Source organism: Crocuta crocuta, unplaced genomic scaffold, assembly GCF_008692635.1.
Source record: "Crocuta crocuta isolate KB4526 unplaced genomic scaffold, BGI_CrCroc_1.0 scaffold26, whole genome shotgun sequence".
NCBI lineage: Eukaryota > Metazoa > Chordata > Mammalia > Carnivora > Hyaenidae > Crocuta > Crocuta crocuta.
Genome location: NW_027532249.1, coordinates 5,677,590 through 5,749,678, shown reverse-complemented (window position 1 = coordinate 5,749,678; position 72,089 = coordinate 5,677,590). Strand labels below are relative to the sequence as shown.

At 43.7% G+C, this 72,089-nt stretch overlaps 1 long non-coding RNA gene across 2 annotated transcripts; it reads left to right on the top strand.

The window, feature by feature from the left end:
* The first annotated feature begins 59,175 nt into the window (after positions 1–59,175).
* Positions 59,176–67,453, top strand: LOC144243170 (uncharacterized). Of its 2 annotated transcripts, XR_013338560.1 has the most exons (4): positions 59,176–59,245; positions 59,379–59,600; positions 62,135–62,260; positions 67,173–67,453. It is a non-coding gene; the product is annotated as an uncharacterized LOC144243170 (long non-coding RNA). The 2 variants fall into 2 exon arrangements; XR_013338559.1 differs by lacking the exon at positions 67,173–67,453 and having other exon boundaries at positions 62,135–62,343.
* The last annotated feature ends 4,636 nt before the right edge of the window (positions 67,454–72,089 follow it).

The window sequence follows — 72,089 nt, the reverse complement described above, 5'->3', positions numbered from 1 at the left end:
AAAGCACTGGGGCAGCGGGTAGTGCCCTCTCAGTTTCTGAGCTTCGGCAGTTCTAGTTTGGAGCTGCTCAAAGGGAGTCCACAGAATTTATTCATAGGAAAAGTGATTTTCCTGATAGACTCCAAAGTCAATTTTCCCATCCATAAAAGAGAGAAGCCAATTCCNTCACAAGCAGGCTCCTTGCTGTCAGCGGAGAGCTTGATGCAGGGCTAGAACTCACAAACTGTGAGGTCATGACCTGAGCCGAAACCAAGAACTGGACACTTAAGTGACTGAGTCACACAGGCGCCCCAGTTAGGCTTATATTTCTTAACCTTTTCTGCATGCTGGACACTGGGCTGGGAGTTTGAGGACTCAGACTCGCATGCGTTTCTACAATACACAGCAGGTTGTGAGCCCTGCTGAGGGAAATGTAAGCAAAGGCCACAGTAAGGATGACACACTGAACAGTGTAGACTAGACTAGATCACTAGGACAGTGATTGAAGGACCCGATTGGGGTGAGCCAGTCACACCCTCCGTTGTCTACAGTCATCTCGTCCCAAATCCCAGCCCCCACCCTCTACTCGGAAAAGAGTGGCAAAGCGCTGGGGCAGCGGGTAGGTAGTGCCCTCTCAGTTTCTGAGCTTCGGCATTTCTAGTTTGGAGCTGCTCAAAGGGAGTCCACAGAATTTATTCATAGGAAAAGTGATTTTCCTGATAGACTCCAAAGTCAATTTTCCCATCCATAAAAGAGAGAAGCCAATTCCCACTCTTATCGTCAGATACCATCCATCCATTGGCACATTTGTGCATGAGCTCTTCTGTTGAACCACTGCAAACAGGTCTTCCCCGTGTCACTGGGAGACAGCTGAAGAAGTCCTCTGTAAGCTCCCCCCTCCTGCAGCGCCGAGATCTGGGTGTCCCTGCCAGGCACACACAGGCACACGCCGGTAGCCGCGCCCACGTTAGCCTGCTGGAGCCAAGGCTATTTAAAGACTTCAGTGGAATTCTTCCTTGACCTCATGACTCAGTGGGACATTGTAGGGCGAGCCTTCCCCCGCAGAGCAGAGCTGGGCAGATCGCTCCCTGAGGCTCTTTGGCTGGGACACAGGCAGCTGTCAGACAGACACCCGCAGGTGCCAGAATCACACCCGTTGCTGGCAGCTGTTGCAGAAACTCTTGGGCTCCCAGTGAATCTGCATGACCTTGAATGGGGAAGAGCAGCGGGCCGGGAAAGCGGCCCCACGCTTTTTCTGCTGAACCGTTCTTTTCTTTCCTCGCCTCGCTTTTTCGGTCACTTGATCCCATAGTAACTCTACTCCAGGGAAAGAACGGAACCATATTTTGCAGGTGACCCTAGAGCTGATGATACCTTCTTATAAGAAAAACCTGGTTTCCATTTCTTGGCCAGCTGCCATTGGTACCTTTCAAAAGTATAGTAGCAAGTTGTTTTTGTTTTTTTGTTTTGTTTTTTGTTAATGCTCAGGGTTGAGGAAATAATGAACGTACGAGTAGTTGCCACATATGCTTTAGGTATTGATTCTTTGTGAATGCTCCTTTTTATTGATAAAGGGAAGTGCTAAGCAAAAAAAACAAAAAACAAAAACAAAAACCCTGGTAAACGTGCTTGGTTATTCAAAACGCTAACGTGGAGGGAATTTGATACAACCTTCAGTGTCTTTGCTGTCAAATTCTGAAGTATGCTGACTGACTGTGAATGCTTCTTGCTTATCTTTTGTAGTTCTAATACTGCCACATTCAAATAACTCTCAGGTATTTCTAAGGCTTCGGGAATCAAAGCATTGAGGACGGATGCGCTGGCTGCGAAGTGTATTTAGCCAAAGAATATGCACTAATTGGGTGCTTGATGTGGGGAGCTGGTAGCTCGCATTCCCGATGATATTGTGGTTTTCATGTCACTTGGCTCTCAGTACGGAGCAATCTCAGTGGTGTGTTCAGAACCCCTTTTGAAGCTGGTGCAGACTACAAACGTACAATTAAGAAAAAATCCCATGTTCATGGGAAAGTAAGACAACTTTGAAAAGATACATCTCTTGGGGGAATAATACTGCTAAATGCAGAGAACTGCTGCATATTCACAGGAAAAATGAAGTCATTTCTCAGCTTGTTGACTTAATACATGGTTAATAGAAGAGATGAGCTCCATTCTTGGGCTGTAGTTAATAGACTGCCTTTCTGTAGTCACCTACGATAGAGTGACTTTGGAATGGTGCACCTGTATTTCACAATGAAGTCATGCTGGCATTGGAAAGGGAAGGAGAGAATGCTGTTATTATTTGCAGAGACACATTAAAGTAAACCCCTTTCTTGTGGTAATGGATTATTGCTCTTTAAGATTCCATTTCATATGCCTCAAAGCACATACTGAATATGCATTTTGGTAGCTATGCATTAAAAATGGAGGAAATTTAAAGGACTGTGGGCTTAGTCACCAGAAAACACAGGCAGGTATCAGCATCCTGAGATTACCGGGTATGTGAGGCTGGGCTGGGGGGTGTTTCTCTTCGGTAATATAAATGAGGTAGGGAGACTCTGGACAGAGTCACTGAGATTCTGTTACAAATGATGAGAGATAGAAGTTCAGAAAATGGTCTCAAAACTTAAAAATAAAAAGCAGAAATTCCACCCGCTAGATTTACCTAATATGCAGGTCCTATTCAATTGTTCCATCAATATCTACTTAAGTATCTATGGGTGCTCTATCTTATTATGCCACCAAAGAATTATTTTCAGTACTGTGTAAGATATACTTGAGAAACAAAATACCCAGCCTACAGACTGTGCAACTAAGTACCAGTACCCAGTAATTATAATTCAGCCAAGAACACCTAAATACAATGCCTTCGTATGTTTTAAGAAAACAAAATAAAATTCAGAGAACATGAAAGCTTATTATAAACAATAATGGGAACAGTCTTGACCTTGTTGAGAAAAGAAAAGAATGTTTTACAAGTGCTCCTTTTAAGTTACCTGTCAAGTTATGTGTTGAATCCAAAGCATTCCTAATTAAAAAAAAAAAAAAAAGGACAGCACAGTAATAAAAGGGAAGCGGAGAGGGCTCATAATGAATTTGTAAGAGCTTGGGCGTCATTAGGCAAACATCACTGAAAGCTATTAGCATGAAGCTTGCTATGCAGATTTTTAAAGTGGTGTCAAAGGAATCTACTTGCAAGGAGAGAGATTATTTTCTGCTGCTTCTGGACTCACTCCTTTTTTTCAGCACAAGACAGAAAATGAAAGACGAACTGGAATCCATACCAAAAGTGTCCAAGTATTTCCTGATGTTCTGGAGAGAAACATACATTGTGAAAACTACAAGACTATTGGCTTCCGTGGTATGAGCTGGAGCTGCCAATGGCACATTGTATCACCATATTCTGTGGTCTCTGGAATTCCCCAGAAGACAGTGTGCCGGGACATGGCACTTGGGAGAAGCCTGTTTTCTTCTGTCCCCTGAACGTTTCTCCAATCGTTCTTATGCATGCTCCCAGGGAGAGGTCCTACAGGGGTGTAGGCAAAGCTCTGCACTGAGAGTTGGACATGTCAACTGTATGGCATGTAGTGAGCATCGCTGTGTCCTAAGACTGTGCAGGTATTGGGGACATGAGAAGGGAACAGATCCCCACCCTCCTAGGGCTCCCATGCCCAGGGACTCCACAGATGAGGCTGAGCTAAATAAACAGCTAAATCCTGGGAGGCCAGTTTCCTTAATAGATGCACAAGTGAATGCAAAGGCGTGTGGGTGGGATTATAGGAGGGGCAGAGGTGTAATGTGATTACAATAGTGTAATCACAGTTATTGATCCAATGCTTTTGGGGTTTTTTGTTTTTGTTTTTGTTTTTGTTTTTGCTTTTCCTTGATGGAAAATTTGTGAATCTCACCATCCCAGAGAGGTCTGCTTTATAACCTCTTTGTGGCATTTTTTTTTTCCTACCCAAATCTAAGATGTTGGGCAGCCACATGGCGGGACAGAAGGCAAATCATGAGAATGGCAGCACCACGTGCCATGCGGTCCAGAGATACTCCCAAGCCTCTCTCTGACTTCACTATGGGCAAAGGTCTTTCCTGAGGGTTCTGAAAGGTCTGGTTGGCAGTGATCCTCAACACTGACTGCTCATCAGAATCCCCCGTGGGACTTCAAAAAAAGAAAGCCTCAATTTTAGAGATTCTGATATAGTTGAATTAAGTGGGATCTGGGCTTCTGATTTTTTTTTAAAGCTCCGTAGATAATTCTGTTGCTGACCCTATGCTGAGAAATGCTGGTATAGGCTCTTACCCACAGAGTGTGATGTGGGACTGGGAAGCCAATGGTGGAACCTACCCACGGAAAGAGGAAGGTAAAAGGTGAGAGATCTCTGAACCTGGCTGGCAGCCCTGCTGGTGCATTGTGATGAGACTCATCTGGCCCTTGTTAAAAATTTAGAATCCCAGGTCCCCTTGGTATGACTTCAGATTCAAGGGGTCCAGGGCAGGGCCTGGCAGGTGTGGGTCTGACAAGCACTCTTGGCGATTCCTATCACATGGCGGACTGGAGAAAGCATGTGTCAGCAGAACGTGTCCCACTGGAAAATGGGAAAAGCTCTGTGATTCCAGACTCAGCTGTGACCTGGGCACTGCTGATTTTCCTGACTGGCTCTGTCACCAGACTTTGAACTCTTTGCTGACTCTTATCTTTGCATCCAGGATACAGAAGGTACTCAATAACGATGTCTTGAATGAATGAACGAGTGAAAAAGAAAGTCAATGAGTACACACAGACAATTTGACTTCTCTGGGCCTCAGTTTTCTGTAAAGTGAGGCAACTAAACTTAACTTATTTTAAAGTGAACTCACTTTAAGCTTCCTTCAGTTTTAAAATTCTGATTGTTTTTGTTGTTGTTTTGTTGTTTTGTTTTTTGTTTTTTGCTTTGCCTTCCCTCATCTAACGCTTCGGTGAATAGATAGCCAAGCTTATAATCGTTGTGCAGCACTACTGAAAATACCATTTAATTCTGATTCCAGTTTGCAGACCTCTGAATTGTCTGGATTTCATCTCTAATTTTTTATTGGATTGGAGGCTCAGAACAAACAGTTCTGTTTGGCTTTGTTGATTGGTTGATTTAAAATTCCTCCAGTTTTTCTGGAAGACAAAAGAATGCATAATTATCTGTATTCCATTTTTAAAAAAAATAAAGGTCATCAGATGTGATTCAGTAACATGATTTGGCCTCTTAAATAATTTTGCTGCCCTAAGTACTTAGAGAGCTCAAAGTATTGTTCTGGTACTCCACTTTTGTGCCAACATGAAGAAGAGAAAGCTAGGGAATGTTTTCTCTCTGGAAATCACACAAGTAGTCTAAACAAAGAATCTACCCAAGAAGGATACAAGTCTTCTTTACATTTCCTTTTTTTATACTTTCCTATTATCATGATTTAAAATGTCTGCTGTAAATAACTAGAAATCTGTTGGATCTCCCAGAAATGTATGTAATATGTCTGTTACAGAAGACTTTCATTTTTCATCTGACCATGCAGTCTGTTGGCTCTAGGAAATTTTTAATCACTTAGTTTGTGAATGACCTTTCCAGGCTCTTGTTACGAATTCACTAACACGAATAGCATTTTAGTGGACTCTCTCCTACAGCTGAAAGAAGAAACGAACTCTGTTTCTGATTGGTCAGAATGAACAGATGCAGGGGTGCCTGGGTGGCTCGGTCAGTTGAGCATCTGACTTCAACTCGGGTCATGATCTTGTGCCTCATGAGTTTGAGCTCTGCATCAGGATCTCTGCTGTCAGGGTAGAGCCCACTTCAGATCCTCTATCCCCCTGTCTTTCTGCCCATCCCCTGCTTGTGCTCTCTCTCTCTCAAAAATAAATAAACAGTTTTTAAAAATAATGAACAGATGTATTTTCTTTAATGCACATGAGGTCAGGTCCTTCATAGTCATCACCCATTGTGCAAAGGTCAAGGATGAACTTGATTAAACCCCGTGGCATGTGTGCCCCAAAGTGTTGACTCAGCAGGTCTAGGGTGTTCAAACTCTGCACCTTTCAAAGAAAAGCCTGGCCTTTGACCAAGTCCTGGGAAATAACCTCTAAGCCCTTGCAGTCCCGTGTGTGATTAGTGTCTTTGTAGATATCTGGGCCACACCAGCTACTCTATGCTCACAGTGTGATTTATGGTGCCATCCTTGGTGACACAGTGTCAGCATGACCTCTGGAGAGGCCAGAGACAGAGGAGCTAAGTCAGCCACAGGGGCGCTCCATGCCTACCTGACAACTCCCACTAAAAATCAACCAATCACCAAGGCTCCAGTGAGCCCCCCTGGTTGCAGATACTCTATACATGTCACACATTATCGCCGGGAGAATTAAGTACTGTCAAACAACTCCATTAGGAGAGGACAGCGGGAAGCTTGTGCCCTGGTCTCTCCTGGGTTCTGCCATATGTCCCTTATCCTGGTGGATTTTGATTCACATCTCTTTTCTATAATAAACCACCACCATGAGTACAACAGATTTTCTGAATTCTGTGAGTCCTTCTAGCGAATCATTGGACCTGAAGGTGGTGTTGGGGATGTCCCAAGGCATGGGTTAAGGACTAGATTTTACTAAGAAAACAAGAGAAGAGAAGCCACAGGTCCTGAGTCTCCCCTCCATGCTGGCCACGTGTGGCAGGTATGTCTTTCTGGCAGAGAACTCACCTCCTTGACTGCTCTCCTTCTATATAGGGAAGACTTGAGCACAATAATCAGACCGCTTTGGTGCCTGCCCAAAGCGGGAGTTGTCTAAGAAAGCCAGCCCCAGAGCACCAAAAATCCTTGCCCATCATGTATTTTTCCATAGGAATGAACCTCACCAGTCCCAGGGAAGACAGCCTAGAGTACCATTCCATCCTCTGGAAAGAGGTCCCACTAACTCATTGTCCAGGCCAGCCAGAGGGACCTACCACATAGTTTTTAAACATTTTTGCTCTTCAGACAACCCTTTGTCAAGATATTAGCCATATCACAATGTCCTCGCAAGTGGAATAATGCTACTCTGTTAGGAGGCCATTTGTCGGTCAATCTCAGTTATCCAGCATATAGCTGAGATCCCAGAGTTAATATCATACATTTTATTCATTTATTCATAGGTGAGAGCTTTAACCATCAGATAATGAATGAATGCACGCACGTGCACGCACACACACACACACACACATGCTAAGTTAGACAATGATACATGTATGGAGAACGACAACACAGTGAGACGAAATAGGGCTGGAGAGGTGTGTGTTAGCATGTTGTCAGGCAAGTTGCAGGGAAAATCATGTTGGAACGGAGACCTACAGACGGTAAGGCAGGTGAGTATTTCAGGAGAAAATATCCCAGACAGGAGAGAAAGCATGTGGAAGGGAGAAGAGTGCTTGGGGAGTCAGTGAATGGAGTGGGGGCTGGGAGAACCCTGAGGTCATACTTTTGGCACGGATGGCTCATTAAAGGCTTTAGCCCATTGGAAGATCTTCGGCTTTTGCTCTGAGTGAGGTGGGAAGCCATTGGAGGTTTTAAAGGGAGAAACACATGCTAACTTAACATTTTAGAGGAGTTCCTTTGATTGCTGGATTGAGAATACACCAAGAGGAAAAAGTAAAGACTAATTTTAATTTTTTAAAAACATCTATTGATTGTTGAGACAGAGCATGAGCAGGGGAGGGGCCGAGAGAGGGGGAGACACAGAATCTGAAGCAGGTTCCAGATCCTGAGCTGTCAGCAAGGAGCCTGACTTGGAGCTCAAACCCATGAACCATGAGATCATGACCTGAGCTGAAGTCTGACACTTAATTGACTGAGCCACCCAGGAGCCCCAAGGTTAATTTTAAATCTGTTCCAATATTTCAAGCGACAGATGGTGGCTTGTAGCAGGGTGATGGTGGAGAAGGTGATCCTACTGTGGAGATAATTTTTTTTAGTATATTTATTTATTTTGAGAGAGAGAGAGAGAGAACAAGTGAAGGAGGGGAAGAGAGACAGGGGCAGAGAGAATCCCAAGCAGGTTGAGAACTGCCAGCACAGAGCCCAAAACGGGGCTCGAACTCACGAACCGTGAGATCATGACCTGAGCTGAGACCAAGAATCAGACGCTTTACCAACTGAGCCCCCCAGGAGCCCCTATTATGGAAATATTTTGATGGTAGCTTGCAGCAGAAATTGCTGATGGATTGGATGTAGGGAGAGAGAGAGACGGACACAGAAATAAAGAAACAGAGAGACAGGGAAATCCAGAATAAAATCAGTGTGTTTGGCCTAAAAAACTAGAAGGATAAAGTTGTCATTTATTGTGAAAGAAAGGGTTTAGGGGAGAAGATCAACATGCTAAGTTTGAGGTGATAAATAGCTCTTCAAATGGGTCTACCAAATAAACATTAAGATAAAGAATTTAGGGCTCAGGGGAGAGATGTCAGTTGAAGATACACATTTGGGAATCAAGAGCAAAAAACACAAAAACAAGTCAGGAAAAGATGCGCTCATTGTGAAAGGTTTCAGTCAAAACTGGCAACTCTCCACGTTTTAGTACGCAAAGTGCTGTGCTCATTCATTTGGGAAATTTCCATAGGTGGTAATGCTTGCTTTCTTCCCGATGTTAGATAAATGGGATATTACTATATGTAGATCTTAGACTTGTATTTGTGAAAAACTCTGATATGATTTGTTGCTAGGAAGAGAGGCATTCTCTGATCACATAGGAAGTAGAGCACAGAAGGGCAAATGTCCGCAGGAGACACTTACCCTCCAGCTACCTTTGTCTGCTCAGGGATGCCTCCCCACCTTCCTCACTGGCAGTGGGGAGGGGATTTTAGTCAATCCCCGAGGAATGCTATATATTGGTATCCCTCGGGAGCCACTGAAATCTAGTTGGACAAGTCTTCATTCATCTCCCTTCCCTCTTTCTCTTTCTCCATGTGTTTTAATCTGTTTTGATCTTAGGAAACATCATCACATTTGCAAGGGATAGCAAATCCATGTTCACAGCAGATTTTCTCTTTGGACTTTGGGGTTTGCCCTACCTTCACACCTGGTTCCCCACCCGCCCTGGGCCTTCGGATGGGTCCAATCTGACATGGGGCACAGATTTCTCTGTTACTGTCTATTGTATTGCGTTATGCTACGGTTTTCCTTGGTCTGAATTACTAACGTCTCTCTGATTTAAGTAGAAGCAAACAGCTTTGTTTCAGAGCGCCAACCAAATACCATCTTCCATTTTCGCCCTCATCTCGTACTGTCTCTACAGGCATGGAAATACCATAAAGTCATGCACAATGAGGAATCACGATGATTTAGATTTTTATTCCTGCAGGTGGGGCAGAAAAATTGCTCTATACATTAGGATATGATTTTTCCCCAAGCCCCAGAGAGAAGGGGACTTTTTCAGATCAATGCAGGACGTGACCCGTCATTTTCTCATTTTTCTGCACTGGATACTGAAAGAAAATTAAAATGCTGAACAATTTTGAAAAACAAAGAAAAAGTTCTCCTGGAATAGATGTGCAAGTTTCCCCACATATTGGTTAAATAATCAAATTGTCATTTATATCTCGCTAATACAAGGGCTTGCGAACAGATCTTACACTCCTACCTCAAGCTGCAGAGACAGCCTGCGGAATTTTATCTTCTCACCGGGAAAGTATTTTCTCCAGTGTGTTTTGATGATGACAAGCCCTTTTTCCATCTTTCAGTTCCTCCTCCTTGGGGGAACCGAAATGTAAGGAATAACTTCTGATTTGATACTTGCTGTTCTCCCCACGTATCATGGAGGTTTAAACACTGTCTACAGACTTGCTAACAAAGCACTTTGTATCTATACTTTGGGAAAACGAGAGACAAAGGGGAAGAGAAGAAAGAACGTTTTAAAAGAATACATTTGAGAATACGTGAGAAATATTTGGAAGGAAAGATGGCTCACTAATTCTACTGAGTACACAGTGTTGTATAAAGCTACAGGCAAGGGGGGTGTGGGGAAGAATATTTCTAAGCTAAAATCCTGTCATTCTGCTACCTGGAAAGTCTCACTGCTGGTGAGGATGCTTTCCTCTATATCTTAATTCAAAATTTCATACTTCATCACTCATTCTAGAAAAGAGCCATCAGCGTTTGTGTTTGCCAACTAAAATGACACAGCTGTAGGAAAAGCAGCATAAACACTCGTCAAAATTCACAGGATTGGGGCGTCTGGGTGGCTCAGTCGGTTAAGCGTCTGACTTCAGCTCAGATCATGATCTCACGGTTCACGGGGCTCATGGTGTCACAATTCAAGGGTTCGAGCCCTGTGTCCAGCTCTGTGCTGATAACTCAGAGCCTGGAGCTTGCTTCAGATTCTGTGTCTCTTTCTCTCTGCCTCTCCCCTGCTTGTACTCTCTCTCTCTCTTTCTCTTAAAAATAAACAAACATTTTTTTAAAAGTCACAGGATTTATCAGCTTTGAAATCACAATTCTTAATGTTTTTAATTAAAGGATTAACGTTATTTTGAATTTTTGTACAAAATTAAGGCTTTACGAATAATGTGACCACATTATTTCAAACCTTAAAATTCAGATTTTCATATGATGTAACAATATTTTATGATGCAGAGAAGTGTCAATTAGTGTAATATTAAAGATCATAAAAATTGGACTTTGTACCCAATTCCATAGTTAAGGGATGGACAAGCATTGGTGTATTTTCTCATCTTTATTTTTTTTAATTTTTTAATGTTTATTTACTTTTGAGAGAGAGAGAGAGAGAGAGAGACAGAGTGTGAGTGGTGGATGGGGAGAGGGAGAAGGGGAGACAGACTCAGAAGCTGGCTCCAGGATCCGAGCTGTCAGCACAGAGCCCGATGCAGGACTTGAATTGAACTCACAAACTGTGAGATCATGACCTGAGCTGAAGTCAGATGCTTACTGACTGAGCCACCCGGGGAACCTTTCTCATCTTAATCTTAACCAGGCTAACATCTATCCAATAGTGGCAAACTCTAGATTCAGAACAAACAAAACTTAAAATTCATCTAATCTAAACTTCTCTCACCATACATCTTTTTTTTTTAATGTTTCTTTATTTGAGAGAGAGAAAGAGAGAGAGGGAGAGGGAGAGGGTGGGGGAGAGAGAGAGAGAGAGAGAACAAGTGGGAGAGGGGCAGAGAGAAAGGGGGACAGAGGATCCAAGATGGGCCGACAGCAGGGAGCTTGATGCAGGTTTGGAACTCATGAACTGTGAGATCATGACCTGAGCCGAAGTTAGACACTTAACTGACTGAGCCACCCAGGCGCCCCTCCCCACCCATCTTCTAATAAACATTTGTGCTCAAACATGCCCAGGACCTGAGGGCTCACCCATATGTAAACAGCCCTGTCCATTGATTTCTTGGTATTTTTCTCTTAAATATCCTTGTGCCTTGTTCTCTATCTCAGTAAATGGTACCTCCATCCACCAGCAACCTGAGATTCATTCTAGCCATCTGGCTCTTAGCTAATCTACTACCCTGTCCTGAGAGTCCACCCCCAAACCCTTTGTCCAGTCTCGGCTACTGTCCTGCCCATGCCATCATCACGCCTCATTCTGATCTCCCTCTTTCCTTCCCTTGGCCCCTTTTTCATCCAGCCTCCTCTCAAGCACTAAGAGGAATAACTGGATCATGGAAGGCCCCTGCTTAAAGTCCTTTAATAAACATTTTCAACAAAATCCAAACTCCTTAATGTGATCTACAAGGTCCTGCAAACTCTAGCTTCAACTATTTCTTCAGACCCATTGCCTACCCCTCGGTTCTCTCATGAATGTGCACCCATGATGGCCTTCTTTAGCTCCGGAAGGTGCCAAACACTGACCTATCTTAGCGGTTTCGTATATGCTGTTCCCTCCCTGGGGATGATCTTAACTCGCTCCTCACCCTTCAGATTTTAACTCAAATACACTCTCTCAGGAAAGCTTTCTCTGCCCTTTTCCTTCATGATTTTTTCTTCACAGTCCTCATCACAATTGAAATATGTGCATGTGTGTGTGTGTGATCACATGCACATATAATGTGTATATGTAATTATGTACATATACGCCCTGATGTATGATGTATATAATATCTCCCACCCCAGGACAGTGGGCAGCATGTTTGCCTCATTTCACTGCTGCATTACCCCACATACAACTTTCTTCCTGGCCCACACTGGGTATTTAGGACATTGTATGGAATATATTCATGTGCAATTATTAGAAAACATTAATTTGGAAATTGTGTCTTAGTTAATTGTTTTCTCAACCAAATGATGTGTGTGTATCCCTGATTAAGAAGTCCCTTTTCGTATAAAACAAAGTTACGCTCATTAAAAAATATTATACTTGAGAAGTAAAAAACAAACGTATGAAGTGTTCATCACTTATTTAGGTTAACTTTAACATTGACAGCGCATGCATAATTAAACTCACAGTCATGAGTTAAATAAATAAATGATTAGCTTGGGGACAGAATGGCCACCATCGGCAGTATCTTCTCTGTTACTGTTTGTTTGACAGAGGACATTATCCCGTTGCTGTAGTTTAGCTACATATGTTTCTTAGCTGGTGGTACATGGAATAAATAATCATAAAGATTAAATACGATGATAACACAGCATAAGTAACGTTCATTGAGTACTTACCACAAGCCGGGCCTATTTAATTCTGACAAGATCTCTATCTATTAGTAGGTCCTTTTATTACCCCATTTTACAGGATAGAGTCTTGGGCAGTGGACATTACGTGTCAATCTAGTAACTGAAGGACCTGGGCATTGACTTCGGGGGTGTCCAATGCCAGTCACTTCGCTCATAACTATTGTACCATGTTGTGTCTCTGGTACATTGCCCTGACCTCGGAGGGCATCAGGATTGCAACAGCAAGGGACCCCTTTCCTTCCTTTGCATGTAAATAGCACACACCAGGGTTCTTAATTCACAACTTTATAAGAAAAGACTGAAGTAAAAAGAGCTATGCAGTTTGCTGAAGAGTAAATTTAGCTTGTAATCTGGATGTGTATTTAAGAAAGAGATCACTAATATTCAAGCATGTCCATGGTAGTTTTTGGTATTACCATGAATTCCCGCAATATGGGTATGGGGAATTATCATCTAGGAACTGATCTATATTGAGTAACTATGGAGTGATGTACCTCTCCTAATTAATTTCTACAACAACCCTACTAGTTGGTTACTTTCCATTAATGAGGAAAGTGGAGTGCAGAGTGTGCCCACAGTCATGTGTCAGCAGCAGCACGCTTGGAGGAAGTCGATGCCTCTCCTAGCCTAGGATGTGACTCGGTGAATGCTACCATAGGGAAATGTCAAGATCCACTTGAACAGGAGGTATCACTTAAGGCCATCAAGGCCATTTCCACCCTTGTGGAGAGAATTGGAAGTCAACGTGAGTTGAAGCCAAAGAAAGTTAAGAGAAAGGAAGGTTGGGTAGGAGCAGAGGAAACCAGAGTCAGGCTGGGTTTTACAAGCTTTCAGCAAAGGTACAAGGGTGAGTAAAGGTCTCTAAGGAGCTCACCCCTGCATGTGCTCATTCCCCAGCTGTCCAGCCAGGAGCCTTTGGGACAATCTGTCCGTCCTGCTTCTGGGAAATTATCCTCCTTTGACATTCTGTTTCTTCTTTTCTCCCCTGCACTGTCCCTGCTGTCACTGTTAGAGAGGCCCCTTCCTGTAACAAAACCAGCGTGTTCCTCCAAGACACCCATTAACAGTTGTGCCCTCATGGCCAACCATTAAATTCTCCAAGGACAGGCTTTGCACTTCAGCCGTAGGGGGCACATCCCCCGGGTTACATTTCTCCCAGCGATGATCTTTGAGTTCTAGTGGTTGATGTCCAAACTCGTACCACTTGGGAGTCAGGGTGGCTCCAATGTGTACCTTCCACCTAGGCTCCAGCGTGTCCACGGCTCTTGGGGCCACATTCCCAGACTTCCTTGGAATTTGCTGGGAAACAGATTCTCATCCGGGGTGCGTGTTGTCATTGTCCAGGCAGCCTGTCTCCTCTCCCCACAAGTATCTTCCCTGTGACTCTTTGGGCTCAGGCTGGAAGCCGTCTCCCCAGGCTGAATGCCGACAGAGACAACGCTTCCAGACGCCACTCCCGGCTGGACAGCGTGGTTAACTGCATGAAGCCCACCGCAAAGCCAACCGCAGAGCTCCAAACGCACCAACCTTTCCCGATATACTGTCTGTCATTTCCAGTTCAAACAGGTCTTCAAACGTTGTAGAAGTATTTTACTGATTACTTTTTCCAATAAACAAATACAAATATTTTTACATTCTGGTTTCAGTTGTAGCAACTCTTACAATGTTTGGCTGCGAAAATCGAAGACAGTTTAAGGCATGTTTTAGACATCAACTCAGCCCTTCAATAATGCGTTCAATACCTCTAAAAGTGACAGCAAATCACGGATGAAATGAAACAGTAAACAGAGCAAAGGCAGATTTCACATATGGTGGCAGCACTGTCATTTCAAGCCTCAGACAGAACACTGGATCAAAATGCCGAATGTGATGGATGACACTTCCACCTCCCAGATGGGGTGCTTTGGCTGCTGACACAGAGCATGCTTTTTGCACTATGTATTCTAAGTCAAAAGAAAAAAAAAAATTTAATGTAGGGCAAAGTTTCATCTCATCCCATGGAGACTTCCATGGTCTGGGATATTCTCGTGAGAGGTGCAAATCCAGGCACGCCATTCCGCGCTTTGCCCTCCCTGGGGGAGAACAACAAAGAAAAAGGTCACAGCTCCACTGAGGAACGGGGGCAGGGCCCACCTGCTGCAAGCATCTCATGTGCCAACCCCAACTCTCAGAGACTGATTTTGTCCCTGCTTGCCTCCTAACAGCTGCGCTCAGCCATCTCGACCCCAAGGCACTTTCCTCTAGGGTTTGGGTCCAATCTGGTTCCTAAAGGTCTCCATGTGTTAGGGCTTCACTTCTCCATCCACTGCTCTCTCTCTCCCGGTTCTATATCTGCTTCTGGTTTCCATTCAGACTCCTTTGAAGTTATTTCACTTTGCTGGGTGCCAGTTTTCTTTTAGTGGTTATTTACTTTTGAGAGAGAGACAGTGTGTGTGCATGCAAGTGGAGGAGGGGCAGAGAGAGAGGGACAGAGGATCGGAAGCGGGCTGTGCACTGACAGCAACGAGCCCGACGTGGGGCTTGAACTCACAAACCCTGAGATCATGACCTGAGCTGAAGTTAGACACTCAACGAATGAGCCACCCAGGCGAGAGAAGCCACTGCCTTCTCTGATCCCTGGACTCTCCAGGGGATCCCATGTCCCCTTTTCCTGAGATATCCATAGTTCTGGGAGAATAAATCCCCATAGGCTGCACCTTTGAAATGCTGTTCTGGGATTCCTTGTTACATGGTTGAAGGGGATTAGTGTCACTTGCTTCTTATCTTCTTGCTGTGCTTCTAATTTCAAGAGTCATGGGGTAGAGCCACCTGTCTTCCACTATATTAATCAATATAGTTAGACAACGCTAATCCCTCTACTGTACGGGGACATCACCCAGGGGTGTCCATAACCTCCAGGGCTGACATCACAGCATCGCCTTAGCTCAGTTGTCGGTATGAGCCTATGAGATACACTTGTCAAAAGATAGCACCTCGTTGAGTGACTGGATCCTTCTATGCCTTCCCTTGGTGACAGTAGCTCCATGGCATGGTGAATGCCATATGACAATGTGTGAATTACCTGGCAGCGCCCCCTACTGCCTAAAATAGTCCTATCACATGGTCATCAGGGTCAATTGCCACAGAGACCATATTACAGGAGGGACTTTCCGAGTCTATCGAAAAGCTGGAATGCATACTATGAGATAAGTAAAGCACCTCCTCTTTTCCTTTTGGATTAAATCATGATCAGTAAAGTACAGCCTATATATCAAGTAGCTCACTGCTTATTTGTGTAAATAAAGTTTTATTGGAACACAGCCCCACTCATTCCTTTGTATATAGTTTCTGGCTGCATTTACGTTACTACAGCAGAGTTGAGTAGCTGCAGCACAGGCCCCTGGACTGTGTCACTGAGGTTTGTTTCTTTGGGAACACTGGACTCCCTCGACGTTGTGAATGCCTTCACAGAATGTGATCTTTGCTTCAGTAGAATTTTGTTGGTAGGGTAGTTGTGAAGAAGATTAATCTGTCCCAAAGAGACAGACAGTTCATCTATCAACTATCCAGCAGTGGCTTGAGGAAAGACGCTAATCAACTTCTGAGTTTTCCATTTGCCTGCACATCTAAGGTTAATAACCACAGTGCTCCAGAACTGGTGCTCTGAATTCTACATGGAATTGAGATGATCTTTTTCTACTATCTATTTGGTCCTACAGGTATATTTCATTTGATTGTGTTTCCCTTTATTGTGCCTCACAGATATGCATATTTTTCTTTACAAATGAGGTCAGTGTCAACCTTGTGTTAAGCAACTCTATCAAGGCCATTTTTCCAACAGCCTTTGCTCACTTCATGTCTCTGTGTCACATCTTAGAAATTCCCACAGTATTTCAAAATTTTCATCATTATTGTATTTGTTATAGTGCTCCGTGAACAGTGATCTATGATGTTACTATTGTAATGGTCATGAGGTACCATGAACCACGCCCATATAATAATGTGAACTTGGGGCGCCTGACTCAGTCAGTTGATCATACTTTGGCTCAGGACATGGTCTCTTGGTGCATGAGTTGAAGCCCCACATCAGGCTTTGTGTTGACAGCTTAGAGCCTAGAGCTTGCATTGGATTCTATGTCTCCCTTTCTCTCTGCTCCTCCTCCACTCATGCTCTCTGTCTCTTTCTCAAAAATAAACATTAAAATAATAATAATAATAATAAAAAGAATGTGAACTTAATTGATAAATGTCATGTGTGTTCTGACTGCTTCACCGACCAGCTGTTTTCTGTCTCCCTCCCTCTCCTCAGGCCTCCCTATTCCCTAAGGCACAACAATATTGAAATTAGGTCAGTTAATAACCAAAAAATGGCCTCTAAGTGTTCAAATAAAAGGAAGAGTTACACAGTCTCTCCTTGTAGGTCAAAAGCTAGAAATGTTTGAGCTTACGTGAGGAAGTCATGTCAAAAGCTGAGAAAGGCTGAAAGCGAGGCCTCTTGTGCCAAACAATTAGCCTAACTGTGAAGGCAAATGAAAAGTTCTGGAAGGAAATGAAAAGTACGACTCCAGTGAACACAGAGTGATAAGAATGTGAAACAGACTTACTACTGATATGGATAAAGTTTGAGCCGTCTGGACAGAAAATCAAACCAGCCACAACCTTCCCTTAAACCAAAGCCTAAGCCAAAGCAGGACCCTAACTCTCTTCAATTCTGGGAAGACAGAGAGGTAAGGAAGCTGCAGAAGAAAAGTGTGAAGCTGGCAGAGATTGGCTTGTGAGGATTAAGGAAAGAGGCCACTTGTGTAACATCAAAGCGCATGGTGAAGCAGCTAGTGCTGATGTAGAAGCTACAGAAAGTTCTTCAGACAATCTGGCTTAGATCATTCATTAAGGTGGCTACACTCAACACCATATTTTCAGTATAGAAGAAACAGTCTTCTATTGAAAGGGGATGCTATCCAGGACTTTCATAGTTAGACAGAAGTCAATGCCTGACTTCAAAGCTTCAAAGGACAGGCTGAATCTCTGGTTAGTTGCTGATGCAGCTGGTGACTTGAAGTTGAAGCCAGTGCTCATTTACCATTCTGAAAATCCTAGGGCCCTTAAGAATTATGCTAAATCTACTCTGCCTGTGCTCTCTAAACAGAACAACAGAGCCAGATGACAGCACATTTGTTTACAGGATGGTTTACTGAATATTTTAAGCCCACTCTTGAGACCTACTGCTCAGGAAAAAAGATTCCTTGAAAAATATTACTGCTCGTTGACAATGCACCTAGTCACCTAAGAGCTCCGACGGAGATGTTTGAGATTAATGTTTTCATGCCTGCTAACACAACATCCATTCTGCAGCCCCCGGGTCATTTTGGCTTTTGGGTCTTGTTATTTAAGAAACACATTCTGTAAGGCTATAGCTGCCGTATACTGATTCCTCTGATGGATCTGGGCAAAGCCCATTGAAAAGCTTCTGGAAAGTGTTCACCATTCTAAGAGGCCTTTAAGAAGATTTGTAATTCACGGAAAGAAGTCAAAAGATCAACATTGTCAACAGTTTGGAAGAAGCTGATTCCAACTCTTATGGATGACCTTGAGGGGTTCAAGGCTTCAGTAGCAGAAGTCACTGAAGATGTGGTAGGTTTAGCAAGAGACCTAGCATTAGACGTGGAACCTGAAGATGGGACTGAACTGCTGTGATCCCAAGATAACACTTTAACACATGAGGCGTTGCTTCTGATGGCTGAGCAAAGAAAGTGGTTTCTTGAGATGGAAGCTACTCCTAGTAAAGCTGCTGCAAAGACTGTCGAAATGACAACACAGGATTTAGAATAGTCCATAAACTTTGTTTTTAAAGCAGTAGCAGAGTTTGAGGGGATTGACTCCAATCTTGAAGGAAATTCTGCTCTGAGTAAAATGCTGTCAAACAGCATTGCATGGTGCAGAGAAATTGCTCATCACAAAAAGAGCCAAACCGTGTGGCAAACTTCACTGCTGTCTTATTTTAAGAAATGGCCACAGCCACGTGAGCCTTCATCAACCACCACCCTGATGAGTCAGCAGCCGTCAGCGTGAAGGTAGGACCCTCCGCCACCAAAAAGATTACAACTCGCTGCAAGCCCAGATGACGGTTAGCCTTTTTTAGCAATGAAGTATTTCTTTAATTAAGGTATGTACATTGCTTTTGAGACATAATGTTATTGCTACTTAATAACTATAGTATAGTGTAAAACAACTTTAACACACACTGGAAAACCTAGAAATTCATTTATCTCACTTTACTGCAACACTCCCTTTATTTGCAGTGATCTGGAACTGAACCCACAATACCTCTGAAGTGGGCTGTTGTCCTGCTATCTGTAAATTTCTTTTTTCCTTTCTTGCTTTCTTTTGATTTATTCCCACCCCCCTTCACTTCACTTTCCCCTCTACTAGTTGGGAACTTCTAAGATATATCTTTTCTAATTAGTACTTGTTGAAGTCCAAAGTTAAACTACGTCTCTACTCTCTTATACAAGGTCTTTAAAATAATTCTGATGACCTCTGTCCTTGCTTATTATGCATTGTTTCCCACATTTTGCATTTTAGTACACACATGTATTTTGCATTTTAGTTTTATCTCTTTTTAAAATAAATCATATAGGACATTTTTATTATTTTTAATATGGTCTAGTTTTACCCGCATATGTAGCCCATTTTTTTAAGTCCTTCTATTGTCCAGCTTAGATCTCCCATCTCGGAATCACACTTTTTCTTTAACTAATGTACATCCTTTCAAATTTCCTCTGATTAGAGTGCATTAGTCATTATTGGAAAATGCTATTAGTTTTTATTTATCTAAAATATCTTTAAAAAAAATAATAAAAAAAAATAAAATATCTTTGGGGCACCTGGGTGGCTCTTTCAGTTAAGCATCTGACTCTTGATTTCAGCTCAGGTCATGATCCCAGGGCCATGGGATCAAGCCCTGCGTCAGGCTCCACACTCACTGTGTGAGCCTGCTTGGGATTTTTTCTCTCTGTCTGTTCCTCTCCCCTGCTTCTACCCTGTCAATCTCTCCCTCTCTCTAAAAAATTTTTTTTTAAAAATCTTTGTTTCGTCCTCATTATTGAGTGACATTTTTTTTTGCCAGGTATATAACTCTAGGCTGATTGTCATTTTCTCTTAGCATGTTAGAGTCTTTCTTTCTACTGTATATTGTCTTCCATTGCTTTGTTTTGTTTTGTTTTGAAAAGTCAGCTGTCAGGCTTATTGCTGTTTTTTTTTTTAAGGCAATTCGTCTTTTATCTGTGGACGATTTCATGAAATGTTTTTCCTTGCGTCTGTTGTTCCTCACTTTCATTATCATGTGGCTTAGTGTTTTTATTTCCCGGGCTTGGTTGGGATTCACTAGCTTCTTGAATCTGTAAATTGATGTTTTTCCTCAGTTCTGGAATGTTCTCAGCAGCTACAAGATTGCTGCTATCTATTCTAGCCACTCTTTCTGAAACTCCAATTCAGAGTTTCTTAGATTTTTCTCACCCTATCATATATCTTAACCTCATTTTCTTATTTTTCATCACTTTTCCTCACTAGGCTGAATTCTAGAAAGTTTCTTCAGATCTATCTCCTACTTAATAAATTTTTCTGCAGCTAGGTCTTGATCACTTAAACAGCATTCAATGCATTTTTAATTTCAATTGTTATCTTTTTAATTTTGAGATATACCACTTGCTTCTTAGTCCAATCTCCTAGGTCTTTCTTTCTAATCTTTTCCTTATTGGTATTTTTATTCCTTTTTCTTTCCACGTCACTTAACATATTAAACATACTTATTTTCAATCCATCGTCTGATCATTTTAATATCTAACGTCTTATTCCAGTTGTGATAACTTCTTGCCAAAAGCAACAGAAATGATCATCATTATTGTGATTTTTGACTGTGAAGCTTTATCGGAAGCAACTGGAGGAATCCTTTGAAACCTAGGGTGAAGGTGGGGAAGAGATTCCTTCAGAAATGGTCTGCATTTGGTTTTGCTGGTTCTTGCCAGCCTTGCTTGCCTGAGAAGCTCTAGACTACCCAATTTTGGGCTGCAGACGTGCTGGTGGACGTATTTTTCACTACCCTGCCCAAATCTTTAGGACAGGATATTTCTTTAGCTACCCCCTGGGAAAGAACTATGGGTTGACTCCCAGTTCACCCTTGTCTGAGGGTTAGCTATTTGGTTGGACTTGACGTTTTTTGCAGACCAGTGGATAGACTTCTCACTTTGGGCAGACCCCAGGCTTTGCCTCCTTTTCCTCTTGCCCTAAAAACTATCAAGATTTAAGCTCATGTCCATCTAGGTTTGGCAAATGCTTTCGTTTTAAATACCTGCCTCAGTGATTCCCGCCAATCTCTGAATTCTCACTTCCCACATCACTGTGGTACATACAATTTTTTCTTAACTATGATATCCAGAATTTTTATTTGTTTTATGTGGGATCATCACTAGGCTTGACCATGGATACTTGGGACAAAAGCCTGGAATTGAGACTTTATGGAAATGTCAACTTATGTCTGCAGCTTTCAAGCAACTTCATGTGTGTGTAACATACATTGTAAAGGCAAATGTTTTTGGTAAAATTTCATAAATTAAGACTTAATACAATGTTTATTGTATTTGTTCTGATTATAATACTTTTATGTGCTCATTACAGAGCTAAATTACAACTCACTGAATGAGCTGGAAAAGTACCAATGAGAAACTTAGCATGACCCCTCATCTCACCATCCAGAAGTGGCCACTGATGATGTTTTGTTAAATGCATTTTTTTAAGTTTATTTATGTATTTTTGAGAGACAGAGCATGAGCAGGGGAGAGGCAGATAGAGAGAGAGAGAAGGAAATTCCAAGCAGTCTCCATGCTGTCAGAAGGAGCCTGATGCGGTGCTCAAACCCATGAAACCATGAGATAATGACCTGAGCTAAAATCAAGAGTTGGACACTTAACTGACTGAGCCACTCAGGTGCCTGTTAATCTACTTTTATCCAGCTTTTGGCATGCTATCATGTTTTTTAAATAGTTGAGAATTTAACTATAAAACAACTGTGTTGTTTTAAATGCATTTGTTTAACTGGAAGATGATCTTTTTTTTTTTTTTTTTGAGATGAAAGTTGCAGGACAGCATCACTTCACTCTTTGTCTATTCTGAGGTCATAGCGGATCAGTTAACTGCTTGTAAGATACACTACATTGCTCTGCGTAATCTATCCTGGTGGATCTAATCAAAAGAATCCACTCAGGAAACCATGAGGGAGCCATAATTGAAGAAACAGTGCCCCCCAGGGAGGCCTCTAGCTATAAAGGACTAAGACCATGCAGAAGTGGCATGGCCATTTTTTACATGCTGTTGCAAGCTGTGTCTGAGCTCCATTTAACAGAAAGAGTTGTCTGATGAAATTGCACCTGGGACTGGAAGGATCGTTGGTACTTTACAAATAAAAATGCCTCAGTATAATAACGCAGTTACAACTACAGAAGTTTCACATTAGCACCGACCTCTGTGGGCCTGTCTCTGAGATATAGATAGAATTGCATCCACCTCATGCCCCATGCAAAGACCTGAACATGCCCATATTGACTCCCTGTAGTAGGCAGGGGCTTTTTATCCAAGTTACTAAAAAACAAAAACAAAAACAAACAAACAAAAAACTCTGAAAAGAACAAAAATCCACAACTGACCTGAAATAATTTGATCTGTAACCATGCTTTCCTCTTCACTGAAGTCTGGAGAAAGGCCTCCCAGAGTGAACATGGACCCAATTTCCTGAGGGGGGGAAGTTTAAGGGGTACAGAAGACTGTGGAATTGGATTCCAACAGAAGAACCCAAGGTTGTAGATGTGAGCAAGGCCATGGAAGCCCTGAACACCTTCCGTAGATCTCAATGAGCTCAAAAGATGGAGTCATGTTTTAATTCCTTGGCCAAGAAGTCTTAGGTGAATATCCACTGAGTCTGTGGAGCCAAATGAAGGATAACAGTCATTACATTTTCCTAAGGGTGAGTAAGACCCCCTTCCATGACAAAAAGCACCATCTCCGGTATCACAAAGATTGGATTCCCAATGCCAGGCCAGTGGCTTCCTGACTAGGTGAAGTCACAAGAGGGATTTAATATCTCATCTACAACATAGTGATGATAAGATCCATCACCTCAGGGCTGCTGGAAGGATTGAGAATGACCTTTCTAATGAACTTGGCACAAGATAAAAGGCAGAGATTTCACCTTGTTGTGGAAGTCCATGAGTTCTAGGACCATTCCTTGATCCTTATAGCTTCTAAAGCAGCTAACATGTCGTAGGTGTTCATCAAGTGAATGGGCAAAGTAATCAGGTGTAGAACTAAACACTCTTTTTTTTTTTTAATTTTTATTTATTTCTAGGAGAGAGAGAGAGAGAGACAGCATGAACAGGGGAGGGTCAGAGAGAGAGGGAGACACAGACTCTGAAACAGGCTCCAGGCTCTGAGCCGGCAGTCAACACAGAGCCCGACGCGGGGCCCGAACCCACGAACCGCGAGATCATGACCTAAGCGAAAGTCGGACGCCTACCCGACTAAGCCACCCAGGCGCCCCTAGTACTAAACATTCTTGATAAAAGGTGTGTTGATGCCTCATCAAGAAGATTTCACTGGGACCAACCTTGTTGATGCCTTCCGACTGGGGCGTTCCGACAGCTCCAAGGATGAAAGTTGTCTATTTTCTGCCTGCTGCAGCCTCAGGCATGGACCTTATGTCCATGCTTCTTGCCTGAGACCGGACTCTGTCCAAAGGAGACCAGATGTCTGGCCCATACCAGCTTTGATTTACCCCCATCTCCCTTTTCCCTTCCCCCTTGACTTCTCAACCTGTCCACACACTCCACTCAGGTAGCCAGGATTCACCCCCTCCCACATGCCACTGGTGGGAAGTAAGGACCAGATGGAAGCAAAAGGGGAAGAAACGTATTTCAGGTATGGTAGAAGAGGACATCGAAAGTCGAGCCCCGCTGTGAAAAATGATCAAGTAGTTTTACTAGGAGGCAGATTTAATAAATTATAACAGTGAATCCGTAGCGTGATGTCAGACAAATGAAATATTTAACACGATGTAATAATCCCTCCAGTAATGTTAGAATGTTTGCGTTTGTTCATCTAAAGCACTCCCTGATGAGACGCCCTGGATGGGGAACATGCTAGAAGGCTTCTCTCTAAATTATGGCATCCCCTAGAGTCAAAGGAGGGGGTCCTCTTTCCCAGGCCTCTCAGCATGGTGGGATTTATCCCTTAATGTGGCATACTGCCTTCTAATTAACAAATAATGAGTTGAAGGACACCTAGAAAATCATTCTTCTGCTCTCTCCTCTGTGAAGAGAATGTGCACATGCCTCTTGCACGCTCCTTTCTCAGGTGGGGGAGGCTGGTCAAGGGCCTCTGTTTATCTCCCACCCGGTAATTTAGTATCTGCTGTGAATGGAGAAGACATACAATAAGTATTCCCCAGCCTCGTGGTCGGTTTGCTTGTTCACGAAACAGACCTGCTGAAACTTTGTCAACATTCAGGTTTCTATTTAATGGCATAAAAGAAAAAAAAAAAAGAAAGAGAAAAAAGAATCCTTTATTTGGAATTCCCAGGCTCCCATAAAATAGAGTTGTTATTTTGAGACCGAACTGCGTGGATAATCAACTCACGGCACTGTTATTAATTTACGTATTAAGTAGTCAGTATCCATTTCTGGATTATTTTCATTTGTTAATTAAACAGCACCTCTAAGGGAGACAAAGACAATTGAATTGTCACCATGTCCCGGCGGTCCCCTTTGCTAGCTGAGAAGTCATTCCACAGCACAATGGTAAACTCACCAAGGGTCAGGTGACTGCGTGTGACAGGGACAGGTGTTGCTCCAGCCACCTGTCAGTCATGGTGGGATTCCTCTGCCCGCCCCTTACCCCACCTCTGCTCTGAACGCAACACTTGTGTCTCCTACTTGCAAAGGAAATCCAGAGACGTGGCTCTTGGCACAAATAACACGTGAATGACTTTTTTCAAGCTTGGGGTGAATTTGGGGGCTATTGGTCAATGCATTTAGGTCAGGAAAAGGATCTAATTAGCCAGACCCAGAGAGCATATACCTCCCTATGTGGTCATTCCAGACAGCTTTATCTGTAGTAGTTCTGGTTGATAGAAGTAGAGGATGCCAATTTTAGAGTTTGGAGCAGTGGCCAAATATCCATCAAAGGCTGGACAATAATCAGCTTGTTATTTGCAAGCAAAGCAGGCTTGGTCACAGCTTCCAGAAGTCAAAGGCTACCAATTTTCCTGGCTGCATCACTGAAATGTTTCTATTTAGACAAGAAGCTGGTAAGGGCCATATTCCCTTACTTTGCAGAACTGGTTAAAACAGATGTTTTTCTGGGATAGCAGATAATGACAAACCCTCAGCTGCCCCATGGCTTAAAGGGACCCTCAAGGCATGCTGGAATTGGAAAGGCTGTAGAATGAGTGCATATATATGTGGTTATTTCCTTGGACACTTGATTGTGTGTTTGTGTATCTGTTGGTTTATTTCAAGATCCCAGGAAAAAATAAAGAAGGCTTCTTGGTAAAAGTATATCTTAGGTAAAAATTCTGATATGTCATGCACAGAATTCTGGACATTTTTATTTCTGATGCACGATTTATCCCTGACTCAACTACCCAGAACCACTAATGTCCCCTTGGGAGTGGACGGCAACATTTTCCTGTTTATTACATGACCATTTCTCAAACTCTTCCTCCCTGTATAGCACGCACCCTGCTCTGTTTCTGAACCTCAGTCCTTGGTGACCTTACTCTCCATCTTTTTAGCGGTCTCCCCTTTAGATCTCCTCCAGTGCAAGATCTCTTCTCAACCATGTCTCAACAATAGAAAACAATTAAGGAACATTCTAAAACGAAAAGTGAGAAGTTCGATATATTTCTAAATAGTGACATACTACTCATAACAAGCAGAGGAAAAGGTCAATCGATATTCTTCATCTCTGGTTTGAGAAGGATGAAGCCTTGATTTTTTGAGAGGACAGTGTCTTCCAAAGGTACGGGATTCACTGGGTTCTTCTCCCTGGCAGCTAGGGTGTGGCAGTGAGCCTGAGGGGCAGGGAAGGAATGGGGGCAACCTTGGTTTGCTCCAATAGGCCTATCAGAAAGAACTGCTACCAGATCCAGGACCCTGGGATGCCCCCAAAGCTCTTTTTTTTAATGTTTTTATTTATTTCTGAGAGAGAGAGAGACAGCGTGAGCAGGGGAGGGTCGGAGAGAGAGGGAGACACAGAATCCAATGCAGGCTCCAGGCTCTGAACTGTCAGCACAGAGCCCTATGCGGGGCTTGAACCCACGAACCGTGAGATCATGACCTTAGCCAAAGTCGGACACTTAACCGCTGAGCCACCCAGGCGCCCCCAAAGCTCTTTATTAACAGAGTCACCCCCAAAGGCCAGCAGAAGAGTGTTCTCCAAGCTCTTCGGGAATGGAGATCTCTTGAAGGCACTTTGTACCCCATTATCTCCCAAGTCTCCCTGGTCATGAAAGATGTTGGGAGAAGTAAAGAATCAGGGGGCTGTTACTGGAGGTCATGTTTGATAGGTTTTCTTCTGTCAGAAGATTTCTGGGACAAAGAGAGAATACGGTCATCAGTCCTACCCTTTTGGCTGGCTGGACCCAGCAGAGAGGACATGCAGCAAAGCTGGCATTTCTACTCTGTGCAAGGCTGTTAGGTGCTGTACAATATTTCTTCACCATGCTGTCACACTTCGGCTGGGAATAAATGCTAGAGCTAAGAGTTTTAACTTAGGATTTCTTGCTCCCAAAGTCCCTGTCTTTCCAGTAATGGGCTGAGCCTGACGTGTCGAGAATCAGGGTCCCGAGGACACAGCACCCACATGAAAGAGATATTGGCCACCATTTGGGGTTTCAAGTCAGTTCCTCAGAAGGGTCTGTGGCTGACTTGGGAGGGGTCATCTCACGCCCGTGGACAGACCTAAAACCACTTGAGGTGAGGTCCCCTCCTTTTATGGGGGAGGCGTGGGAGGCTCAGGGAGCCCTGGCCTCAGTCAGGGAAGGAAGCAGTGTTCAGGTAGAAGCTAAAGCCGCTGGACAGGCCACACACGTTATTTTCCTTTAAGCATCCAGAAAGTTCAGGACGTCCGGAGGGGGCTCAGCTGGTTCAGCGTCCAGCTCTTAATCCCAGCTCAGGTTGAGATCTCATGGTTCATGAGATTGAGCCCCATGTCAGGCTCTGAGCTGACAGTGGGGAGCCTGCTTGGGATCCTCTCTCTCCCTCCCTCTCTGCTCCTATCTCACTCACTTACTCTTGTTCTCTTTCTCTCAAAATAAAGAAATAAACAAACATTTTTAAAAAGTATCCAGAAGGTTCAGTAAGAACAGGCAGGAAAGCCCAGATTTCTGAGTAGTTCATTGTCACCAATAATTCTCTCAACAGGGGAAATAGTGTGAGTGCTTTTTGCTACTTCATTTAAACCCCCTCCTCATCTGATACCCAGAAGTCTTGAATGACCCCCATTATGCAAAGGTATATAAGGAATCTTGAAGTTGTTGCAGGTAGATGCTAGCCTTAGAAGAGTGAGTGTTCCAGGCAGTCCAGGGCCCCCCAGGGCAGGCCTTTCGAATGAGGTTGTGGGGTGGGTGTCTGGGACAGCATTTGATGAGGGTGCTGATAATGACGGAGCCGGGGGGATATCCTCTCACTAATCAGGTATTCTGCTCTCTGAATGTCACTCTGGACTCCCTCGAGGGATCAGGACAAGAGAGGCACAGTATGAGCTTCCTTCTTTACTCTCCAAAGAAGTGCCCAACCACAGATAGACCAGGATGAAATATTCTGGTTTTGTAAAAAGTTTATTTGTTTATTTTGAGAAAGAGAGAGAGAGAGAGAGAATGAAAGCAGGCAAGGGGCAGAGAGAGAGAGAATCCTAAGCAGGCTCCATCTGCTCTGTCAGCACAGAGCCCCATGTGTGGCTTGAACCCACCAACAGTGAGATCATGACTTAAGCTGAAACCAAGAGTCAGATGCTTCGCCGACTAAGCCCCCCAGGTGCCCTCCAGGATGAAATATTCTTATGGGGCAGCAAGCACTTTATGACATCAATACCCATTCCCTTTGGTCTGTTTATTGATTAGACACTTAAAACTTCTCAACGTTTAGTCCTCTTGGAGCCGGTCAGTGATGCAGTAATTTTTGTGCTGGTGAGAGGAAATGCAAAGAAGGCTGCTCATTGTACAAGGTCATCTCATTCCATCCCCCTAAGTTCCCATTATAATAATTACCAATTTATAAGAAAAAGTATATTCACAACGCCCTCTTGCCAGAGTTTGGAAAGACTTTCCAGAAACTGTAGCACTAATGTGATTCCGTAGCACTCATGTGATTCCATGGAGAAGGTAGTAGCTGGCCCATCCCAGTGGGGCCCCCATGAATGAGCCACCCTGCTGCCTGGGAGTATACGGTGTCCCTTTCATCCTCCTCACAGTCAGCCCCGGCTCAGACACTCTGCACCTGTATCAAACAGGAAGTGTTATGCCTTGACTATCTCGATGGTACTTTTTGACACAATTACAATCTGTCTTCCTCCTCCCCAAAGAAGTACTTCTGTTATTAGATCGGGTTAGAAAATTCTGGGGCATCGGAGGGAGAAAACCACATTCTGGAGAGAGAGAAAGCACAGATAAGGTACAGTTTAACCACAGATTAAAGATGACAGAGTCTGGAAGATCCCTGGTGGTAATGCTCCTGAGGGCTGTTACTTTTTAGGTTCTCAAATTTAATAAAAGGTCAGAAGGTCAGACAGTGAGGAGAGGAAATGTAGAGTAGTTGCAAGCCCCATAGACAGTGGAGAAGAATGCGTGTGTCCCTTGCTCTTACAGGGAAAAGAGGAGACAGGGCATGCAGCATGCTCATTCTCCTCTTGTGTTGGCGGGAGCTCTGTGTTCTTGGACAAGGAAACAGGAAAAGGCGAGAGAGTCTTTGAAAAAATCTTGCAGACCAAAGGCAGTGAACCTCCTGCTAAAATTTCACTGGGAAGAAATGTCTTTCTAAACCACTAAAACATCTTAAAGAAAAATTATCATCCTGCCTAGGATGAAAACCTACATCGTCTTTTTGAAACAAGAACTAGACGTCAAAGGGCGAGGAACAAATATGGACCCAAGACAGAATGTAAAAGAAAGGGAAGATAATGAGAGGAGGAAGTATTACTATTACAGAGAGCTAAAAATTCAATGCTGGATTAATCCATCTGGATACAGTCAAGAGCAGAAGTGGCACCTTGGAAACAGGTCAGCGGTGAGGAAGACAAACCTGAGATGCTCCTCCAGAACCAAGAGAAAAGGACATCATGCATACAAACTGGGTCCGAGGGTGGATTGGCAGGTAAGAAAGGAAGTGCAGCGTGGGGGTCAAGAGCATGAGCCTCAAAGTCACAGACATGCCCTCGGAGTTCAACCCCAGCGCTTACTGTGTGTGTGGACATGGACTCATCTTTATTTGTCGAACAGTGATGAGGACTTCTACTCACAGAGCTGTGCTGGGGACAGTAAGCCAACGTGTGTAAGAAATTAGCATGAAAATGGCACATGTGAGCACTCATGTGGTTAAAAGGAGAGAGAGGCAGGGGAAAGACCATCAAGTGGGACACTTGGATTAATCGTCAAAGACACAGTACGGGGAGCAGAGGATAACCCTACTGAGTCTGAGCTGAAAAGAAGTCCTGAGTGCGTGATTTCAAAGAGATTGCCAAATGAGGGCATCAATAATATGAGATGTCATTATAATATTTTTGAATTGCTAGGATTAGGAGGGAAAATGCAACAAGCATTCAGGCAGAAAAAATAGGTTACCTATGGAAGTTCAGAAATTAGGATGGCCTCAGGCAATCATTAAATACCAGAATCTGATGATGGAAGATTTGCCACTTGAAAGTAGGTAATTGCAACCCAATATAACCCCAATATATATTATTTTTCATGTGAAGACAACAGAAAGATTTCTGAATATTTAAAGTTTAGGAAGTAGGCATTAGTGAACTACTGCTTTAGATGTCCTCTGGCCAACCAAGAAATTAACCACTATATTGTGATATAAAAGGACTAATAATGAACAATTAAGTCTGTTTAACAGAGAATAAAATCTATACATTTGTTATCAATGTAGCTTGAAAGCATTCTGGAGATTTCTAATTTAATATAGAATTATATTTGATAGAAAGGTAATAATGTAATAAGAGTGAACTGGTCTAAGATCCCAGATTTTTTTAATAAGGTCTGGGATATAGGATGTGATATGGAATTAAAGCAATGCTAAATACATCATCCTCTATGGGATACGGGATTCACACAAGCTACTGTGTCACTGTTTTGCTCTGGAACTCAGGGAAATACATACGAAGTAATACTTTGATAGCTTAAAAGAAAGCCCTTGTTAGATTCAAAATAGGATATGACTCTCAAATCTTTAGAAATGAGGTAAGCAGGCAAAACCCAGTGTGTTACAAAAAGTACTGAAAACATAAGACTTAGCAAAAAGCCATACAGAACAGTCAATTTTTAAACACAAGGGAAGATACACAGAACTTAATCGATAGATACGATGCGGCTCTGACCTCACTGTGTGCGTGCGCCTGTGTGGGTGGAGGTCAGGCAAAAGACTGAAAAGAAATGGGCTAACATTTGCTAGTTTCTAGCACAACATGTGTTGCTTTAGCATTTAGAGAAAATCAATAATATAAGAAGAAGAAAAACAACAGAAGAAAAAAGTGGGACAAGATGTAGACAGACACCCACGATGTGGCCGGGCCAAACCCTTGGTCGCCTGGAGGTGGCCGAACGGGGTGGGCAGTTCTGTCGCCACGGCCTGCCTCTGTTCCTGGCTTCTCATGTCTTTGTCAGAGAACTTGGACTTGGGTCTTTGCTTCCGTAGGTTTAAATTGTATATAAGGTGCTGACTTAACTTCTATTCTTCCAAAGATATTTATACCTTACTAGGTATACAATGTAAAGGAATAACTTTCTAATGGTGGCATCCAGGAAGCAGAAACAAACACATTTGCGTGGAGCGCACTGCTTAACCCTCTGAGCCCGGGCTCACCTACCCATTTGGTGCAGCAGGCATCATGCCTGGGCCCACCAGACTTTAGGGACCGTTGAAAATGTTTACGTTGTGACTTTTTTGAAAAGGAGAAGCGAAACTGAATATAATAACAAACACATAATGGATCCAGCCAGTGTTACCTTTGTCTTTATATCAGCACAGTCATACAATATCATTTTAAATATTTTTTTTTTTTAATGGAGGAAGAGGCACTTGGAGGCAAAAGCATCCAGGGTTCCTGGAAGTCATAATGCAAGCCTGCCATGAATTCACGGCATCCTGAGCCCATGGCACCCCTGAACTGACAAACCCCCTCAGCTCGTAGATCACTAAACACCCTGAGCTCACAGCCCTCAGCTCCTAGCATCGCATCTCTGAACCCACAGCATACCTGATATCACAGGCCTCTTGGGACGACTACAGCTGTGAACTTGCAGCACCTCTAACCGAGAGCGCCCAACCATAGCCTGCCCCTCCCGAATCACCCACCTGTAGGGGCCCCAGTCACAAGTTAGGATTCCAATACCTAACCAATGGCAGAAAAGGTCACGTTCACTGGCAAACGGGTGTTATTGATCCACACAAACAATAATGTTGGTGTTTTATGTTTATGTGAGAAAAGAGGTCCACACTTCTTATTGGACATTTTCTTCTACGATACAAAAGTATGCATGTGAGTGGTCATATAAAAGCCTCAATTTGGGAGTCAGGAGAGTTTGACCCAGCATTTCATCAGATGTCAAACGTTCGGTTTATTACGAAAGTGGCCTGGGGCACCTGGGTGGCTTGGTTAGTTAAGTATCTGACTTCGACTCGGGCCATGATGTCACAGTTCGTGGGTTCAAGCCCCGCATCAGGCTCTGTGCTGACAGCCCAGAGCCTACAGCCTGTTTCAGATTCTGTGTCTGCCTCTTCTCTGCTCACACTCTGTCTCTCTGTTTTTCAAAAATAAGTAAACACTAAAAAAATTTTTTAAAAAGTGGCCCGAGTTTAGGATAATGAGGATAATATTTATTTTTAGAGTGTTTGTGTAATTAAGATGTGTGAAGTGCTGGCGCTGCTGTGGCACACGCTGTTCACTCAAGAAATGGCTGGCACAGCATGTGATACACATAGATGTCCAGGACCTGAGCTGTTTCAAAGTCATCATGTTTCTGGAGTTTATATATTTTAATGTGTAAGCCTGCAGTTACTAGAAGGTAAAAGGCACTTGTCCAAAGGATGTGTTCAATAATGTGAGACACACCATTTGGCAGGAAGTGAATGAGTTAGGAAGGTGTATATGGTTTAAAATGTTTCATTTTATAAATACAACATGCATAGCAGTTACGGCACCTACTAAATTAACAAGCATCATTGTGTATAAGCCAGAAACATCGCGGTTTATTTAAAATGGAAAAAAGAAGCCATTTAGATAGATAGATAGATAGATAGATAGATAGATCCATTCGACCATTATTCCTGGCTTGACAAATAATTATTGAACACTTAAGTTGTGCTCAGTCACTGAGGATTCAATAGGGAATGAGATCCAGTCTTCCTCTCACAGACCTCACCTCCTCCAGCACAGAGACAGAAATGAGAAGGAAAGAAATGCCTAAGAGTGACGTGTTCATAGGTGTTCATTACATTATTTTGCTGTATATGCACCATACATATTATTCTGGATAGGTTAACAGCTATGAACAAAAATACAGCCAGGTTAATGGTATAGGAAGCCATACAGCGTGAAGAGGTTGTGGAAGGGGGCAATTTTTGACAAAGTGTTCAGAGAAAACGAGGCCACATCTATTTTGTTCTTTCTCTCCCACGGTGCTCAGGACAAGATGGGAGGCACTCTAAGCTCTGCAAATAATTTCACGAAGTCCGTGTTATCACTGTCATGAGAATATCTATTATGACTGACACGCTTTGATATTCCTTAATAATTTTTTGAGATTTACCTCAAGGTACATTTCTCTCACCCAGAAAACCTCCAATTATCATGGTAATGAAAATGTTTTATCAGCGTAGAAACTAATTTGACTTTATTGGCTTCTCGTGCAAATAAGGTAGAAACATACTTGGAAGGGGAATTCTGGTTCATGGTGAGTCAGCCAATGTCACATGCAGCAATGTTAGTGTTTGATGTTAGGAAATTGGATCCTAGGAAAGTATACTTGACCCTAAAATTTCACTGAACATAGTCCACTCATGGACGATTCAGAAGCACCTTGTGGTGTGTCTCCGTGAACGTGACTTCAGTCACGTGCCAGGGGGTGGAGCGTCATGATGAATTACATGGTAGACAGCAGAGAGAGGGCATGAGCACATGTGGACCATAAGAGTGAATTTTATTGGTGGTAAGACAGGGGATGAATCCCCTATCTACCACAAAGTTGCAAAATCAGTTCCCCATGAAATAAAAATGAAGCAGTAAAAAGTTGAAAAGAGAAAACAGAAGACCTACTTTCTTACCATGGTATCAAGTTATCCTGGGGGTGGTTCACATCATTGGCTTTGTAAGCAGGATTGTGGCTACCATGGTCCCCTCCTTATACTTTCCTGAGCCATGGTGCAGAGGGGCTGAGCTGACAGGAAAATGAAGAGGCATGGCCCCCTCGGATTGTGGCTGTCTGAGATCACCCGTCCTGATCACGTGACAGTGAGATGACCTTGGCCCTATGCTGCCCCAGTCTTTGGTGTTTACTTCTGACTTGATGGCCGTTGCCAATACTTTTCTGGGTTTTTATCTCTAGTTCACCCATGCCAGACGCATCCCCTCACACACATGCGCCCTCCAAGGTGTGTTTCAGGAAAGAACTTGATTTAAAACGCTTTGCTCTTTGGAATGACACAGGGGAGTCTGTGTTTTGTTGTTTTCTGGGGTATTTACAATTCAATCCTTGTCTTTCATTTTGTTTAGAAGAGCTAAGGTCTCTTGTTAAACATTTTTGGAAACTAGTTGGGAAAGGTGGTCTTTTTTCCTCAGCCTGGGAGGGGGTAACAAATAATATTTATCACCAGCACCACCACCACCATATACGTTAAAAGCTCTTTCATAAACACCACCTACGAAATAGCCTAAGATGGCATCTATAAGCTGTCCACCACTTCACCTACTTTCAAGTCTCTTGCAAAAAATATTCTGAGCTCCCCCCTCGTTCCAGCATCCGACGGTTCACCGATAGCATGCAACAAGTTCCTGTAATTTTATTCTATCTAATCCACAACTCAAACTACTTATTTCCATACATTAATTCTTCAGTTTCAGCTTCATCTGCCAAAGACCCGGATGCTGGAGAATACACCTCTTGGCATTCCTCGGGACACGCGGTAAGTTTACCTGCTCTGAGCGGGACCAAAACTCTTGTGGAAACTATGGCTTGGGCAGTCACACAAATATGCCCTCCCACAACGTTAACGTAGAATGTTTTGTCCACAATTGTACCGCTTTGGGCATCGGTCTACTTCGAAATACCCAGGACGTTCAGGTCTGACAACGGACAGCAGGTGGCGCTCTCGACTTAGGATTCCGGCTCCCAAGCAAGGCAGTAACAAGGGGAAATTTCAGGTGCGTTTGAAAATTTATTTATATATTTTTTTGTCTACCAAGCCAGAAATGTACTCCATTTTCTTTAATCAGGTTTATTTGCTTCCTACTGTGTTACTTCAATTGGGTAATAGTCAACCTGACATTTCCCCTGGCTACGTTCTTTCCTAGAGCGGAGTATGAGGTTTGAGATTTACCGGAGTTTGAGAGTTGAAAGGGCAGGTCTGGCAGATGACAGAAATGCCTGATGCGACATGGAAAGCTGGTTGTCCCCGCTAATAGCTCCAAGTGGCTTCCTGCTGACACTTCCATAGCCAGGGACATGTTGACCCTGGGGGGAGAGATTGCTGCTTGTCCTTGTGTGAGGCAGGGGAGCCCAGAGAAGGGAGCTGGGGAAGAGTTTTCCCAGAAAACCGCCAGGCCAAGAGGGCATCATCGGAGCATTTCCCAGGGGGACTCCCTTGGCTTCCCAGGGAAGCACTTGGGTTCACTCACATCAAGCCTACATGAGCATAGCCTTTGGTCAGTTACTGAACAGCACTTAGGAGTATTGGTTCATTCATTCATCCATTCATTCACTCATTCAGCAAATACAAGAACTCCTATATTCCAAAAGTACTATTTGGTCATAGCATCAGCCAGGGTCTAGTCAGGAGACAGAAACCACACCAGTTCTTTTAAGAGAGAAAATGTAATATAAAAAGTTGTAAATTATGCATAAGGGTGTTAACAAGATAACTAAATAGAGAAAGGGAGAATAGCAGACATCAGAGGCTATTCTCTGTGGCTGGGGTATCCCTCCCTAAAGACTCAGAGGCCCCGGTGCTGGGTTTAGGTTTCTGGGGAGAAAGTCCCGCTCTGCTGATGCTGGTCTCTGAGCTGATGTGAGAAGGGTGGTTCTGCAAGTGTTATAAGAACCAAAATCTGGTTTCAGCCACTGCAACAGAGAGGAATTGTTGTCCTGGAAGGAAGTGCAGGCAGGGAGTCCTCAGAGGAAGGGGGAGCAGGCAGATCCTTCCTTGCCAGCTCCCTCTAGCGCCTCCTACTGGCAGAGACTTGTGGGAGCAGGGACACTTGTGTTTCCAGTACCTGCCCCACTGGGCAATAGCTGAGCTGAGCCGCGGGCACACACGCACAGCTTTATTCTCCCACCCCACGGACTCACCTGACGTGAGCAGGAAGAAAGTACCATGGACCGAGGTATTGGTTCTCTGTCCTGTGGCTCCAGCCCAGTGGGAAGAATGTGGTCAGTTGACTCATTTCTTTTTATTGCTCCAATGAGACATAAAAGTTCACAAAAAGTAGCATAGCTTATGAACTCCTCTTTGCTTGGAGAGTCCAGTAAAATGTCCTCACTCTGTCTCTTCCCTCCACCCTGCCCCCACCATTACATCCTTGCGGTCCTTTTTTTTTTTTAATTTTTTAATTTTTATTTTTTTTTACAAATAGTTTGTCAAGTTGGTTTCCATATAACACCCAGCGTTCATCCCCACAAGTGCCCCTCTCAGTGCCCATCTCCCCCCTCCCTCCCACTCCCATCAGTCCTCAGTTTGTTCTCAGCATTCAAGAGTCTCATGGTTTGCCTCCCTCCCTCTCCCCCACTATTTCCCTGCTTCTCCTCCCCCCATGGTCCTCCGTTAAGTTCCTCCTAATCCTCCTATACGTGCAAACATATGATATTTGTCCTTCTCTGCCTGACTTATTTCGCTCAGCATAACACCCTCAAGGTCCATCCATGTTGCTACACATGGCCAGATTTCATTGTTTCGCATTGCCATGTAGTATTCATACATCCTTGTGGTTCTTAGCAGGGTTTCACTTTTCATGAAAATCAGATACAAGAGGAGGAAAAGTGTGTCAAAATGTCATTGCTGGTCTTTTGTTAAACGGAAGTGGAAGTGTTGAATTGAATTAATGCACTTTTAAACTAGACACAGCCACTACATTTTCAAGGGCTTTCATTATGATGGCAATGTCTCTGTTGTGAGATCTCATAAATTTGACACACGTTGGCATTTCCATTCTTTGTTAGGATGTTGACTTATGCAATTTTTTTAATCAAGAAAAGTAGAGAAAAAAAAAGAAAAGAAAAGAAAAAGTAGAGGTGGGAGAGACCAGAGAGGTTTGGGTGAAAAGGAGAGAAAATAGAAAAGAGTGGAGAATTGTTCTGAAGACGACTTGGTCACTGCTTTTCATCTAAGAAATGATTGTATTTAGGAAGATAAGCACCAATCAGAACTGTGCGATGGCTGGAAGTTAGGAAGGCAGGTGGTTGGTGAAAGAAAGATACCAAACTAGAAATACTTAAGATGGAGGTTGGGCTGGGTATTATCTCTTGACAATATGTCTCCTCCTATGTTTTTTTTCTCAAGTCTCACAGGCCAGAAACTTGGAAACTACATTTCCCCTTCTCCATTGCAATCAGATGAGCTCACATGATATTTGGAAAAGTGGAAAGGTAACAGGAGCCATTTCATGTCTTCCATTGGAAGTCATGGTTATGATATTGTCAAATGTGAATTATTAGCAGCTTCCGCCAGGAGATCTTTTTGGCCTCACACCTATGGAGGACCCTCTATGAGACCTGCAGCAGTTGTCTCTGGGTTCNGGAGCCCGCTGGAGTGAGGAAAACCGGGTCCCTCTATGGCTCGTCACCCGAAACACGAACTCACAGGCAAATTTCCCAGTTCCTAGTTCCTTGCCTTCCCTCTGGAGTTCCAGCCCGCCAGCGGCGCGGATGCCCGGTGTCCGCGCAGCTCTTTCAGGGGCCCCAGCAGCCCTGGAGTTACAATGGCAGCAGGCGCGCCACCACTCTGAATTCCAGCCGCCAGGAGCCAGCACAAAGAAGCAGTCTGTGCGCTCAGCTCCCCCCAGGACCAGTTGGAGCGAAGGGACCTGGCGTGCAGGTATTTGGCAAGTACGGTCTTTCTATGCACCGAGCGGAGGTTCCCCCCGCCCCCAGCGGAGGTTTTTCTGTTTCGGACTCTCTCTTTTTCCCCCTCTCTCTCCCCGTATAGGGTAGAGGGGGATCCCCTCCCACCCTGGAGTCTCCGATCCCGGCCCAATTTTATCTTCCCCAGTTCGCACTCACGTAGGAAGGCTCTCTCAGTGGATTCTGCGTCCTTTTTCTCCCAATCTCTCAGGTTTTGTAAGGTTTCCGGTGGCTTCAGATCTTTTCTGTGTGATGTATGGGCGCGAGTGCAAGTACGGAGCTCCTTACTTCTCCGCCATCTTGCCCCCTCCTGTCTCTGGGTTCTTGACTCCAGGCAACATCTAACAGCAATAACTGACAGCAAACCTGATAAGTGTGGTGGTCCCTGGATGTTCTCTGCCTTGGATTCCATTGGTTTTATAAGCACCTACTTGCCTCTATCCAATCCCTTCCTGCTTGATCTCCTAGAGTGGTCTCTGCTTCCAAACACATGCTGGTTCAGAGGTGTAGGGGGCATACTGGCCCATCACCAAGCACCTTCCACCCTCCAGTCATTTTTGCGAATAAGTTAGTTGTATGTCACCATGTTCACCAGCAAGGCAAGTTGCAAGAGGCTCAGGAGATTATATTCTCTACATTTCTTGATACCCAAAATTAGGTTCAGACAAATTTGATAGATTCAGAAACCTCTTGACCCTGGTACAGAAATAAAATATTCTTCTGGTATCTTTAATACCCAGGGCACAGCTGAGGTGACTGAGAGGAAGAAATAAGTGCCTTTTTCTGTGGGTGTGAGCCAGGCAATCCACATCAGAAGCAAGGAGAGGGTGCTTTTTGCCTGCAGATGACATTAACTGAGAGTCACTTTTTATGCAGTAGATCTGACTCAAGTCCTTTATGAAATGTGAAATTTAATATTCACCCTTGGAATGAAGATTCATCTCTTTAAAAGCTGTTCACTATCTCAGTCGAGGTGTTAGTACTCACATGGGGTGGATTGAGATGGTTACATCAATTCCATCTTCCCAGGGGCTCTTGATCTGTAGGAAGAGAATTTAGTCCCGGAAACTTTAAATTGTTTTGAACAGTATTTTTTGCAAATATATTACTTTTCTTTTCTCTATTTCCCACTCTTCACCCCTTTTTTAAAAAAGGTTGTAATATGTCTTAAATAGGCATCATTTTATGAGTTTAGCAGAGTAACATTACTTTATAAACTGAGGATAGTTGTACGAGTGCTTTACTATCATTTCTCATTCACAATGTCTTGAACAAGTTCTTCCCTTGTAAATACTGAAGAATGAAAGGATCTGTGATCCTCATTCTCCAGATTAAAGTCTGAATAGAGGCCTCCTCGTCTATCTGGTCGTGACATTTCTGAAGCAAGGACCCTGCTGAACCACACAGACCAAATCCCCAAGGCTATGGGCCATTCATTTGGGCAATATAGTTGGTGTCAGAGCTGAGAGATACTGACTGGTATTACTTAGTATCTGTTCTTTTCTTTTTTAATGTTTTTATTTATTTTTGAGTGGTGGTGGTGGGGGAGGGGGAAGGGGGTTAGCACAGAGAGAGGAGAGATAGAATCCAAAGCAGGCTCCAGGCTCTGAACTGTCAGCACAGAGCCTGATACAGGGCTCAAACCCATGAACCATGAGATCATGGCCTGAGCCGAAGTCGGTGCTTAACCAACTGGGCCACTCAAGCGCCCTTCTGCCCTTCTTTTCTTAAGTGTTATCATCAGGTTATCTTATTGTTTGGCCTTGATAATACTGTGAGGTAGTTAGAACAATTAGTAGCATGCCCCCATTTGACCACATGGGAAAGAGACACACTTTTTCCTACAGCTGTGAGATCTCCATGTAACGGTTTGGTGAAGGTCAGGGTCTGCCCTGCACTTTTGGCATGGCCCTGGTCATCCCTGAGACAAGCAGAGTCAGAGGTAAAACAAAAACAAACAAATAAAAAAAAAACCCTAAAACCTTCAAGAAAAATAAGAATCAAATACTTTCAGTTATTCTAAAAAGTCTAAAAAGTGAAGAGAATAAATTTACCTTGTCCTTTAAAGAGTTATTTAACTAGGATCTCTACCCAGCCTTCCCAGCCCCTGATGAAGGACCGTAGCCTTCAAGAACCCAAAGTGACTCTACAAACCCCACCTGTCTGCTCCTGTCCAGGCCCACAGCACCCATGGGCACACCACGGATGTTGGTGGCCTGATGCAGCCTTATTCATGGGGGTGTCTTCCCTCACCTCCTTGACTAGGCTGAAGTAGGCTTGGACAGATGCCATCTGCTGGAGAGCCACATGCCACCGCGGTGGCTACCCTACCTGCAGCTCAGCTCCCATGAGGTTGACTCAGGACACCAGGTGGCCACTTCGGACCCTTCCCAGGTTTCCATGGCACATCCAAGACAGTGTCTGGAAGGGAAGGCAGCGAGGCAGTCTCCCTGTGAGGCACCCTCCTCTGTTTCCACACCTACCACTGCTGCCCTCTTCTGCAGCTTAGCACATACATGACTGAAAGGGGGTGGTTCAGTTCACTCCTGGAACGGGGAAGACAGTAGGAGAAATGGCCTGAGGAATGGCTGGATACTCTCTTTTTTGGTCTCTCTCTCTCTTTCCAGCTTGTCCTTGCCTTTCTTGGTAAGCTGTCTTCTTCTTTCTTTTCTAATTGAAACAGATTATGTGTACATGGCAAAGCTTATGTCAGGTCAGTATAGCAACCCCGGGGGAAAGGAGCCTCCCGTCTTCTCCCTCCTGTGGCCATGTATACGATCCCCAAGGAAGCTTGCTCACTGGCCTAGGATGGGTGACGCACTCACTGCCATGACCCGTCACTGGGTGTGGGGCTGGTGCTGTGATTCTCCAGGCCAGCTATCCAGAACCATCAGGAACAGGAATGGAGGCAAAGCGCTTTTCCAAAGGATGGAGCTGCCCACAGCAGTGTGAGTTTTCTGAAGCGTTAATACATCGGTGCAGCAGAATTCTTCCTACTAATGAAGGAGATGAGGAGGAGAATGAATGTTTGGCCCCACATGTATACAGCCCTCTGCACCGTTACCTACTGGCAAATTCTGCCAGCGTGAGTAGTGGAAGTCAGTTCAGAAGTCATCCTCTCTGACAGAAACACTCAAGGAGGCATCTGACGTGGCCATTTCAACCCTTGCTATTATGCCTGTTTGAAGCCAATTCTATCTGTCACTCAGTTTCAGGAACATCTGACACACCTTTTCATGCTGAGAGCTAATTGTCCTATTTTCAAACCTGGAACTGTCCCTCTTGTGATATTTTCCCAATCACAGTGATATATTTGTCTAGCCAGCAAGCGCTGCCAACACCATAGCTATTCTAGAGAGGAGTCAGGGTAGGTAGCTGGGGAGTTATTCAGCAACACAGTAAACAAAAGGCATTTCTCTCTGAATCGAAGGTTCCAAAGCAATAGCATTCTTTTCTTAATAACACATATATACTAATAAAAATGGTTTGCTATCCATTTTTAATCTTCATGAAATGAATACACTCGATCATGGAAGTTATACAGAAACTGCTTACTACAAATAATGCAACGAATACATTACAAAAGTAATTAAGTGAGAACCCCAGCGAAACATTCTATACCGATGCTTTTTCAGAGCTGGATAGAAAAACAAAACAATTCACAGGTAAGACTGAAGAAATGGAGGAATAAAAACCAGGGCAATAGGTGCCTAAAAATAAATAAGGTTCATTGTAGAACACTGAGCTAGATGCCACATTTCTCTACCCCTCGAAATATTATTTTTATTACCAAGGAATGAGACACCATAGGTGATCATTTTAACCCGTATTTTGACTTGCTAATTTATTACTAATAGTTACTGTCACTTGCTATGTCTGAAACATCATTTTGGCAAGAAGTATAAAGAATACAAAAAATAAAAAGCATGAAACATTAATCTCTGTCCTCCAAGAGAGTAGAGTCTGGTTGAGAAGTAAGATTGTGTCAAATGTACACATAACTATAAAATTAGGTGAGGTGGGTTCTGTGTCTTATAAATAGATACCATTTTTCTTTGGGATTTAGAAGAAAAAGAAATTAAGGCATGACTTTTTTGGAAGGGCCAATTGGCCTTAGCCTTGAAATGGGAATTCCATTAATGGAGAGATGAAGGGGCAGCAGGGGAGGGTATGCACAGGAAAAACTATGGAGGGGCATGACAAACAACTGAGTATAAAGGAGAAAATTCAGGTGGGGAGTTAAGGAAGATAGAGCTACAAAGGGAGATGGTAAAACTGCGGGAGCCTGAATGTTAGGATGATTTTCAAACTTACTCTACAGGTAGAAGGGGGCCATTGGAAGGGAAGTGCTGTCATCAGTGTAGTGATTGAGGAAAATTATTCTTGGTCATACAGAAGGACGTTGTCATTGGAAGGGAAGAGCCTGGGCCATGGGAAGTGGTTAGCAAACTGATTAGAACTTGGAAGTTGTAGTAATTTGCTAGGATTGCCATAAAAAATTACCACAGACTAGGGGACTTAAACAACAGATATTTATTTTCTCTCAGTTTTGGAGACTGGAAATCTGAGGTCATGGCGTCGGCAGAGTTGGTTTCTTCTGAAGCCTTTCTTCTTGGATTGTAAATGGTCGTCTTCTCCCTCTGTCTCCATGTGGTCTTTCCTCTGTGTGTCTGTGTCCTAATCTCTTTGTATGAGGAAGAGTCATACTGGCTTAGGGACATCCTAATGACGTCATTTCATCTTAATTACCCCTTTAGAGGCCTTTCTTCCAATATAGTCACATTCTTCAGGAATGGGAGTACAGATTTCATCATACGAATTTGGCCAGGGCAGGGGGTGGGTGCCCAGTTCAGCTCATAACATAGGCAATAGGGGCTGGAATTGGGATGGCTTTCTTGGGCACGGAGAAGGGGGAAAAAAATGTAGACCCAAGAGGAAAGTAGAACTAACAACTCTGGATGAGAGGTTGGGTGTGTACAGAAGGAGGAAGGACGTTTTTTTCTAAAATATAAGGGCTAGAAGGAAAGGGAGAAAATGAATAAAGATAGTGACCACAGATAAAAGATTTGTGTTTTGTATAGAGCACAGTTCAGCACATTTGGAGACGAAGAGGGAGAAGAAGGGAAACACAAAAGCCAAAGATGCTTTAGGGAAGCATCGCAGAGAGATTAACACCAGCAAAAGAGAATTAGCTCTAGATACTGTAGGGGTTATCTTTTCCTCTTAGTTATGACAGGAGAAAATGGAGGGCGCAGAAATGATTCCAGAGATCCATTCAAATGTAGAGGATGGGCAACAAGGAAACTCACAACTAGTGGTCTAACTCTTTTTGGTAAAGCTCAAGGCAAAATGTACTAGAAACATCTGGATCAGTGAATAAACTTGAGTCAGATATAAGCTATTGGAGTGCCAGCTCTGCTGTGAGGCTCTGGGTTCTCCCTTACCTGTTTGTCTCTCTCTAAAACAGGAATGCTACCTCTCCTGAGTACAACTAAGATTCACCCTTAAAAGGATTTTCAAACTGGAGAATTCTCTAAAGTCATCGGCTGTTATCATTATTTTATGTGTTTATTATGTGAATGCGTAGACTACCCACAGACTCTTTAGAACCATCCTGGATCCAAATGGATCTCAACCTTTGGATGTCCTGGGGGACCCCCCTCCCCTGCCTCGGACCAGACTGCTCTGAAATAGATTCACTCTCCACATATTCTGAGCAGACCCAGAACTGGGCTGGAGGACACTTTTGACTATTGGACCTTGAACCCGATGCTTTCATAACACAACGTACTGAAACGTCTCACTATAGCGTCCAAAGTAATTTAATGCCCATACGGTGAGATTTAACATGAAGCTAGCTGCTAGCACTTCATAAATTACTTCAGTGTCTTGCATTTTTATATATCAGTGTGTCATATTCCCTTTTAATCTAATATATCACTTCAGGATACAATGTCACTCTCAAATTTTTGAAATATTATAGAAAAGGTTCTTCACTTCTTTGGTACATATCAATGGCTTATTACTTTAAAATTGCCAGTATTACTCTAGAATTGATGAACAGGTTGGTATCCCAAAGCATTGTTTGAAGTCAGCTGTTTTTCCCAAGATGAAAGAATTCTTATTATAAGAATGATATACATATTGGTTAGGTTTCCGGGTCAACCTGCAGAAATCTGTATAGCCCTAGTAGAGATGGGATATCACAGCCTTACACCATCCTTTCCAAAGCAAGTGGAAGCTTCTTTCTCAGACACACACATCTCATGCTCCGAGTTAGGTCATATGTCTACTTTTAATTTTTGTTAACCTTTATTCATTTTTGAGAGACAGAGTGCAAGTGGAGAAGGGGAGAGAGAAAGAGAGACAGCATCTGAAGCAGGCTCTAGGCCCTGCTGTCAGCACAAACCGTGAGATCTTGACCTGAGCTGAAGTTGGATGCTTAACCAACTGAGGCACCCAGGCACATCTGGTCGTGTGTCCACTTTTAAACACCTTCTCTGGGATGGGATGTGCTCATTGACTTCAGCTGCCCGAGGGGCAGGGGGTAGGGATGGAGTAAGGTCTCCTTGGACCTATAAGTCTGAAAGGGAAAAGGGTTGCTAACTCAATAAAGGAAAAGGAAGGGAGGCTGGAGGATGGATGGCTGAGCACCACACTCCTATTCACCATACAAGTTTTGGTTCAAACAAGAAAATGTGATGTCTTCTCTCCATTTGTTTTAGAAGGACGAGCTTCTAAACCTCTAACTTCCCCCTCCCTGTGTCCCGCTCTTCAACACATCCAGGCTTTCACTGGGGCCTCATTGAAACCCATGTTTTGACGACTAGTGCAGAATAAGCCACCTGGTTCCCCCGAGTTCTTCACACCATGCATTCCTCTCTCCCATGACCCCCTCGCACTGGTGTTACTCTTCCCGGTTGACTAGCAAGAAGGAACTTGATAGATTAAGACACACTGAGACTGATAAGACAATAACTCAGATATTTGTGTTTTTAGAGTACGTGATTATTTCAACCCCCAATGCCCCAGTTAATCACAGATTGATGAACTTTTAGGCCCTGTAACAGAAGGAAATAATAAAGGGAAGATAAATTGGAAACAGAGATGACAAGCACACCAGCAGCCTGGGTGTCATCCTCTGCATACACTTGCCTTATTGTGCCTTCTATTTATGCGACCTTCACTTCTCCCAATTCTGCGTCCACTCACACCTTAAAAGCTCTTGGGAGACACCTAAGAACCTGCGTGACAGTGGCAGCAGGGTAAGGGTGTGTCACGCTTGATGTAAGTTATGGATCGTGTGTTCATTCATCAAGTAAAGGCCACTGCATGGAGTCACAGATGAATTACTGGATAGACACATGACAAATGATAGATCCAATATACACTGTACTCCATTAGCTTTAAGTCATCATCCATTATAAGAAGCACTATTATTTTATATAACACCCAAAAAGGGGGAAAATACTGCCAATCACAAGAGCCGTCAGTGTTAAAAAGGGGGGGAAAGTGCATTTTAGAATTGATGGAATACAGTGTGCACATCCTTTCCAAAATTAGGTTATTTTGTAATTAACTGCAGTTTGAAATAAGTAAGAGTCATCGCATGCCAAGAAGGTGGCAAAGGAAGCTCCCGTTGCAATTCAGGAGTAGCCCTGCAGATGAAGATTTGAGGAGTCAGTTTTCCTTTTTGTATCAAATGTCCAAGCAGGTCTTGCTGTTCCTGGGCCTTTTAGATTATCCATTCAAAAATCCATCAATAGCTTCTGTGCACATGCTGCATAGAAGTCCCTGCGCTAAGTCTGTGGAGGGTACAGAGGAATATAAAAGATGGTAAAGCCCTTGTACATTTAGCTGTTTGTAACTTAGCTGAGAAGAGAAATCACGCAGAGTAACAATAAAAACTTAGGAATCAGAACAAGTAGTCACACTGTATTCCACTATGAAAGGCCTGGCACCTCCCCAGAGTCTCTGGACTTGAAGTTGACCTTGTGGTAAGGGCAGGATCTGGAGAATGCTGGTGGGTGTTCTGTGCTCGACGAGCAAGGGAAGAACACAACGCTCTGATCCAGAAACTCATCAGAGACCTCCACCTGGCCTGGAGTCAGTGGGCTGCTTTGCCGGCTCCCCCACACCTCCATCAGGAAATGCAACTACATGAACAAAGGACGAGTCTGATTTAGTTTTCTCTGCCTACACCGAGCTGCTCTCTGCCATCTTCTGGCTAAGGAATCTCAATGGGGCTCTTCTGATTCAGTTCCCAGCCATGTATCCTGGCTGATTACGTTCTCTTTATGTTCCAATCATCGATACCATGGAACCCACTGGTAGAGCTGTTATATGGTCAGTTTGGAAGCTACCAGATGGTACTTTAAGAGCACTTGCTCAAGGGGCCAGGCCTATTAAAGCCCCACACTTGATTACAACTCCCTCCTAACTCTCTGAGGATCAAGGACAATGATTAGTAAATTGAGGGCTGAGAAATATTTGTCTTGTCTCTGTCTGTGGCCAAATCCCAGTGCAGAACTCCAGTGGGGCTGGGCTGGATCCTGGAAAACACTCATTTGTCCAGGACCGAGGTCTACGTAGCCAGTTTTCTCTCTAGGCTAAACCTCAATTTCAGATTTTACTGCTTCAAAAAAGGAGGGCAAATGTATACATTTCTGACAGATAAAAAAAGTAAAAGCTTATTCCTGTCTTCAAGCTCAACCCACCTAAAGAAATGGCTTCATCCACTGGGACAGCAGGTTTCCTTCTTGATGGTGGAGTCAAGGGCACAGAGACACCTCTCCCCTAGAGAGTCCCAGGAATGACCCTCATTTCTAACACTCAAATGAGAATACATGGACTGGCAAAGGAATAAAACTTAAAATCACATAGGATTCTCTTTTGAATGAATATCGTTTATTGAAAAGAATAAATGATTCAAAAACCTAGATGCTATGAAGACCACGGAAAGAGGTAAAATGTTCTGTGAATTTTCATATATGTAAACAATCAGCATGTTTCAGGTTAAAATAAAATAGAAAACTCTTTTCTTCAGAAGCAAATTGGGGAGGGGAAGAACGGAGACCTCCCGAAATACTGGAATTACTTCAGTAGCTCTGTACTTGGCTTTGTCCTTTGAGCCATGCAGATATGGACAACCGGGTCAGCTCCTAGCTGGAAACGCCTCCTCTCTACCCTTTGTGCTTTCCCTTTCACGTACCGCCCTCATACCCCACTATTATGAGTCAGCATCTCTGCTTTGTCTAAAATGTTAAATAGTGAAAGGTCCCAGAGAATTCCTGACTTACTCTTTGTTTTAAATCAATCAACCAATTCTAGAAAATAAGGCTGCTCATCATGTCATCCTATGGTAACAACAAATTATGCATCCTTAGTCTTTAAAAAGAAAAGATTCTAGCCAAAATTTTATTTTCCTACTACATTAAAAAAAAAATAGAACAGAGCCAGCAAGACTTGCATTTTTCTGCATAAGCTTCTGGATAGCTCCAAGCTCTGCCCACTAGAAAATGCACCAAATCTCCAGCCTAGGATGGGAGTGTCTGATCGGCACTGCCCTCCTCGAGGGCTGAGTGAAGGAGCTTAGTGGGGGCTAGATGCCTACGTGGTTTTCTTTTCCAAAGCCGAGTGATAATCTCAAAGCCGCTGGACAAGGGAAGGGCAGATTCGTACCTTCTCTGAGCTTCTACCTATGCCCTTATTTCCCATCACATGTTCTCTGACTTCCACCCACCCGCCCATTTCCCACCATGGCTCAGCCTCTGCTGTTCCCAGACTTTTCAGCTGGAAGCTTCTTGCTTTGGCTGGCTGCCTACCCATGTCCACCAGGGTCAGGTCAGAGGGTCCCGAAAAAAATACACATGGTGGTCTTACAACGCACATGCGCGCGCGCTCGCGCACACACACACACACACACACACGATTTAAAAAAACATCATTATAGGTGCATCCTCTCAGAAGCAAATCTCTGGCTCTCCCCAGGAGCATTTCTGTTTGAGTTTTACAGTGAATGGTGTTACAGTCAAATGCTATAAATAAGAGTCTCCAAGTAAATGACACCTGCTAGAAAGTTACTTCTTTATGGGTTTCAGAATGCAGGGTTGGAAGGGGGGTGGAAACTATGAAAGATAGATTTGAGCTCTTCAAACATCATTCTATTGATTTATGTATGAAAAAATATGGAATCTGTCAAGGCAAACAGCACTATGTTAAATGTAAAATGTAGTACCAGCTGTGGTGGCCACTGCCGCCAATACATATATTTCAGGAAGTCAATTTACTTTTAAATGGAATTTTAACATTGGTGAAAAGAGTCACACTGAATCCCTTATTTATATGAAAACTGCCTTCAGCAGAGAAGACCAAAGCATGTGTTCCCACAGTCCACCAGGACAGGAGAGTGAGCAAACTCCAGGAGACAGAGTAGTTTTCTCAAATGTTTATTTACACCTAGATGCAGTGGACAAAGAGAAGGGAGTGGGAAAGGGAGCAGGGGACAGGGAAGGTCCGCATCACAGACCTGCAAGCGTTCCACTTCCTGGGGCTCCATGACCGGTGCTTTTGGCTGGAGCGTTTCTCCAGCGCAGCATGAGTGGCCCCCTCTTCGGGACTTGGGGAGCTGGTTTTCTCCGGGTAGACGGGACAAGGTGATGGCTATAGGAGCCACCTTGCTTTGCTGAAGGACATCAGTTCTCTAAATCAGCTCTGCATGAGAACAGTGCGATTGCACTGTCACCTCTCTGGGCTCAGTTTCTGCATCCGTTGAGTGGAGGCGGCAATGCCCACCTTTCTGGGATTTGGGAAGAACTAAACGAGAAGACATATGGACGAGAGGCGCAGGGCCCAGTAGAACAAAAAAGTACTACTTCCCTTCTCTCTTCTTTTTTTCCCTGGGGGCAGTGAAGAGTTATGTCTTGCTCGAAGTCCCAGAGTAAGGTAGATGAGGCCCCCTCTCATCTTTCTGATTCACAAGCCTCTCCCTTCCTCGTCGGCTGGAATATAAGAGACACTGAGACTGGTTAGCACCAAAGGCTCAGGCAAGTTGGCTAAATCTACTCGCTCAGTTAGCTGGGGCACCGGTTTGTGTCGGCACGGGGGACACTTAAGAGCTTAAGTAAAAGTGTGTGAAGAGTAAGCCAGAAAATCTCTGTGGCCGGGCTGAAGATTGCCTAAGTCAATAGCTATTCTGATGATCGCCACACAATCCTGTATTTTCAGTGCCACGAAAGGATCCTCCCCCAGGAAGGCAAGTCCTGTCTCTCCTCTGCCCTGTGGAGCAGGGAGTTGTCCTGAGGAGACGTACAGAACAACGTCTTCAAGAGCCGTCATGGAGCGGGAAGGGAGTTTAGGCTTACCCATCCAGCTCCCATCTGAGGCCTGGTCTCAGCATCCCTTGGGCGTCTCCCGTGGCTGAAGTGAAGGTTCTCGAGCTATGTTCACACGCACAGGTCTGTCCTCAGGCCCCAGGGGCTCAAGGGAGAAAGCCATTCTCTTTGGTGGCCAGCTTGGCCTTCCTGACTCCCTTGGAAATGACATGAAAATGGAGTTTTATTAGTATTATAATGTACAAGATAATCCGTGTGAGTTAACAAGAATCCACACAGCTCATTTTGGTCCTAATTAGAAGCTGGAAATAAATTCTCCACTGTGAAATCTGTATCATTGAATCATGGAGTTATGTATCCAGTCCACATTAGTGTCCAAATCGTTGTGCCTTTAGTATAAACATCAGTATAGGACGGATTACATGCTTTTAGTTTGAGATCATGAACAGTGAAATGTGCTTTGGGAAAGATTATAAAGAAATCTCTTCAGCATCACAGATGTCCCCCAGCCCCTGCTCCGTCACCCATGTAGGCTTCGGTGAGATAAACTCAAGGAAAATGGGCCTCTGTCTCCCATCATCCCAAAGCAACTTTGACATATACATGATCATGGTTCCTCTCTCTCTCTCTCTCTCAGCATAAAAGGCAAAAAAGGCAAAACAGACCCCCAAAGAGTTCATTTCAGACAATATACGTCTATCAGAATCACAGAGAATGTAGGATCCATTCTATGGGGGTTTTTTTTCCTTCCTTTTTGGATTGCATGTGTTTTGGTATATATTGTATTATAAGCCAATTAATTTTCTCCATTTTTGTTCTAAGACATTTAACTCAATGCATAGCTTTGAATTTCAAAGCTCAGTCTTTGTGGACGGGCAAAGATTTCGAAACAGACTCCTTCTGGGCTATTATTTTCTGTTTTAATCACAGTGACACGAACTGTGGCTTCGTGCCTTGCCCGCTCCGACTCCGCTTTCTCTCTGCCCTTAGCAAATCCGAACTCGAGGCTGGAAAGACTGAAACGCAACATCCAAACTAATGGAGGTGCAGAAATAAGCATGGTGTGGTCGCTGTTTATTTATGTACCTTGTAAACACTGGCACTTCTCCGGTCAAGAGAGGGACCCTCTGTTGAGGCCCCTGAGAAGATTCCTTCCTTCGTGAGTGGTCCTTGGTCTCTATCTCCCAGCTCTGTAACTACTAGTTGAGTCACTAGTCATTTAACCTTTCTCAGCCTCGATTCTTTCATCTCAAAAATGGTAATATAATGAATTGTACCTACCCTATACGGTTGTAATAAGAATTAAGTGAGGAATTCATGGAACATGCCTAATATCATGCCAGGTACATGGCAAGCATTCTTACATTCTTGTCCTCTTGAAGGTTCCTCCTCCGCTGAGTCATTATGATTCTTCTCTCTGCATCTTTTGCCCCCTCCCCCATTGATTCCCACTCCAGTCTCAGGGTTGGGGTTTGAGAGTCTGGACTGACTGAGGGAGCAAGGGTCACTCCTTCCAAGAAAAAGAGGATCTACCGCAAGCAACAGTCAGGCATGAAACCAGAGCAGAAGCCCCAGATGACAGGGTAGGCAACGAGAATGCCCAGATAGGCAGCAGGCTGTGTGGCCTGGAGACCCAAGACCAAGAGGAGTGAGACAATCCCAGAGTCAGAAGGTTTGAGTGGAGGGCAGGAAGCAGGACTGGAGAGATTTCCAGAGCAGCTGGCCGTCATCTGGGGGAGGCTGATGCATCATCTGGGAAGGGGGAAGAAGCCATGTTAAGTGGATACAATGATATTTATTGCACGGTGATTTCAATTTGCATTTCCCTGATAACTCACGATGTTTAGCATTTTTCATGTGCTTATTGGCCATTTTATATCTTCTTGAAATGTCTTTTCAAATCCTTTGCCCATTTTTAAATTGGGTCATCATTTTATGTTTATGAGTACTTTTATACTTACAAGTCCCTTATCCAATACATGATGTACAAGTATTTTCACTTATCCTGTGAATTGTGTTTTCACTTTCTTGATGGTATGATTTGAAGCCAAAAGTTTTTAATTTTGGGGATGTCCAATTTGTCTATATTTTCTTTTACTGCTCGTGCTTTTAATTTTTTTTAATTTATTTTTGAGAGCCAGAGAGACAGTGTGAGCAGGGGAGGGTCAGAGAGAGAGGGAGACACAGAATCTGAAGAGAGGATCTAGGCTCTGAGCTAGCTGTTAGCACAGAGCCTGACGCGGGGCTCGAACCCATGAACCGTGAGATCATGACCTGAGGTGAAGTCAGATGCTTAACCTGCTTAACCCACGGAGCCACCCAGGCGCCGCATACTGCTTGTGCTTTTAGGGTCATGTTTACCTAACGGTTGTCTAATGCAAGGATACAGTGATGTGTGCCTACATTTTCTTCCACGAGTTTTATAATTTTGGCTATTAAACTTAACTCTATGATACATTTAAATATTTTTTTAATGTTTATTATTTTTGAGAGAGAGACAGAGTGCGAGTGGGGGAGGGGCAGAGAGAGGGAGATACAGAATCTGAAGGAGGCTTCAGGCTCTGAGCTGCCAGCACAGAGCCTGACGCAGGTCTCGAACTCACGGACCCCAAAATCATGATCTAAGCTGAAGTTGACATTTCACTGACTGAGCCACCCAGGTGCCTCAAGTCTATGACCTATTTTAAATTAAACTTTGTATACAGTGTAAAGTAGTGTGTCCCCTTCATTCTTTTGCATTCTTGTCTAAACTTGTTGAAAATCAATTGACCATGGATAGGCAGGTTTATTTCTAGACCTTGAATTCTACTTCATTTACTTTTATGTCTGTCTATTGTTGTGCCGTTATCACGTGTCTGCCTTCATTACTGCAACTTTGTAATAAGTTTGAAATTGGGCAATGTGAGTCCTCAACTTTGTTCTTCTTTTTCAAGATTGTTTTGGTAATTCTGGGTTCCTTGCATTTCCATATGAATTTTAGATTCAGCTTATCAATTTCTGCAGCAAGGCAGTTGGAAGGAATTATGATTGGGATGGCTTGTATCTGTAGATCATTTTTTTAAAAAATTTTAATGTTTTTTATTTATTTCTGAGAGAGAGAGAGAGAGAGAGAGAGACAGCGTGAGCAGGGGAGGGTCAGAGAGAGAGGGAGACACAGAACCTGAAATAGGCTCCAGGCTCTGAGCTGTCTGTCAGCACAGAACCCAACGCGGGGCTCAAACCCATGAACCGCGAGATCATGACCTGAGCCGAAGTTGGACACTTAACCGACTGAGCCACCCAGGCGCCCCTCTGTAGGTCATTTTGAGGAGTATTGGCATCTTCTCAAAATTAAGTCTTCTGATTCATATACATTTATTTAAGTATACTTGAATTTCTCTGAATAATGTAGTTTACCAATTATGTCTAAGTCTTGCAAATCTCTAAGTCTTGTATTCTTTTTGATGCAGTGGTGAATGAGATTTTCTTAATTTTACTTTTGAATTGTTTATTGCTAGCATCTAGAAGTAATTGATTTTTGTGTATTGGTCTTATATCCTGCAATCTTGCTAAATATATTTATTAGTGTTAGTAGATTTTTTTGTGGACTCTTTAGGATTTTCCATATACAAGATCATGTCATCAGTGAAGAGAGATAGTTTTACTTTTTTTCCAATCTTGATGTTTATTTCTTGTTCTTACCTATTTTCCTTGGATAGAACCTCAAATACAACATTGAATAGAAGAGGTGAGAGTGGACATTCGTATCATGTTCCTGATCTTAGGGAGGAAGCATTTAGTATAATCACTATGGTTATGATTTCATAATTATGTCAGCTGTGGGTTTTATCAGGTTGAAGAGGTTCTCTTATGTTCTTAATTGGTTGATGTTTTTAATGTGAAAGGATATTGGATTTTGTAAAAATGTTTCCTCTGAATCTATTGAGATAATAATGTATGTTACTGTCCTTTATTCTATTAATAGGATGCATTACACTGATTGATTTTTGTATGATGAACACACTTGTATTCCTAGGATAAATTTCACTTGGTCATAGTGCATAATCCTTTTTTATATGTTGCTAAATAAGATTTGTTAGTATTTTGTTGGGGATTTTGCCTCTATATCATAAGGTATGCTGGTTTATAGTTGGTTTTTTTTTCTTATGATGTCTGTGTCTGGTTTGAGTTATATTGATCTTAAGGTATGTATTGGGAAATGCCCCTCCTCTTCTATTTTTTGGAAGAGTTTGTGAATGATTGATGTCTTTTTTTTTTCTTTTTTGGTAGAGTTCAACAGTAAAGCCATCTAGTATGGCATTTTCTTTATGGGAAAATTTTTGATTACTCACTAAGTCTTTTTACTTGATATAGGCCATTCACATCTGTTTCTTCGTAAATTTCTTTTGGGGTAGTTTGTGTCTTTCTAGGAATATTTATTCATTTATTTTTATTTTAATCAAGTAATTAATTAATTAATATTAAGTAGGCTTCATGCCCAATGCAGAGCCCAATGTGGGGCTTGAACTAGCAACTATGAGATCAACACCTGAGCTGAGATCAAGAGTCAGACACTTGGGGCGCCTGGGTGGCTTAGTCGGTTAAGCATCCGACTTTCGCTTAGGTCATGACCTCGCAGTTCGTGGGTTCGGGCCCCGCGTCGGGCTCTGTGCTCACTGCCAGCTCAGAGCCTGGAGCCTGTTTCAGAGTCTGTATCTCCCTCTCTCTGACCCTCCCCTGCTCACGCTGTTTCTCTCTCTCCTAGAAATAAATAAAAATATTAAAAAAAAAAAAAAAGAGTCAGACTCTTAACAGACTGAGCCACCCAGGCACCCCTCTAGAAATTTTTAAATTTAATGTAGGATACCTCATTTATTGATTACTATTGCTCATAGGATCCCCTTATAACTGTTTTTATTTCTATAAGTTTGATAGTGATGTCTCATTTTTCATTTCTGATTTTAACATTTTGAGTCTTCTCTCCTTTTTTGTCATTCTAACTAAAGGTGTGCCAATTTTGTTGATTTTTTTTCAAAGAACTAACTTTTGGTTTCAATGATTCATTCTATTCATTTTCTATTCTTTTTTTAATTTATTTTCAGTCTAATCTTTATTTCCTCCTGTCTACTTCATTTGGATTTAGGTGACTCTTATTTTTCCAGTTTATTAAAGTGTAAGGTTAGGTTAATAATCTGTAATATTGTTAATAATCTGTAATATGGTCTATCCTAGGGAATGTTTTATGTGCACTTGACAACAATGTGGAATTCTGCTTTTGTTGGGTGAAGTATGTAATATGGGTGAAGTTAGTCTAGGTTTAAAGTGTTTTTCAAGTCTCCTATTTCTTTGTTGGTCCTCTCCCAAGTTCCATTATTGAAAATGGGATGTTGAAATCTTAAACTATTATTGTTGAATTGTTTGTTTATCTCTTCAGTTCTGCTAGTTTTGTTTCATGTATTTTGGGACTTTGTTGTTAGTTGGATATCTGCTTATAATTGTTCTACCTTCCTGAGGAATTGACATTTTTATTACTATAAAATGTCTTCCTTTTTCTCTACATCATCATTTTTGTCTTAAAGTCTACTTTGCCTGATAGTAGCTCCACTTCAGCTCTCTTTTGGGTACTGTTTTATGGTATATTTTTCCAGCCTTTTACTTCCCAAATCCAGCATTTTTTATTTTTAATTTGAAGTGTGTCTCTTGTAGATCATATATAGTTGGATAAGATTTTTTATTTCCATTTTGCCAATCTTTGCTATTTGATTGAAGTGTTTCTGCCATTTACATTTAATATAATTACTATAAAATAGAATGTCTGTCATTTTAATATTTGGTTTCTGTCTTTTTAATCCTCTACTACTGGCTTCTTTTGTGTTAAATAGATATTTTCTAGTGGTATCATTTTGATTTCCTTGGTGTTTATTTTACTAAGTATTTTTTAATTATTTTATCAGTGGTTGCACAGCATAGTTCAATCTAATACCAACTTAATTTCAATAGTATACAAAATATACTCCCATATGGCTCCATCACTTTGCCTCCTACTTGTTATTACTGTCAAACAAATTACATCTTTATACCTTATAAACTAATTCAGGCATTTTTGTAATCATTGCCTTAAGTAGTTTTCTTTTACATCACATAAGAGAAAAAAGAGTTATAAACAAAAATACATGTATACTGTCTTTTATATTTAACTATATTTTGAAGTTTACCAGTGTTTTTTATTTCTTTGCATGTATTTGATTTTCTCTCTAGTGTTCTTTTATTTCAGCTTGAAGAATTCCTTTAGTATTTCTTGCAGAGCCGGTCAACTAGAGACAAATGTTCTGTTTTTGTTTTCTGAGAATGTCTTAGCTTCTCATTTATTTTATTTATTTATTAAAAAAAATTTTTTTATGTTTTATTTATTTCTGAGAGAGAGAGAGAGAGAGAGAGGGAGCAGGGGAGGGTCAGAGAGAGAGGGAGACACAGAATCCGAAACAGGCTCCAGGCTCTGAGCTGGCAGTCAGCACAGAGCTCGATGCGGGGCTCAAACCCATGAACCATGAGATCATGACCTGAGCTGAAGTCAGAGGCTTAACCGACTGAGCCACCCAGGCGCTCCCTCATTTATTTTTAAATGATGGTTTTCCTGGACCTAGAATTCTTGGTTAACAGTTTTTTTCCCTTCAGTACCTGAGTATATCATCTCATTGACTTTTGGTCTCCATGGTTTCTAAAGAGAAGTCAGCTTTTAAACATCTAAAAATCCCTATGTGTGATGAATCATTTCTCTCCTGCAAGATTCTCTCTCTCTTTTTTTTTTTACAACTGTTGTAAAATATACATAATGTACAATTTATCATTTAACCATTTTTAAATGTATAGTTCTGTGGCATTAAGTACATTCACTTGTTATAATTGTTGTGCGACTACCACCATCATACATCTCCAAAACATTTCATCTTCCTAAACTGAAATTCTATACCCATTAAACAATAATTCCCAGCTTCCCATCTCCCCAGCCCATGGAAACCTCCATTCTACTTTCTGTCTCTATAAAGTTGCCTATTCTAAGTAAGCATGTAAATGGAATTACATAACATTTGTCATCTTTTTGTCTCGCTTATTTCACTTTGCATAATGTTCCCAAGGTTTATCCCATGCCATAGCATGTGTTGGAATTTTGTTCCTTTTAAAGCTAAAAAAATTTCTAGTATTTGTGTATACATCTTGTATATCCATTCATTCATCATTGGACATTTGGATGGTTTCCACATTTTGGCTACTGTGAATAGTGTTGATATGAATATTGGTATCATGTCTTGGCTTTTGATAGTTTGACTATGATGTGGCCCGGTGTGAATCTCTTTGTGTTTATTCTAGTTGGAATTCATTAAAATTCTTGAATGTGCAGACTCTTGTTTTTTTATCAAGTTTGGGAAGTTCTCAGTCACCATTTCTTCAAATATTTTTTCTGCCCCTTTTCTCTTCTATATTTCTGGGGCTTCCATTATGCATATGTTGGTACACTTGATGCTGTCTGCCAGGTCTCTGAGGCTGTTCATTTATCTTCATTTTTTTTTTTCTTTCTGTTTTTCAGACTGAATAATCTCAATTCACCTGTCTTCAAGTTCACTGATCCTCTCTCCTGTCAGTTCAAATCTACTATTGAATGCAATCATGGATTTTTCATTCAATTATTTCACTTTTTAATCCCAGAATTTCTATTCAGTTCTTTTTATAATTTTTTCTCTTTAGTTATATTCTATATTTGGTGAGACATCAATCTCATAAATTCCTTTAATTCTTTAAACATGGTTTCTTTTAGTTTTTGAAACCTATTTACAATAATCGATTTAAAGTATTTTTCTAGTAAGTAGATTGTCTGGACTTCCCCAAGTAAAATTTGTATTGGCTGCTTTTTTCACCTCTTTAAGGGCCATACTTTTTTAAATTTATCTACCTGTCTCATTCATGTTGTAATTGGTGTTGCTGAAAATTAGACGTTTAAAATAGTATAATGTGGCGACTCTAGAAGTCAGATCCCTCTCTCTTTTCCAGGTGGTGTTGTTGCTGCTGCTGTTGCTGTTTGTTTGCCTAGTGACTTTCCTGGATTAATTCTATAAAGTCTGTATTCTCTGTTGTGTGTAGCCAGCAGAGAATTCTTTGCTTGGTTAACTCAGTGTTTTAGCTAATGATTGGTTAGAGATTTTATTGAACACATGAACCAACATGTTTCCTCAGCTCTTGCTGAGGGACTCTATGTACATATTGAGGCATGGCTTCAAAGATCCAGTGTTTACAATTGTGCCTTAGCCTTTACTTCCTGATTGTCCAGAGCCTCAAGGTGAGCTTGATGTGAGAGTTTAAAACCTGCTACTTCTTATGGGCAGGGACATAGCACTCATATATGTATCATCTTTTAGATTCCACAAAATTTGCTGGAACTTTTCAAAAGTCAACAAAGGCCTCCCATACTCAGTTCTTCATTTTAACTTTTTTTCATCAGCTTCTTGTTAACCCAAACTGCTAACAATGCTACAGGAAGCTGCAGTGTTAAACAGTTGCTTTTAGTTGTTTTCAGCAATTTGCCTGAAGATATTGCTGTTCATACATACGGAGTTCTGAGTCAGGTGAAATAAAGTCAAGTAGTGAGAACGGGGATTTTTAGTGACTGGCCAAACAGGTCAAATAGTAATAACTCTCTAAGGATGGGGCTTTGAGGGATCTCCAAATCTGATCTTCCTCCTCCAGTGGCTATTAGGGTGCTGATTTTGCGGCTATCATAGTTGTGAGGCTGTTGGTCTTCAAGATTATCATGATGCTAGTGAGAGGGAGATAGGATAAAGGCAAGTAAAAATACTACAAATCTTTGTGTTCTCACTTAAATTTAGCTTTCTTGAACAAACTCTCTTCAGGCTGTTGTAAGCCTCTAGTTAATTTCCAGAATTCTTTTTTTAAACATTTTTCTTTAATTTTGAGAGAGAGAGAGTGCATGAAAGGGGCCGAGAGAGACAGAGACTGAGAATCTGAAGCTGACTCCACACTGTCAGCACAGAGCCCAATGCAAGGCTTGAACTCACAAATGGAACTGTGAGATCATGACCTGAATCAAAGTCACAGGCTTATCCAACTGAGCCACCAAGGGACCCCTTTTCAAAATATTTTTAAGTTTATTTGTTTGAAAGAGAGAAAGAGAGAGCATGAGTTGGGTAGGAGCAGAGAGAGAGAGAGAGAGAGGGAAGAAAGAGAGTTCCAAGTAGGCTCTGTACTGCCAGCACAGAGCCTGATGTGAGGCTCGAACTCATGAACCATGAGATCATGACCTGAGCCAAAATGAAGAGGCAGATGTTGGACATCCGACCAACTGAGCCACCCAGGCGCCCCTCCAGAATTCTGATAAAGTTGAGTTTGACAGTTATTGCAAGTCTTATTGCTTTTTTGGAAGAGTGGTATATAGGAGTCCTTATTCTACTGTCCTGAAAAATTGACTCTTGTAATGTAAGTAGAAGTCAAACTTGTAGAGAAGGCAATGAAGAGTGTTCCAGGAAGTAGGGCTAGAAGCATAAGAGAGTATGGTCCATGAAGAGTTGGTTGGTATGGTTGGAAACAGAAGAAGCTTTCCTTAGGAAAGCTTTGGGAAGACAAGAATGAGAATTCAGGCAGTGCCCAAAATACAAGTGGCTTCCTATCCAGATTATTTACCTCTGGTTTTTAAAATTCAGGATTTTAGATCATAATAGGGAAAAGCTGAAGTTTCAAAATACTTATTCCTTTGTTAGCTATATATCTCCAGTTGCCTGACTCTTCCTCAGTCCTTGGGCTCTGTACATTATAACCCGACAACTGCCTATTTTCTCCTCCCCAGGAAAAAGTGAGCACTATGTAGACCTGGGCCCCACAGCCTTGGGCTGACCCCTGGGAGGAGTTTGAGCCTCACCCCTTGCCTCAGAATGCCATTTCTGCCTGAAACCAGAGTGTGCTTTCTCTGGGCAAACATAATGATGTGGTATTAGGTCTACTGATGGAAGCAATAAGATTACAAACAAAAAAATAAGGAGTCATCAGTGTATGAGGGCTGGAAGAAGTTGACTTCTATATTATACTTTCCCCTTTCCTTTTACTTCCCATTTGTCCTTAAAAATTGTTCTTAATTTGATAGTATGACTACCCCACTGTCTGGCCTTCACCCTCCAGCACCAACCCACAGTCCAGATAAGCAGATTTTTGACAAGCTGCATTTCACCTGAGACGTGTAAGCTGTGAAGAGAACATTGTGTGGGGATCAAATCTGGCTCAAATCCGTCTGATCCACCACCGTGAGCAAGTTACTACTACCCTTCCCATCTGGTATTATAGCTCCCTCTCCTGTCAGATAGCAATGATGATCCCAGCCCCTCTCTGACCTAATGCAGACTTTTAAAAAAATGACTTGGGATCAAAGATCCTTAAGCTCTTTGACAAAATGTTCCCACTTAAAGACAAGGCTCTCTCCTCATCCCTGCAAGGATGATTTCTGGCTTAACGAAGATTTATAAATATCATGAGTTCCAGCTCTGGACTCTGTCGCTCTGTTCTGACCTTCCAGAAGGGAAGGAATGCCCTATTATTGTGACTTCAGCCCAGATGGGGGAGGGGCCACTGTGGCAGGTGGGAGGACAGGACAGAGACGGGGACGGGGCCCCAGCACCGCTGCCCCGGTGCTCCATCATTATGCGAAACACACCAGGTGTGTATTCTAGAACTAGGTTCAGCCCTTTAGAACCACGTGGGAGAAATGCAGTCTCCTCTTACTTTTCCCATTAGAAAATAGCCCATATTTAAAAAGAAAACTCTTACTTAAATTTTGCTTAACCATCCAGGAAGCTTTGGAGGAGGGATGCTCGCTAACCCTGCTCCCGCGAGCTGCCGGCCCTGCTCTGCAGAGCGCCGTGCGCAGGTCTGCATTCTGTGTGCTGCACAGGAGGGCGTGGGGGAGACCTTCCAGAGGACTGTGCTCCACGCCGGGGCAGATCAACCAGAAGCTGCTGGATTCCCCCGGGCTGTGAACACAGCATGGAGTGGGAGGAGCAAACTCTAAAACGGTTAGGAGGTTTACTTGACTGACTTCATGATTTCTGGGTGTGGGGCAAAGTGGGAGCAGGGAGCTAAGGATGGCCCCTGGGCTCTGGTTTGACTAACTGGGTGTTGGTCCCATTTACCGAGACAGTGAATAAGCCTGAGGAGGAAGTCACGTGCTCTTGGTTTAGGCTATGCTGAAGCTGGCCTTTCTAGAATATTCAAGTGCCTGGGTTCTACAAGCAGATACATTGATCTAGGGATAGAGATAGAGAACAAAGGGTATCTGTATTGTTTTTCTTCTTTTCTCTTCTCTTTTTTTAAAATTAAAAAAAATTTTAATGTTTATTTATTTTTGAGAGAGAGAGAGAGAGAGAGCACAAGCAGGAGAGGGGCAGAAAGAGAGGGAGACACAGAGTTCAAAGCAGGTTCCAGGCTCTGAGCTGTCAGCAGAGAGCCTGACACGGGGCTCGAACCCACAAACCGTGAGATCATGACCTGAGTCGAAGTCAGATGCTTAACCGACTGAGCCACCCAGGTGCCCCATCTTTTCTTTCTTTTCTCTTTCTTTCTCTTCTTTCTTTCTCTCTTTCTTTCTTTCTTTCTTTCTTTCTTTCTTTCTTTCTTTCTTTCTTTTTTTCTTTCTTTCAGAATAATCATCATAACATCTAAGTCTTTTAGAGCTATTTCTACGGGTCAGTCACTATTCTAAGCACTTCACACATATTAATGCAGGTGGGTCTCTCCGTATGACACAGTTCATACTATCGTGTTGAGAGGCTGTGGGAATACAGCCAGGAGAGAGGAAGAAGTTGAGAGCTTAGTGAGACCGAGTGGACAAGGAGGTGGGCTACAGAAGCAGAGAGAGAGACAGAGAGAGACAGAGAGGCAAGGAGAACTCGTCTGCAGAGACTTAATAAAAGAAGGATGTCTGTGTGTTTACACGAGCAAGGACTTGCCTGATGGTTGGCATGTCCCTGTCAAAAGAGGAACAACACGGAAGGGGGTTGGGCAGAGGGCTTGCAGAGAGTGCAGAGATGGGACAGCCTCTGAGGACAGAGAGGGAGATGCTGAGCAGGAGACCATGTGTTCACAGTGGCCCCCTTCTGGAGCAGCCTGGGGGTGCAGGAGGGCAGAGCCAGCGGGTTGTCTCGCCCAGATCCATTCCGCACTCTCCTTATTAACAGAAGCCCTGCTCTGCTTAGTGAAAGCACTTATGTATATCAGCTTCCTTTGTATCCATGGGTGGCCTGTGACTGGCCACTGAGATTTAAGCTCATTTTAAGTGGTGGTCCTTTTAAGAAAGGGCTTTTTACAAATTTGTGTGTGAGCACACCCCACTTGAACATATCCTTTGCCTTGTATCCTTCCTATTTTCCTGCCTGGGATGCAGACACAGTACTAGACGTAAAAGCAGCCATGTTGTGACCAAGAGGCAACAAGTATGAGAACAAAAGCCCCGTGTGAACAATGACTGAATGAGGAGGCAGAAAGAGCCTGCTGGGAGCACTGTTCATGTGCGTATCAGCCCTGTAGATTTCTTTTATGAAGGAAAAAGTGAAACCCCATTTAATTAAGCCACAGATGTCAGATTCTGTTACATACAACTAAAGGCAATCTCAGCTGGTAGGACAGGGAAAGCAGATGGTGGACTTGATGCAAGAGCGGTTATATAATCAGCCATGGGGTCAAGGCTGGAGAAGGAAGGAATGGGGAGGAAACTGGCCCATGGCACACAGGGCTCCACACATGTATTACGAGAAGGCTGGGGTCCCACGGGAGGATGAGAATTTGGACCTGAGTGTCAATTTTGGACGTGAGTTGTGACACATAGGACAAGACCCAGGACAGATGGAGAAGAGACACAGGTCACTGAGGAGCTGTGGAAGCTGGAACCCACCCCGGCAGAGCTCGCAATGGGTGACCTTCTCAGGGATGCCTGAGACATTCAATCACGATCAAAGCCATCTTGTTCCTCCTTTCAAAACTTGCTGGGTTTGTAATAACCTCATCTTCGTCCCCGAGGACATCATTTGGCTCTGTTCTTAGCCGTCCATTATGCTTCTTTTCTTTCCCCCTTCAAAGATAATTCTGGTTGCAAAGGTGTTAATGGACGTTTTCCAGAAACTGGTAAGGCTCTGTCAGTAATGTTTCCTGTAGGACTGCAAACACCAAAATTCAGGCTCCAAAATACAATAACCTGGTAATAAATCACCATCCCCTCTGTTCCAAAGAAAATGCCACTTCCAGAGGACATAGCCACTCTTGGGTCTTCACAAAATGATGAATGGCTCCGTGCTGCGACAGCTATTACATAAACCAAGCCAGATCTTGATGCATAATCGAGGGAGGGAGTAGTGAGTTACCAGCCCCCAGTTAGTGAATGCCAGCCCCTCCTCACTGAGCTCTGCCCCGGAGACCTCAGCCCTGGCGCCCCACTTGGACTGAGCTGCTCCTTCCGTCAGCCTGCTCTTTGCCGTTCCCAGGGCACTACGAAGAGGCTAACTTGCAACCCAAACATTTAGGTTCTGACAGCAGCTCCCTGTGTTTCTTTCTGCAGGGTCTCTACAGCAGTCTCGAGAATCTTCCGAAATCTCTCTTCAGACTCATTAGCTGGAAAGTGATAAAGCTCTAAGCCATAAGACTGGAAGATTTGTTACCTCAGAAAACATTTCATTTTAATTCTGTAAGAAATTGCTCAGGGTGAATCTTGGCGAGGGTGGGGGGAAGGTGGTTAGAGTGAAAACCAGAGTCAAATCTTTTCATACTCAAAACCACTTGCTGTTAAAATCATTGACTACATTTTTTCTTTGGAATGCTTGACTGATTGCACGCACCCTGCTCTAGAAGTATTGACGGATTCTCAGGCTGTGTTGGTTCCCCAAGCACACATAACACATAATCCTTGGCAAAATTACTAAAGGAATCATTTATATGGGCTGGAAGACCGCAGTTCTGCCGGGAGAATTGCATTATTTCTTATCTCAACGACACTGCTGTCACTCTCCAAAGGGGCCTGTTGCATGGCTCCCCAGAGACGTCCCCCTGCAAGGTTGTGAGGCCAGCTGCAGCCACCTCCCCAGATGGGCTGTGCATCAAGGGCGAGATGCAGAACAGACGCCCTGGCGCTCCGTCCCCTCCGGAGAATGCTTGTGCTCTGCCCCGGGGGACACCGAGGCCACATGGTCTCTGATATGACACTTAAGCAACAGAGAAATGGCTCACAGCGCAGGTTCAAGACTGGTGCAGGCCTGGCTTTGGTTGAATTAGTTAGCATCTGTCTAAGCCCGACATTGCATCTACCTCATTGGATTCATACAAGGATGAAATCAGATCAAGCAGCTAAGGAGCCAAGCACAGTGCCCAGCACATTATGAGCGATCTGTAAACAGTCACTGTCATCCCGGCACTTAGTGACCAAGTTCTCTGCAAAGCTAGGGCAGTCTTACCCCTGCAGCAAACTGGGGAAACATTTGTTCCTAACATGCACCCAAACCCGGGCCAGCTGGAAAACCAGATTCTCAACCACGTTATGTCTCTGGAGCAGGGGAAGAAAAGAGAACAGGAGATCTCTTAGATTTATAATACAAGGCAGAAATGAACCTCAACTGATTCTTCTTGAGGTTGGGGGGTTCCTCAGAAGGACTGTATGTGTCCTGGTGTGTGTGTGTGTGTGTGTGTGTGTGTGTGATGCATCCCAGAGAGGGTACTGCTGGGAGATTTCTATGTTAATTAAAGGAAATAAGGCTTTAAAATTTGAGAAACACTAATTGATATATACAATGGCAACATTTGATAGCCCACTGCTCTGGATTTTTTTTTTAACGGGTATCTATTAAACATCTGATCAACCTTTTGAATACTCTCCAGAATAGGAAAGAAATACTTCCCATGCTTGCTGTATTCCTTCTTGCCTTGGCCTCCATGGAGCACTGGCCAGAAGGCTCTGCTCACAGAAGAGTGCTGGTTTGGAAAAGACCTACCAAATATTTATTGAGCACCTACTATGGGCAAGATATGACAGTGACCAGGACACAGCATCTACCCTTGTGGAGATTAGATGTAGTGAAGACAAATGCTAAGGAAATAATACATAATGTAAGTTAAGATGGTAATACGTGTCCGCTATGAAGGGCATAAAGAGAAGTCACAGAGCAATTCTTGTATGAGGTAGGAGCTGTTGTTGTTAAATAAGACAAATGGTGATGGCCTGTCTGAAAAAGAGAACTATAATCATGGTAATAGACTGGCAATGGGAAGATCCAAGGCAGAGAGAACAGCGTGGAACATTTAGGATGAGGTTGGTTATAAGCAAAAACATCTCCTCACTCATGCCTGAGTGGCTCAGTCGGTTGAGCATCTGTTCATTTCAACTCAGTTCATGTTCTCAACGGTGGTAAGATCATGCCCTGCATCTGGCTTCATGCTGAGAGTGGAGCCTGCTAAGGATTCTCTCTCTCTTCTTCTGCCACACGCATGCTCACTTTCTCTCTCTCTCAAAAAAATTATCTCTACTCAGAAAAAAACGCCTTCAGTAATAAGGAAATCTCTCACATAACAGCAAGTCTGGAGACATGCCCACAATGGGGATGGTTGATTCAGGAATTTAACAATATGAGGAATTCCTTTCTCTCTCTACTTGGCCATGTTCAGCATGGATTTCATCCCCAGCCCGCCATCCCACAGGACTGTAAAAACAGCTACCAGCGGACTTATCCACACCCTCCTCTTCCCTTGGCTCTCTTCGAAGGGAAGACCTTCTTCCCAGACGCCCCTCTGCTGAATTCCCCTCCCTTCTCATTAATCCAATTTGGTTTAGGCTTGTCTGATCTGATCCAGTCCCTGACAAGGGGAATACAATTACCAAGAATGGTCTGGAATAATCCCCTGGAGAACCGATGCTGGAGAATTGAGGCAGTCTCTGCTCTAGGCAAAAGAACACTTGGCAAGTTCAAGTTTAAAGAAACCCAGTGAGCTGAGAGGGCAGGAAAGGGGGGCGAATTTAAAGGGCAGGTCTTTTAGGAATGTGTAGAGGAAGCTGTCCCAAGGTTTATGCAGAGGAGGTGATAGAATCTGATTTAAAAAAAGAGGCTACTCAACACTCACAAAACAGCCTAGAGGGGAAGAGGAGGTAGGGTCCAGGGTCAGATGTGCTGCTTGCTATTTCTCTGGTAGGTGCAAAGAAAAAGGTGGGTTTAACACAGGCTGAAAAAGGAGAAAATCTTCCCACTTCTCCAGAGAGGGCAGAAGCACTGAGTTAAAGAATGACAGCACCGGGCCACCTGGGTGGCTTAGTCGGTTAAGCATCCGACTTTCCCTTAGGTCATGATCTCGTGGTTCGCGGGTTCGGGCCCTGCGTCGGGCTCTGTGCTGACTGCCAGCTCGGAGCCTGGAGCCTGTTTCAGTCTGTGACTCCCTCTCTCTCTGACCCACCCCTGCTCACGCTGTCTCTCTCTCTCTCCTAGAATAAAATAAAACATTAAAAAAAAAAAAAAAGAATGACAGCACCATCTCCTAAACTAGGCAAACCTGTAACGACAACCTAAAGCCATAATGAAGAGTAATAACCTCAAGTTTATGTCACAGTCATGAAGCTACAATTGTTCTTGGTAGACACCTGGCTCAGGACATCCATATCAGAAAGGCTGATATTCAGGGCACCTGCGTGGCTCAGTGGGTTAAACATCCAACTTCGGCTCAGGTCATGATCTCATGGCTTGTGGGTTCAAGCCTTGTGTCGGGCTCTGTGCTGACAGCTCAGAGCCTGGAGTCTGCTTCACTTCTGTGTTTCCCTCTCTCTATGCCTCTCCCCCATTCACACTCTGTCTCTCTCTCTCAACAATAATAAAAAAAACTTAAAAGAAGCATATGAACCAGGTACCAAATGCCCTCAATTTAGAGGAGGAAAAGATGCTAGAACATCACAGCCATCTGAGATGCCAACCAGTCTTTCTGCTCTGAATCAATGAGGGGCTGAGTATCCATTATCCAATGTGGACACAGTCCTTCCATGTCCTAAATAGGCATCATATGGTGGTTTAGGCAACTGGATCCGAAACACCTGGCAAATTGTCCAAACTCCAGCTTCCCGGGCTAGATCCCAGATGTAGAGAATCTGAATCTTCGCAGGTGAGCTCAGGGATCTCTAACAAGGTTTGCAGGTGCTTCTTTTTTTTAATTCTTTTTTTTTTTTAATGTTTTATTTATTTCTAGGAGAGAGAGACAGAGAGAGAGACAGCGTGAGCAGGGGAGGGTCAGAGAGAGAGGGAGTCACAGACTGAAACAGGCTCCAGGCTCCGAGCTGGCAGTCAGCACAGAGCCCGACGCGGGGCTCGAACCCACGAACCATGAGATCATGACCTAAGCGAAAGTCGGACGCTTAACCGACTAAGCCACCCAGGCGCCCCGGTTTGCAGGTGCTTCTGATGGTCAGTTAGAAGTGGGAGCCCCTGCACCACCAGGGAGCATTCTAGAGGGTCTGTGGTCAAGAAGTCTAGCAGGAGAGGCCGTGAGGCTGGAGGGCTAGAGAGAACAGGTATCGAACTGCACTGTCTACATTCAACTTAAACCCCTATTAGCCTCTTTCTGCTTTGCATGCTTTTCAGCTCTAACCTCTCTGATTATGGGATTCTCTAAAGAAATAGAACTTTTTACATTACTCTGTGCGTGCTGGACTACCAGTTAGTGCTCCATGTTAGAACACAAAAGCACCAAAGAATTTTGCACATCCGGTGGGAACAGGAGGGAATAAAGTCAGTGGGATAGTTTAAAACTGTGCCCCGAAGGGTTAATGAGGCTAAAACTAGCAGAAAGTTGAAACCTTGATTTCCAGAGGACCGTTTGTTTCCCCCTCATGAGCTGTTATGTCTTTTCAGACCCCACTAACAAATCCACTAGTTGGCTCTGCAGAAGCCCGGGGTTCAAGGTCAACTGATGTGGTTCCAGCCTATGAACAAGCAAAGCCCTGAAGTCCTTGCCCGAGATTGATGGAGCCCAAGGGACCATCCATTTTATACCAGTTCCCAGAGCATGCCCAGAGCCTGTGGCTTGACAGTTACCTCGGCCTTATAATAAGTGTTATAATCTCCACCCAGGAAGGAACACAGGCATCATTCCCATAACACGGGAGGCATGTAGCATAGGCACATTTTCTAAGGCTGCCTGCACAGCCTTCTACCAGCCTTTACCTGGGATGACAAAACCCCCCTTCCTGAAAATTCAGCCTCACCCTAAATAACAGGAACCCACTCACTCCTGCCCAGGGAGTCATGGCTTTGAAAATTATTCCTTGTGATCTTTGCCGCAGATAAAGTTCCCTTGGTGCAACAACTCCTGCTGGTGTCTGCCTGCAACTCACCAAGGAAAGGACTCACGTTAGATTGGGTACAGTTTCAGGCACTCCTGATAAGGTGCTAGCTCCACAGTCCAAGTGTGAAGTGGAAACTCACAGGCAGTATGCCACAGACGAAGGTGTCCCTGCATCCTCACTTCATAAAAACATGCAACATGTATTTGAAGGGGGACCCAGTTTTTGCCTTAAGCTACCTCCATTTTGATCTTACTCTATACTTTCTAACTGATGATGTTCCTCTTTCCAGCCTATTTTTCAACCCAGGCAAAAGATCTGGCCGCCAAACATCCTGAGAACAGGACAGACACTCACCCCTCAGGCAATAAGGGTTGTCCTAATGCCAGCAGGACCCCGTGTGATTGACCCCGAGTCAATGATCGACTTGACCTCTACTGTCCAGTTGTACATACCAGCCGACCTGTGTCCCACGTTTTCCTGATACAAACCTGGAAACATTTTCAGCACGTTGGAGACAGGCTCTACGTCACTAGTCTGCTGTCCTTCCCGTGCGAACCTCACCGAAATAAATTCTTGTCCCACCACCAGTCATCTCCCTGCCCCTGGATTTACTAGCCACCAGTGGCCAAACCTCGTCCCCTTGGGACCCCAGGGCCCAGGTGCCTTTGGACCTTGTGTCTCGGTTACATTTTTACCCGGCAAGCAACTCTGCCCTTTAAACCTAATAATGACTGCAACACGGTCCTGTCCCTGGAGCCATACCTGTGATCTAATCCCCTATAATAATCTCAGCAGGTAGTGTTATCCCCATTTCGTAGGGAAGAAAATGAGGCTCCTAAAGTTAGTTGACTTACCCAAAGTCACACAGCAGGGGAGGATTCCAGCATAGCTGGTCTCAAGTCGCTAACCCTTGACCGTGGCCACCCTCCCACCTTCTGGGTGGGTGACCCTATGGCAAGCTCCAACCCTTGATGGCGGCTCCAGGGTGATGGAGGTGAGCAGTGTCCTGAGCTAGCTGCATATCTGAGGCCCTGAGAATTAGCTTATAGTGCCATCAAAATGTCCATCTGATCTCGGGGACTGTCAGGAGAGGCTCCCTTTCCTGTGGCTTGGTGCTGGCCATTTCTCCCTTCTCCACTTTCCCCACCTGCAGGGAGCTCTGGGGGGTGACCTTCGTGGGCCTGCCTTCTGGGGGCTGCCTTTAGGCCAGCGTGTGGCCGAGGCAGGAGCTTGGAGGGTGAGACGAAAGGGAACTCAAGGGGGCTTTCTTTCCTTGGTTCTTTTCCCAAAGGCCCAGTTCCTGCTGGCCAGCTCACTCCTGCAGCCACCTGTCTCTTTGCAGGCTGGGGCCCCTCCCTCCTGTGACCCTTCGGGCCTGAGGGTGGCCCTCCCCTCTGCCGTTGCCAGCCCCGGGGTGCCTCCGCACCTCTTCCTGGTTTCCGGAAATTGTTCTCTATATTGTAAATTATCTGGTCAGGAAAGTCCTCTGAGTCCCCATTTAGAGTGTGACGCCTCTTTCCTGGCAACATGCTGACAGACACAAACCTATATTCTGGGATGCCTTCAGGAGGGTGCCGTCGACTCCCAGGGGACCATTTCCTTGTCCCCGCAACCTAGTGCTGTGCAGTGCATGCTGGGAAGGGCTGGGCGTGAGTGGTACCCGTGTGAGTGTGTGAGCCGGTGGGTGGGCATCGGTGTGCAAGTGTGTGGGACTGTGTGTACAAGTGTGTGCGAACGTCTGTGACCTGGCATGTGAGAGTGTGTACGTGTGAGTGGGTGGGCGAGTCGCACGCTGCCACGGCACTGGGTGGGTAGGATTTCCGGGCAGTCCTGTAAAGCCCCATCACCCCCCGCCCCACAGTCTGCCCAGGCTGTTGGGGGGCCACACCCTCCGGGCCTACTCCCACCAACTGGAAACCCTCTCTTTCGCCTCCCATGGCTCCCCAGGGGTGGTGCCTGCTCCTTTAATAACCATGACCGAGCCTGGCTGGTTACTCTGTTCCACATAATCTGCGCGGGGACTTTCTGTACGTGTCATTCTAGCTCACTGGTAAGGTAATAGCGTGGCTGTCATCTCTGCCAACCAAGCACACCTTCTTTCTGCAGCCCCCGAACTCTCAATGGGGCACCTGGCAGAGTCGGGGACCATCAGAGTAGTATGTCCCAGCTCTGATCCATGCTTGGTTCGGGGCTGGGCTTGGGGCTCAAGCCAGCTTGATGACAGCCTCCCTCTGGACGCTTGTGGCTGGTGCTGGCAAGACCCCTCTGTTCTGCCTCTCGGGGCCCAGAGTTGGTAGGGGTATGAGCTCCCTGTGCCATGGCCCCACCAGTGCGTGAGGCCCAGTAGGAGAGAACAAAGAGACATGAAGAGGGAGCAGGAAAGCCAGAGATTCAAGCTCTGGTTCATATGTCCTCAGCTTATCTCTGCCTTACATAGCATGTGAGCCAAGGCCCCCATTTCTGCTTAAGCAAACTTGAGCAGAGGAAGAGAACCCAGCTAGTACACGGACCTGTTATTATTTTGTCCATTTAGCAGATGAAGACTCTCAAGCTCAGAGAGAGGAAGTATTTGCCCAAGGCTCCACTCTGATGGGGGTCAGAGCCGGCCTGGGCCCTGGTGTTTGCTCACAACCCCTGCTCTCAACACCATGGCCCTGTGAGTCCTCTAGGGACAGCTCTGAGCCCCTCCCTCTGTCCCAGCAAATTATATCTGCTCTGTAGGAAAATCATACCATCCTGGAAACCTGGTGGATAAATTGAATAGAGGTGTAGGGAGTGGAGGTGGGGGGCAGGTAGGGATCGACGGTAGGAAAGAAGAATCTGCCAATCTGGATCTCAGATGACATGGCTTACAGGAAGCAGGATACTCTGGGCTTCTTAACATTTCCTGCAAAACTTTTCTCTAGGCGGTGTGTGTTGGGGCTTCTATGGGCTTGAAGGGTGGTGAAGCACAATGCTGGCCTCTCTTGATCATTTCTCTGTATGCCGAGGACTCTTCCCCAGAGGAAGGAAAATGGGGCTCAGCTGTCTGCCATGGCCCCATCTGTATCATACCCTGGGAACACAAAGTGAAGAAGTAAAACAGAAAAAAAAAAAAAAGCTGGGTTTTAGACCTAAGAGCCCTTGAAAAGGCAACAAAAACATTTAGATTATTTTCATTTTCTCAAAAATAAAAAAACTCACCAGGGGTGTTTAAAATGGCATATACAAAGGTGGCTCTAAATCCATCCATCAGCAGCTGCAAAACGCAGAAAGACTGAAGGAGAGTAAAATCTCCCAAAAGAAGGGATGATTCACTTGCTCTCTATATAGACAGTTTGCTATGTCATTTAACACCTGCAAATATGTCTACTAAGGAGCGCTGCTAAGGTCAGATTGGATAAAATATATTTGGGTGCAGTCAGATCAATTCGTGTTCAAAAGACCTTCCAGGTGAATCCCTGCTTGTTGTCCTGAGGCTGAAGCATTCTGGGGAAATCTGGTGGGTCCAGGTTTGGATCTGTGGGTTTACTAGGTGTTCATGCCGAGCGGAAGGGAATCTGCTCTATGTTTACGCCATCCTGCCCTGCAATACACAGAGAATCTAGGAAAATCTGCACAAAGGCTGCTTACGTGCACAGCAAAAATGGACTCTGGCACAAGGAGGAATTCTTCTGTGTCTTTTGTAGTTTTCTTAGCACTCCCCGCCAAGCATTCTCTGCTCCCCACCATCATGGCGGCTAAGGAACCCACGGCTCTCCCTCAACTATTTGCTTGGCTTTTCCCCAACCTTAACTCCTACTTGACTTCATCCACACCAGATAGGAAGATTGACGTGAGGGGCAGGATCCGGGGACTGGTATGGAAGAGCACAGTGTCCTTTATTAAGTATCTGGGTTCCTCAACTTTTTGTGCCTTCATTTCCCCAACTATGAACTTTTGAGGTAACAAAAGTTAACTAGGTTGCTATGAAGATTGACAGAACTAATCAAGACAAAGCAATTAGGTGCTTGGGTCACGGTTAACACCCAGTAGAGGTAGTGATAATATTATCATTTTTCTCAAAAGCCATTTTTCTTTATTTCCCACTTTTGCTTCAAAAACTTGTCATCGTTTCTAGGTCTTCATTCAGCTGTATAGTATTCCAAGCTATGTCACTATCTCTAAATGTCTCTGACCTAATTTCTCACTTCTGTCCTAATTTGCATCCTGGAGATCCACTGACGTCTATATGCCCTCATTCAATGTTTGCAGAATTTCCAGTTTGTGCCCGGTGCTGTGCTAAGTGAAGCAAAATAAAATGAGTCACAGTATCCTTTTCTCCCTGGAGATAACAAAGCTCTCCCCCACTGTTCTGCTTTATTAAAAGTCACTGGTGGTCTCTGTTTCTTGTTTTTTATTGATATGTGGTATAGAACTCTGCTCTCCACTGTGGAAAGAGGTGTGCTGTGGACCACAATGGTAAAAACACGTGACTGGATAGAAGAATTGTAAGAATGTAGCTCAGTGGCTATGTCATGCCCTGAGCATGTATTCATTTCTCAAGATGGCCAAAGAGTGTGACATCGGAGTTCTGGTGTTGAAGTTTAATTTGGGATTCAACTGAAGTTTACAAAGAAGCCACAGTCCACAGAGGCACATTGACTGCGTATCAAGGCTGTGGCCTTGGATCTTGACCGGTGGTCTCGGATAAGGACGGAGGTGGCAGGCCCGTGCCCTCAGGGTACACAGCACTCCGCTTACCGCAGTATCTGTGCCTTCATGTGCCTGTCTCCCGATTAGCTGCTGGGCCCCATAAGTACAGGGACCCTGTCCGATTGACTGTGATGCTTCCGGCACTGTAAAACTAAGCTCATGGACCAAAAAGGTTGAACACACCCATTGGTCTCAGAGAAACACTGTCGGCTCCTATGAAAGGGCAGGGGAAGTATCATTTCCTCAAAATGATTCCATGAGAAAATAGAGCTGCCATGTTTGTTTCTTACATCTGCTCAAGGATGGAATATGGGATTTGCCATTCATGAGAGCAGAGAACACACATTTACATCTAACCCAACGCCTCTACGGTGGAATGGGTACACCTAAGACATACACCATGACCACTGGGTGAGAGAAGAAAGGATAGGGATTTTATATTTAACTTAACGTCAGCTGTTAAACATGTATATTTTATAATGTTCCTAATCTTTTACCACAATAGGACATGTAAATAATATAGAATATATGT